Source organism: Notothenia rossii (assembly GCF_949606895.1).
Source record: "Notothenia rossii genome assembly, chromosome: 10".
Classification (NCBI taxonomy): domain Eukaryota; kingdom Metazoa; phylum Chordata; class Actinopteri; order Perciformes; family Nototheniidae; genus Notothenia; species Notothenia rossii.
In genome coordinates, this window is record NC_136908.1 from 53,596,294 (window position 1) to 53,668,382 (window position 72,089).

Consider the following 72,089-nt stretch of genomic DNA (forward strand, 5'->3'; position numbering starts at 1 on the left):
ATTCTGCTTTTTCCCTTTAAAATACGGAAGAAAGAGTTCTATAGAAATAGCATTCTTTTATGTGTCAATCTTGAAAATGCCAAGGCCACACCTTATTATGCAAACACACGCACATACATGCCACAAATTGCAGATATCCAGAAATGAGGAGCACTTATTACAACCCTTGCTCCTGAAAATTGATGATAGACTATGCATCAGTCATATTTTGAATCGCCAGGAACTGGACCTATGTTTAGCTTTTCTTAGTCTTTCTGTTTTGGCAGTTGAATAATTGGTTGTGGTGCATTTATGTGTAGGAGCTGGTAGCTGGCACATGAACATGAATGTGTTTTTAAAAAAAATCTTTTCATCTTGTTTTTTACCTGAGCGCCTGCGGCATGTGTCAGAGTTACACTCAACAACAGATTGGAATGATTGCAGCAGACTTTGAGACAATCAATGCCCAACAGCCACTGCAAATTCCAGACATGGTATTGAACATGGTTGTTTTTGCCTGAGGTCTAGCTGTTGAAAAATTATCATTTGATAACTAAACATTGTTGGCAAACATAATCCGATAATTACTTGGATCCGAAAAAAATTAATTAATTACGGGAGATAAGAGAAGGAATGATATGACCCTTGAGCAACGGGAATTAATGCTTATCCAAACACAGACTTTCGCAAGGACTTTCGCTGTTTGTAAAACAAGAAGTCAATGTTAACTTATTTAAATGTAAGTCCCATGAAAAACATTCTTATTTTAGGGGCAAATCATGATATTTTTTCTACACATTGCCAACCACCCATTTTGTTTTGATTTAAAGACTTAACCACCTGTTAAAAACTGCCTCTATATCTGGGGGAAAATATGCTTCTTCTGTATGGGAACATAGGAGACAGGGTTGACCAGAGTGACCCTCTGATATTTATTAATGTCTCCGTCTATTTTCTGCCCCCCATGTTTACCATAGAAGGCCACAGAAAGCTGGGTCTCTTAAATCTTGTTTAGACTGTCCTGCAATACCAGTACACACACACACAGCCACAATCACCAAAACAGGCACACACACTGCCCACACATCCACAACATTTACTGAAATGCATCAATTATTTTTATCAAAGTTTCCATTCACATATGCTATACCTTTTTTCTTTGAGTCAGATAAATCACCCACAGCTTGTGCATTGTTATTCATTATATTCTTTCTGGGCTTGAAACATTTAGAGGTGAATTCCACAGAAAATGATCTTTAAATTATGTTTTATGGCTCATACAGTAAATGGCTTGCAGACCTCGTCCTTTTCTCATTGACCGCTGAATAAAAAACAGAAGATTACTGAGGTAGATATGGAATCATCATGGGAATATTTTTACTATTATTGTTTAGAGGGTTAGGGTTATAATAGGATATATTGCAGTCTGAATTTCTTCTGTATTAGTTGATCCAGTTCCATTATATTGTGACTTGATCCAACTTTTTGTACAGCAACTTAAAGGGGCCTTATACAGTTCATTTTCAGATTCAAAATGGTATTATGTACCAACATGTTTACATGCTTTTATGTTCAAAAAGGTCTTTATTTTTCTCATGCTGCCTGTTCTGCAGCACCTTTGTTCACCCTCTGTCTGAAACCAGAGCCCAGATTGGTCTGATTGGTTAGCTGGCCGGCTCTGTTGTGATTGGTCAACCGTTTAGAGATGTCCCGACACAAAGCCAATCAAGTACAATTTGATGGAGCGCTAGCCAAAAAGAAACGCATGTTACATATTGATGTCACTATGTTACAGAAGTAAACAAAGGAGTCCAATGGAGATATATATTGACTAAGGTCAGGCTATAAGTTGAAACACAGGTCCTACATGTGATCAATGTAGCAGACACAAGCCTCACACATGCCTTGCTTTCTGGGAAATCTTTGACACACTTAGCATGAAGACTGAAAGATGGACAATAGCAGCACCACACTTCAAATGCCCACCAACATCCATCACACTACTGTTGACATAGTGATCATTTATTGATGTTAAAGTGCAACAAAAAGCACATTTATCAGTCTACATCCTGGTGGGCAGCTGGCTGGCTGTGAGGCCGGCCTCCCTGTCCTCCATCTCTGACTCCTCCACCAGCACCTTCCTCTGGAACTCCTGTTGTGTGGAGACAGAAAGAAATCAATGATTTGTAGTCCCTCCCACAGCATTTGACTGACAGGAGGACAAACATAAAGCAACGATTGCTTGTCTACACATGAGGACAGTTTTGTAACCGAGGAGCTACTGACACCCATGATTCATGAACTTGAACTGCCACTGCTCTGCAACTCAATATTAGCTTCCAGGAACTTTGATAGCTCGTCTCAGATCTTTAATTTAGATTTATGCAGGTGTTAGAGTGTGTTTACCCTGAATGTCTTCAGTCTTGCCAGTCTTTCTTGCAAGATCTTCTCCTGGCTGGAGGTCAGCTCCTGTACATGAGTCTTCCACAGCTCCTCTTTCACCTGAAACACAGAGAATACACACAACACTTTACATCCAAATGGAGTTATTCAAAATATGCATATCAGCAATAGATTGAATGCCAGGTTTTGGTTTGGTCTACTCAAAGTTTGAGTGTCTTTCTAGAAGTCGTTTGGATTAAATAGACCTCAACTTTTCTTTTTGGGTTTAGCGTTAGCGCCCGTTATATCCAGGACTAATCTTTGATAAGCCTTTTGTACACTTCTATTCCAAAAGTATAAGAACAGGGAAGCATTTACCGATTTAAGAGCTAGATATATTCCCCTCAGAAGTCAGTAAAGAGTGAATACTGGATGGCAGAGATGTGACTCCAGATGAAAGCTTTTGCTGCTCCGCATCTGTTAGATGGGTAAATAGTAGATGAATGATGATACACGTCTGTCAGTGCTAGGGATCCCTCCGGGGTTGTTTTTGTTTATATCATTCTACTCAATGATGTTTTGTCCACCACAAGTATGTAAGTGGAGGGCCATGATTGATTTGTAGTCATGAAATAAACCAATGGTGGAAAAAAAAAAAACAGACACTCTTTTTCCCACTCTCTAGTAATGTGTGTACCTTTTGTGAAGTAAATGTGAGATGCTTACTTTTTGATCTCTTTTATGGTTTATTTAAATTGTATCCTGCAACCTATGTCATGCTCCATATTAACAAAGAACAGAGCTACGTACTCAATTTTGCAGCTGCAAACCAACTTTGGAAAAGAAAAAGAAAGAAACTTGCCTCAAACAAATCCTCTCTCACATCTTAAAGCTCGGTAGAGTCATTTTAACGTAACAAAGTCTCCCTGGTACTATGATACAACAATACATACATTCTGCTGGGCTGTACCTCTGAGCCTCAAGTAGGCGTGTGTGTGTGTGTGTGTGTGTGTGTGTGTGTGTGTGTGTGTGTGTGTGTGTGTGTGTGTGTGTGTGTGTGTGTGTGTGTGTGTGTGTGTGTGTGTGTTGAAAAGTTCTGGCTGTGTTCCCCTGACCTCACATTAGACTGAGAATCACTCTCTTGGATCCAGTTTCCTTCTATGTGTTTGTATGTGTAATTTTTCGCGAGAATTTGAGAGAAAATGACACATCTTTTAGCCTAGTGTAGGAAAGACTATAAACAGTACAAATGCGATACATGTGAGATGTCAGTGCCTCTCCACCGTCAGTGCCTGTCATCAATTAACGTGTGTGTGTGTGTGTGTGTGTGTGTGTGTGTGTGTGTGTGTGTGTGTGTGTGTGTGTGTGTGTGTGTGTGTGTGTGTGTGTGTCGGGGGAGCAGAAATGTGCGGAGGAAGTTGATGAGAGAAAGGGAGCCATTTACTTTAATGTCAGTTTCAATACCGAGACATGCTGACACATATGGTGTGAAGGTGAAAGCAGTTAAACCGTTACCTCCTCAATTACATGCTGAACACACACACACACACACACACACACACACACACACACACACACACACACACGCACACACACACACACACACACACACACACACACACACACACACACACACACACACACACACACACACACACACACACACACACACACACACACACACACACACACACACCCTTTTAGGCCTACAATCAGGACATTCTTTCCAAAAAAGCCTTGAGTTGAAAATGGGCAATTGGACACTTGTTTATCTTCTTGATGTGTGAAGATGGAGTAGCATACTTTGAACAAATTGCGCTTGATTGGCGATCACTGACAAATTGACAAATTGTGTTAATACTTGTTTTGTGCCTCTGATCCAATCACAGCATCATGGTTGCAATTTGCCATCTGGCCGGTGTTGTTGGTTGTGGATTCGAGTGTCAGTGTGCAGAGCAGTCAGAGCTGCAGAGGTGTGTAAACACGACAGAAGGAAATATTTAGAAAGGGATCTACAATACCTCCGGCTCCCTTGCCTGAGGTAGGTAAAATGCCAACATTTGGTGTTTTATTTTTTTTTTTAAAGTGGTGGCGATAGGTACCAGCTATGTTTGTGCTAACCCATCACTCAGAAGTTAAGATAGTTCCCTGAATAAATAAAAGCTTTGACCCGCTTAAGGAGCTAAATGAAGGGTTCATGGAAGTCATTGTAATTAAATCTCCCGCACAAATTGATATCTGCATCAAATCAATCCAATAGCTGTTGAGATATCGCCATCTTGGCAGTGCCCTTCCTCCTGGCTAATCCCAAAATTGAACATTGTTAGTGGAGCAGCAGAGCTAACAGCTAGCTACCTGAGACGGCATTTATCACGCCCGTAATAATATGTATTTTAATAAATGTAATTGGAAATAGTGAAAATGCACACAAGTTTGTTCCTGCTGTTATTTTAAGCATTTTAACATGGGGTCTATTGAGATGACTCCCTGTTGGAGCAAGCCTCAAGTAGCCATTTGACAATTTGATGTTAAACTTGAGGCACAAAAATAGCTTTGTTTGCAGACTTACGCCTGGGTAATTTGGGGTTTTAGGGGCCAGATGAATTGGTGGAATCCTGTGCAGCATTTAGGTTGTCAACAACGATTTCAGCTCGGCTCTAAAGAAAAGGATATTTTATCACAATGCTTTCCCTTTGCAAAAAAAACCCTGGCAGTAATTACACAAACATTTTGTTCTTGCTTATAAAACCCATAGACACAATATGTTAATGCAAAATAACCAATATGCTTTAGTTTCTCATGAACATTTTATAAAAACACCTCAGGATTAGAATTCATTTCATCTTACTTTTGGGTAGTTTTGTCTGGACTTTGAAAAAAGCAATCGTCCCTGACCCTGAATGTTAAGTTGGACACATTACACAGCGTGTCTGTAATTACTCTGGCTTCACTGTGGCATTCCAGCAGTGTGTGTGTTTAGGTATCTGGTACGCAACTAGTATAAATGCATATGTTCAGAAGTCAGGGGTCATAATGTCTGTGTATTTGTCTGAGTTTAAGTTGGGGTTCAGCTTCAGCGGATAGTACATTCCAAACTGAGGTGAGAGTGACTGTCCCATCCTTCAGAGTTGATGTTGTCATCAGCTTCCTGCCTGTGTTTGTGTCTGTGTGCAGCGGAAACACTGACAACAACCCTTATTGACCTCACACACTTTTGTCAGGAAAGAGGGAGCTGCTCAAAACCCCCACAGCTGTGTGTGTGTGTGTGTGTGTGTGTGTGTGTGTGTGTGTGTGTGTGTGTGTGTGTGTGTGTGTGTGTGTGTGTGTGTGTGTGTGTGTGTGTGTGTGTGTGTGTGTGTGAGCGTGTGTGTGTGTGTGTGTGTGTGTGTGTGTGTGTGTGTGTGTGTGTGTGTCTGTGTGTGTGTGTGTGTGTGTGTGTGTGTGTGTGTGTGTGTGTGTGTGTGTGTGTGTGTGTGTGTGTGTGTGTGTGTGTGTGTGTGTGTGTGTGTGTGTGTGTGTGTGTGTGTGTGTGTGTGTGTGTGTGTGTGTGTGTGTGTGTGTGTGCATTCCATGTCCATGAGGATGTGCATCTGTTTTGACAACAGTGGATGTGTATTTGAATGAACACATCACATGAACACACTCGTGCTCTTTAAATGCCAAATGTGTGATGGTGCTGCTGTAAAATGTGTGTGTGTGTGTGGTGCCGTGAAGTGTGAGTGGGGTTTGCAGGGAATGATAAGCCCGGCAGCCTTGACAGAGGGCAAGAGTTTTGTAATCTCCATGGAAGTGAATTTGATGTATCCTTATGTGGTGTAGTGAACCTGGTCGGTACATTACCACTCATCAAACTCAGTGTCACGCTGCTGCCTTTCTGCTGATTCCACATGCTGATTGTGAATAACTACAGAAGCAAGATTTCCAGAAAGGATTAACCAGTAGAAGCACAAATGGAAGAGAAACTCTATTAATTTTAAGTAATTTATGAAGAGAAGTAACTCACAATTCTGCTAGCTGAGGCTAGGAGCTAAATCCTTATATCAAACCTGGTGTAAAACTAAACTTTTGTTTTCGTCTCATCAGAGCGTCACCTTAGTAGATATTGCAGACAGCCAGGACAATCTGTCATTACAACAATCAGCTCACTTAACTACTGTTTGACTGCCAAGAGCTGCTGCGGTGTGGGTGTGAGCCCAATACACTGCCAGCGCTGACGGGAAACAAGGCTGCTCAAATAGGTGTGTGTGTGTGTGTGTGTGTGTGTGTGTGTGTGTGTGTGTGTGTGTGTGTGTGTGTGTGTGTGTGTGTGTGTGTGTGTGCGTGCGTGTGTGTGTGTGTGTGTGTGTGTGTGTGCACCTTCTTGCTCTCTTCTATTTCTTGGAGTCTCTTTTTTTCCAGCTGCTCCCTCTCCTGTTTCCGGCAGGCCTGAAAAGAAAATCTTAATTTTATTAGTGGAATGTTACAACTTTGAGTTTTGTAATATGTAGCATCTGTGTCTCTTACCCTATCCTCCTGTTTGCCTCTGGAGTTGTTTTCTGAATCCCCTATTCCGTCTTTTCTCATCTGTTCCGATAGTCCCAGGAATTCATAGTCCTCCACTTTACACAAACCTCTCATTGACTAGAGACAGAAAAACATACGATCATCAAAAGTCATACCTGATACTGTACGTCTCCCTCCTGGATTCAAATGTATTGAGCCTTTGTCTCTGCACGTATAAACATCGGCTTTATTTGCTGCTCTGTATTCAACAATAACTATGATTGTTTTACAGCATTAAATGATGCAATTGACAGTCATTGCATCAGATGGCAGTGATTACTTAAATAGAGATCAACTGTTTCATTTTGCAACTGATCGTAGTATAAATAACCCTCTTACTGAAGGCTCTAACAACTTTAACAGAAAACTGGCTTCAAACCAACAAACGGTAATATCCTGGAGCGGAAGTGACGCATTATATTAACCAAATCAAGAGTTGGTGGCTTAAATTGAGAAAAAGGGGGAACTTGCACTGTCCAGATTTGCAACGGTGAGAGAGAACTTTCCACACAGATATGCATCAGAATTGGAAAAGTTGAATACATATGCAAATATATGTAGATTTTTATATTTTTCTTAATGATTTCGATCTTTTTGTAGTGATCTGAAAACATAAAAACGTCCAATAGATTTGAAGATAACCTGATTGCATACATTTGGGTTGATAAACAAAAAAAGGAAAGGCAAAAGCCCTCATCCGGAGGGCACCTGTGGTTCATAAATATTTTAATAAGTTCAAAAATGATACAATTCATGACCTCAGTCAGTAGATCTAGACTCACATATTTAATACAGATGTGGAATGAATTGTGCAAATTAAACCGTTTTACTTGATGTTCACTTCTTGTCTCTTCTCGGAAAGGGTTTGGTTTCACTCAAGGAATTTTTTTTAAGAATGATCTGCCGGGTAAGCGGTTTAAAAACAGAACATTTTTCATATTAGGCTTACTGTCAAGTTGTCCCAGCTTTTCAAAACATACCTTGGACATGGGAATACCCTGAAACCTTTTGTTGTGAGTCATCTTGATCCAGGACAAGTCTTCTGCTTGTGACACATACATATTTGCAAATTAATCTATGAAGTTTAAATGACCTTGAGGCATTCAAATATATTCAAATCATGCATTCTACAAATATGTCAATGAAGAATTAATATTGGCTTTATTACAATAAAAAACAAACACAGACAAGAATTAGTAATACGGTGTAAACAAGATCTGATCAAATCTGATTAATGATTAAGGACTCACCTGTAGAGCAGAGCAGTGTCCACTGGACTGATCAATGTCTCATAATAAGCACAGATCCTTCCTGTTGTCTTCTTCAGTTTAAAGTCTCAACAGAGAGTTTCAGATTAGAGTTATAAAGGTTCTTATACAGTGACGAGGTGCAGCCTGTATGCTAGTTATTTCCACAGTGCGGTGACAGAAGTGCCACTGTCACACTAATACAGTGTCGAGGAAAGCATAATAATGGATAGTTCATAATGAGACTTGCGTTCATTGCATCTGAATCTTTACCATTACCATAGGCCACACAGGAGCCTTGTTTGTGACCAGATAACCCTAAAATAATTTGAGCAGTCTGGTGTTTAATTTTTTCTGTAATGTTATGAGCGTTTTTTGGGTATTTTTTTCAATCCGAAAAAAGAACAATGTGGTAAAGTAAAAAGTTAATTATTTAAAACAAAAGTTTTCATTTTCTCACCTTGTTATTTTTCCTTCTTAGAGTGACACAAGGGTATCGATACAACTCATGCCTACATGCTACATGCTACATACAAGCTACAGCTAATTTGCAGTTAGCCTAGCGTCACTCACAGTTAAAGTTTGTTAAAAGTATGAATTTAACAAACAAAATCATATTTGTTATTCAGCTTTGCAGGCGATGCTCAGCTAAATATGTGAGTTTTGTTGTTTAGGCCCTGTTTTCAGTCTATAGCCTCCTATGCTAATGTAGCTAACCAGATTGTAACTAACCAGATTGTAGCTTCATATATAGCGTAAAGAAATGTGAGTGTATTTTCAGTCTTGTTACATAACTATCAGGATGTAATGCGAGTGAAGTACCAAGTTTGGGTGATCTCACCCTTTTTTGTGCAATTAATAATTCTTGTAGCATTTACAAAAAATGCAGCTTTAATGGAAGCATTAAATATACACACAGTGTTTCCAGATGAGAAATGTTAAATTAGTTGTATTAGTAAAGTACTAGACTTGCAATCATCTTATTTTGTTATCCTACTGTAATTGAGTCATAATGCTTACAGGGGCATCAGTGCAATGTTTTTGATGATGATGGTCACACCTATTTGGCTGGGTGTGAGAAAACTGTGTGTGATGCTGGTGAGTTTGTTTTTGTAGAAGAAGCAGTGTAACAGTCTGATGGATTGAATGTTGCTTTTAGAAAGCACATGAGTTTTTGCTGAGATTTCTCTGCATTTCATTACAATTCATCATGTCCTTAATTAATGAAAATGTCAGCAGGCTGCTACAGGGAGCCTGGCTGCCACATGAGCTTCAATGTTGATGGATCTCTTTAATAGATGTTCAGCGTGTTTTCAGGGAACTCTGTGAGAGCGCTGACACATTAATGACATAACAGTGCCGCTGCATCACATCAGGTCACAAACCCTCTGACTGACCTTTATCCTTCACATCGTATATACATTACCTCAACAATTGAAACACATAAACTTTACTTAATTAAAACATGAATAGTTAAATCATGTCTAATAGGCTATGGGGTACAGTACACTAATGTTTAGTGCCACAGCATGATTTGATAATAACATGAACAGCTTGATGTCACCGCTTATAATCCAATATTTAACCACGTTATTTCCTCAGTCGTTCAAAAAAACGGCATACACTACAGTTTTTTTTGTAATGCTCTGAGTGGAGCGCAGTGAAAAACAGTTCTTGTGCTGCATTATGAAACCTGCTAAGATAAAATCTGAAAGGTACATCATCTAATGTTTTGAGAATTAGCTCCAGACTGCGGGACAACTTGACTGGAAATCGTCCTTAACAGCACATCTAAAGAATGTCGCTACACTTCAAGTGTAAAACCACAAAGAGCACTTGTGGCGTCCACATGTCCTGAAAAACACAGACAGGAACACTCGACCTCCTATCCCACATCACTTCACACACCCTCTCTACATTCAACAAGCTGTGATCTCTGACCTTTGGTCCCTGAACATCTCCGACGCCCAGACATCACTCATCAGCCTTCTCATAACAGGAAAGAGCTCCCCTGAAGAAAATATATAGAACAGTACTGTAGCAAAAGATACACATTTTTTCAACACGTGTTAATTTAGAATGGCAGTGATTCATTAGAGGTTGGATTCTAGATGCATCTCCTCACCAATACTTCACATTGTTCAGGATATGATATCAGCTCAAACATGGTCTTTGTATTCAGTCACTGTCACTGCTTCCCCTTGACTACTTCATGCTAATGTAATCCATTTTAATTTACAGCTATTTACATGTTTTTATTTGGCAGTGCAGGAACAAATGCAAAGAAATGGGATATTTCTGTATCTGTAAACTTTAAGTTCCAGCTACCGATTGGATGGCTGAATGAACTGGCTTTTCCTACACATTTGTGGACCACAGTGTGAAGAGTTGTGAAGAGTTATCAGTATCTCCATGGTCACAAGGAGAAGCACAGCCAGAATAAAATCAAGCATTGACCCTACAGTAGAAGACCGCAGTAAGAGGCAGTATTCAGATGAACAGTCAGTCAGTATTCAATATCTGTACCCCAAGGACTTTTTTCAAACTACAATCATCTATATAGGAAAACAGGAAATGTCTCTCGGTTCAAGCCAAACCTAAAAGTCTCCATTACTCAATAGTTTGATTGACAACATCACAGTCTCGGCTAAGTCAGAAAGGTAGCCTAAATATATATATCCTCCAATTTCTCCCGGGAGATCCCAAGATGTTTAACACTATCCTCCCAAGAGTCAGGACAGATCAGTCATTTCAGCAACTGCCCTTAAACAGGGACAACATTTTAGTTTAAATCAATGTAAAGTAATTCAGCAGCAATATTAATTAGGACTTACTGTTTCAGATCAAAAGCAGGAAATCAGAAGACTTTTTTATTGAGTGATGAGTTCCGGATTTTCTCCTAAACCTGTTTTTTGTTTTGCTATAAACTTACCAAACTTCATCATAAAATGTTTTGTAAGGATTTTGGCACTTACAAATTATTTGTCGTAGGAGCATCGGATCAGAAATCACGCCCAGTTGATCAAATGGATGGTTACAAACATTTGTTTAAGTTGTTGGAGATCTTGTTGAAAACTTGGGAATTGACAGATAATCCAGCATGTTATAGGTGAGTCTGAATTCTCTTCACATCTGCCATGCCCAGAAACCCTCTAAAAAAGACCTGCCAAGGCCCCTTCAGGTTCATACAGTAGGTTGTGCCCTGCTTGGCACCATATCACTTTTTAATCCCACAGATCTAAATTGCCCTAAATCAGATGTGTGTGGGCTGCTGTGTGGTGACCTGGAGTGATTCTGTGAAAGCTCTTGTCATTAAGGATTTCTAACACGCCTCGTGTCTTAATGCCTGATCCCTCGGCCTCTAAGTTGTGCTACGCAAGAGGATTAACTCTTCCTTAGTACCCATCGTCCAGCACAGGTTCAGGCTTCGGGGGAATCTACCCGCGGGACTCTCATTGTAGTGCAGCTGTCGATACATGTTTGGGTGTGTGAGCCCACAGAAGGGGACCGTAGGGGTCTGGAAATTCCTTCTTTGTCTTTTTAAGGTGTGTGCATGGATGTGTACAGATGTGTGTTATATTGAGACAGAGGGCCCTTCTCCATTCTCTTTTTTGTGTCTCCTAATCTCCTTACACCTCCCCCATTCTTCCTATAACCTGGAAATGGATCTCGGCATAGGATGTCTTCATTTCTAAAATGCAGGAGAGAGGACAGGGGAAAGAAGGGATGAGAGAGGAGGCTTGTTTACTTAAGAAGGGACAGTGCATAATAATGAACACAAGTATTTTAGTTGTCCATCATGTACAATTGACCTACAGGCAAATTTGCATCTGCAATCTCTGGCAGGATAGGAAAAAGTTCAGGAATATTGGGATTCATCACCAATGTGTATACCATAACTGTATTTCATTCAGTTGATATTTGTTGAGCTATTTCAGTCTTGACCAACTGCCATGGACACAAATTCAGCAGTAATTGGTTTTTCCGTCAGTAACCTGGTTACTGTGGATAATATACAGACCATGCAATAAACCACTCTTGTTGTAAATACTTTCTACCAAATAAATGGTCCCCATAAACTGACATTGTGTGGAATATCCAGCACGGGAAAACTCTCTGTAAAACATTTTGTTTATGAGATGTAGCTGAACAAATAGAGTTAGTGTATTTATGCTTTCTAGACAATTGTTTGACCAAAATATAAATCTTTCACTTGTATGTAAGAGGAAGAATGTACATTATAGTCAAGACTGTCTAGGAACCAGACTCTGTGATTAATGACAGCCTCTCTCTGTGAACCGCAGGAAAATTAATGATATTTCTCCTGGTATCCATCTGCCTTAGAGACCAGAGTGTTCAGTTTTTGTTACTTAAAAAGATAAACAAGAGGTTTTATGACCAAAACTAGGGCACTCAAGATGTGAGAGAAAAAGACGAGGTATTATTTAGAGTGACCGGTTATGACTCCACTTCAACAGGGACTAAAATAACATTATGTCAGAGAGTTATGGGAACAGGACGGAGTGCTGTGCAGAGGATCTCGGAGAGCTCTCATTTCAGTATTCCTCCCTCGTCATCTGACTAAGCGACATGGGAAACTGGCCGGTCATGTAGGATATGCTACACTGCAAAAACACCTTAATACTTTTCTTTGTCTGATCCTAGAGCATCATGTGTCAAGTATCATAACAAGCTCAACAGTAGGGTAAGACCCCTTTAAAACATTACAGTATTTAATGTTATTTTAAAAGTAAATCTCAGACGTAGGCGGAATATACACTTTGGCTTTAACTGATATTATGGAGACGAGTGAGAGCCACTAAATACCCCATGAACCATAAAGTAGCAGCTTTACGGAAGTCCACCGGGATGTTTCATCCTGCGCTTACCCTGCATTAGTGCCATCAGACAGTCTGTTCTCACTTTTTCTGGTGTACATAGGCTTTCTGCACATTTCTATTTAAAAATGACATTGTGACCTAAAACTTCCCAGCTTTGCTCAAAGTCAATATCATATATGCCTGTCTGCTTTTTCAGCAGCCCAATCCAACCCACTTCCAATCAGTACATTGTCTTTTTTTAAACTATACCAATGATGGTTGTACTTTATCAGTTACCTGATGAAAAGGAGAGCATGGTCCTCTCATTGATTCGTCAGTGCTTTTGTCCCGGTGTTCTATGGATCGGACACCTTTCTGATTGCTCACCCACATACGCTTTCTGAAACTTTTAGCAGAGCAGCCGCCTGGCAAAGGCCACCCTTGACGATGAGCCTATCTTATTATATAAGGTTTATTGATTGAACTTGGATTCACAAATATGTAGCTTATACACCCAAAAGTTCCTCACACAAGTCAAATCTCATTCAAATGCGGTTTGGTCATTGTTTTATTTTTGCTCCTCTGGAATAATTGCAGTTATGACCTGATGATGGTGCTAGATCAAAATGTAAGGAAAGTAGTTGCAAATTTTCTTCATGGGACAATAGTTTGTTACAAACAATACAAATCCAATGTTTTTAGAATAGGTTTAAAGAGAGATAGAAAACAAGTTTAGTAATTTACTGTATTTTTGAATGGCACTAACTGACTCTTGTGCTGCTTCGAGGTGACAACAGTTGAGATCAGTGCTCCTTTGAAGTTTTAATTCAATATGATTCAACAGAAAAAGGAAGATAGCTCCTGCATGTCTGGATTTTACTGGCATTCCTTCGGTGGAGTTAACAATATCGTACATTGTCAATCTTTTTTAGAAGCTCTGTAATGCATAGACTCAAACCGACATTTTCAAATGTGTATTGAACTGCTTTATGTCCAAGAGAGAACAGTCAGTGACAGACAGACTGTAAACTCAGAGGATTTCGACCCATAATATGTCCCTGATATTCAACACATGTTTGATGTGAAGCAACAGGCTACTCTCCAAATAAGTAGGGGGAACTTCACTGAACAACAAACACCCCACAGGCAAACCATTCTTCTCTAAAATAGAAAACCTGTCATATTAATTTCATTCGCAGGTCTTGAAATGGTTTCGGGGAGGGAAGCGAGGAAGTTAAGACGGGAACGCACAAAGACTCTTTTCATTTTGTTAATTTTTTTACATTCCCCTGATTGTGACTATCTCAGAGACACTTTTGTGTACATGTAGCCCTTAACCCACATCATCACACTGGAGTCAGATCTTCAGGCGCGAATGATGAATAAACAGCGCCAGCTAAACTGTTTGGCTGGCACGGGGGGGGGCGGTATGAAATACAGCTAGTTGAAAGTTGATAAAATAGGAATATCAATTGTATAGAACTTCTTAACTGGACACTCATTTGAGAAGTTGTTGGGGTATCATTGAAGTCCATTGGATGGATTCTCCGAAGTTATGCTCACACTGAATGCAAAGCAGCTCAACATGAATAGCTTATAGTCAAATTACAGTACGACAAATTGATTTATTGATTGTAAGCATTTATAAAGAATACAGATCATGCTGCTGCCAAACGGACCTGACCAACACGAGGACTCTACACTATGGGGACTTGAAGGCTGTGCAACAACCCCAAATTAGCGAGTTAGCGAGGTGTGTTGAGCTCAAAGACATTTTGATGGCGCAATTGCCATGGCAACTTATGGCGCATTTCCACTACAGCGCGGAACGCGGTTTAAGTGTGCCGTCCCGTGCCCGTTTTTGGTTGCGTTTCCGCTAGGCGTAGTTCCGGCTAGCGGGTACTTTTTCACAGTTTTTCTGGCTCTCCAAAATCGAGGTTCTTTCCGGGCCAACAACCGGGCTGAGTATGCTAAACTAGTAAGTGAATCGCTGGCAACTACAACAAAATGAACATATTTTACCATGATTTAATTGTAATACACGTTTCTAAATGATGCCGAAGTAACAACATACTGATGCGGTTAGTAAAAACCGTTACTATAGTTACTACCCCAGTCCTAAACTGTAATGGAAACGCAGCATAAAGTGAGCCTGGCTAACAAGGCCTAACGAAGCGTAGCCATACCGTACTAAGCCGAGCGAGGCCCTGCAGTGGAAAAGCGCCATTATACTGCGCAAGTAACCTGTTTATGTCCTTAAATTAGGTCTGAAATTGGCTTGAAAGCGTCTTTCACTTAAAAGTTATTTTGGAAATAGCATCACTTTATAATAAACAGTCAATCTGTAAGTGATATGGATGAATGCAAATGTATGTTGAATCATAAGTTTACATTGGTAATTGTGTTACATTACTTATTACTACATCAGAATAATGCCAGCAAACTCTGCCTACATGTATGTTACAGTACAACAAACTGCATTGTGTTTTTTAGTTTTTTTACATGGTTACCTTTATATGTGATGCTGAAAATCAGTTAAGTGCGTGTTCATACAATAAAAGATAAAACGACAGTACCCACAGACTTAATCTGCTCTAAAAAGCCAGGAACATTACTATAAAGAGCAACACTCGTGCTGCTGCTCTCTCTCACACACACAAACACACAATCACACACTCACACACACACTCAAAAACCAGTGGGTGGTCAATGCTGTGTTTAACTCCAGATGTGAATTCTAAAGGCAAGAACATTTCACCTGTCAATCATCTCAGTGAAAAACCACCTTCTCATTTCCTCTACTTCCTCTTTTCTTATCCCCTGGTGTGTGTGTGTGTGTGTGTGTGTGTGTGTGTGTGTGTGTGTGTGTGTGTGTGTGTGTGTGTGTGTGTGTGTGTGTGTGTGTGTGTGTGTGTGTGTGTGTGTATGTGTGTATATACATGGGCTCACCCTCGGCCGTGTATACAGGACTCCCATTGTCACCCAATGATACTGTATGCCTCCATGTGGGACGGCTTCTCTAAAATCCTGCCAGTGTCAATACTGAAAGTGCTTTAGCTTTAAAATCCCTTAAGACTTTGAGGGTTTTTTTCTCTTTCTGATCAAGAGTTTGGCAGCGCCTGTGTTTTTCTTTTGCCTTCCACTGTCAAGGCCCTCTGCCAACACTCACTAACGCTGTATGACATGCTGACAGAGAAGAGAGCACAGGATGATTGTGTAATCGTCAACTTCAGAAACGTGGTTTAAGTTTGCCCTCTAAATGCTAATTTAGCTTCAGATTTCTGGATGGCATCAGATATTGATTGTTTATTTGTGGTCATAATAAACTGTTACAAGTACAGAGAGGCAGGAAATGTCCATATGAAATATCTTGCAACCCAGCCTTGTAAACTCAATTCAATGTACACATCAACTATTAATTGTATCAACGACTTATCTGGAGCATGGAAATATCGTTAAACCACATTTATTAATACACTTTTTTCTGTATGAAGCATGCTTCTCACCAGTACAACGCATTTGAAGACGGCTCAGCATACATAGATTTAAAACATAGTGCAGAACTTGGCTATTTTGGGCAATACTGTAAGAACCATATTAGGACTTGTGTCCTAAAATACTTGGTATTAGTGGATCCCTCAAAGCCGTTTTGTGGAATGTCTGTGGCTGAACCTCGCACTTGCTCTGGGTATGACCTGCTCTTGTAAAGTAATGTCTAATCCTCAGAGAGTCAGAGCCTTTGGCATGAGAGCTGGGAGGAAATATATGATTATCACAGCTTCCACACGCAACGAAAATACATGAATGTTTGAGAACTGTACCAAGTGTTTGAATATAGATGGATTACCTCTTTTGTACAGATTACCCCCAATGGAAATATATAACATTTAACTTTTGATATAAAACCTGTCCACCTCCATGCATTCAGTAGGATTTATCTGAGTGAGATATGTACCAAATGTTTAGGACATTTCACTACTAAGTGACATATTTTTGGGCCCCCAAGAGTTTGAGGCCCCAGGGCAGATGTTGGACAATTTAGCCAAACACATGCTCGATCTGACTCACTGCATGTCATCAAAGAAGCCGTTCTGTGTGTGTCATTCTAATTTAATGAAATAATCTGGAGGAAAAAAGATAACAGAGGCTCCTTGTACTCCATTATGCTTTTTAAATGCATGTTTTTCAAAGCCAATTTAGTTCACACCATAATGATAGTTTTGAAGATCTCAAGAGGATAGGTGCATTTAGCTGTTCATTGGTTTAGATAAATCTCATGTAACTGTGTCACTCCCTAAATAACTTTCCTGGCACAAATGTTCTGTTTTATTGGTTTTCATTTAGCCTCATTGAAGACACCCTAAACCCACACGACTATCTTATGATCAGTCATTTATCTTTCTGCCTTTCAAATAGCAGACTAATCCTTTTATATACTTCGTAGAGCCCAAATCTTCTCCATTGCCTAAAAGGTTTTCATCTTCCATTATGGTCCATGTTTGTTGTTTAATCTTTGATTTCTTGATAAAATAACCAAACATTCACTTTTGAATGAAGCTTGATAATGACAGCCAAGATGAAAATATGGATGGAAGCAAATCTTCTTATGAACTAGGTTGGCTTTGAAGACCAACTTTCAAAGTCTGTTGGCTCAGAGGGAGTTGTCTGCCATTATTAACTAATGGGTGAGCTCCAGTCAGATTTACAGTAACAACAATGAGCCTAATTGACAGTTGCCTAATCCCGCCCCCACCTCTTGTCCTTGTTATGATCCTGCCATCTGTAAACACTCGCGACCTATGACTTTCAGGCTGTGAAAAGGCTTTGGGAGCTAAGACCCTAAAACCAAAGCCAAGTAGCTATGATTTCTCTAGGCACATGCATCTTGGGTGTGAGATGCATACAGAAGCTTGGAGTTTGCAAACCATAGAACGTTTTACTTTGAGGATTTGTAAAACTACTGGCAGTGGCCGGAAAGTAATGTCACAAAATATTGTTGAATATTCATTATTTTGGCATTAAAAAAAAACATTAGAAAGGTTAGTCCCTTTGAGTTTTGACCCTCATTGACACTCATGTTATAATAATGCTGTCAATCAAACCATGTAGCAGAAAGGTTTAGGGGTGGTTTTCTCTGGATATGTTTCAGCAGCGCAACACGTAATCATTCTGGCAGCTCTTACAATCACCTTTGCCATGTTCCCCTACTAATACTGTGTGGAGGTGTTCCGAGGTGTGAGATCACAGATTAGACGAGACTGCGCTTTTAGCTCTGCCTGTAGGAGAAGGGATGAAAGAGCCAATGGGAGGGAAAGGATGGCATAATCATTCAGAACAAATCTGGTTATTTTGGGGGAGTATTCATGAATTGTACTGCCACGACTGCAGTGAAACACATTGTTAGTTTGAATTAAAGAAGAAGGGTAAATTATTAACAACTTCTAAACTGCCAGTACTATCAGTACTGCTCAGTCCTACTCAGAGACCTGGATAGGTTTCTTTCATTCCCTAAATCGACCCATTACGCATAAAGCTCTTTCAATGTAAGCTCACATGAAGTCATCACAGTGAAGGGGTTGCTGATCTGCTCCCTTTGCAACCTGACAAGTGTTAGGCTTATCTCAGAATAGGAAATTACTGCCTCAAATCCCAGCTCTGCATGTATGTACATCTCCTTAAATCAGCTTTACCCTTCTGTAAAACCCTGTGGTCATTAGGGACGGCACATTCTCACTCCGACTGCTTCCCTCACCTCACCTCAAATTAATAACAAATTGTAAGTTTGGCATTTCTACGCTTCAAAAGGGGCACATGGCCGCTGCCGAAGGACGATAGGGTTTTTAAAAAGCTGAGAGGGTAACCATGATGGTACTGTAATAAAGGTTGCCACATTTTGTGTAGAGCTTTGGTTAGAGATAATCAGCAGGGATGACCTCATGACTTGGCAAACTTCACCGCCAAGCTTTGTGCCTCTTATCATTTTCGTCAAACTTTGTGGGCAACAAAATAAGCTTCAGTAGCAACTTCAAAAGGCAATCATTTTCCGTAAGAATACAACTGTCTCATGAACATACGTCATTTACTAGCAGCTCAAACCCTGTGGTCAAATGCAGGATGGCTGCACATTTGTTTACCATTACAAGTTGGGCTCCATTGGTTTGTTGTTGTAATGTAGTACCAGAGATATGCATATCCATTTTAAGACAGGGTCCAAAATCTACTCGTGAATTCAGAATTAAAGTATTGATCTATTTTCCCCAAGTTCACCTCAATTTACCGCAAAAGGTCTTATTTTTTATTATATTGAGGGAAGTCATCTTCATTTCAGAAGTTGTTAGAAATTGTTAAGCACTCTTTGCTCGCTAGTTGGCACAAGATGGATGAATAAACTATCACCAGAAGAATGGCGATTGGCAATTATATAGCCAAGTGGTAAGGTAATCTTAGAAAATTAATAATGTTACCGGTTTGGCACTGAGCGTTGGTATTGGCCATTAACCATGAAATTCAAAATCATTCAATAAGACCAACAAAAAAAGGAATGTCACACTCTTATTCAGTGCTCCAGCATGTTTTTAATCAGAAACTATTGACAATCAGTGCTTCAGAAAGACTAAAACCAGTGCTTGAGTTTTTTCACAAACGGCTGCAGAAAATGTCTGCAGTGAGTTCACAAAGTTCAGAGTGATAATAACCAAAGGCCTGGAGCCAACAGTTACAGAACTTAATACAATTAGCATAAGACCTTAATATAGACTGTACAGTATCTGTATGTCATGGCACAGTCATGTACAGTCCAGTACACATTAAATCAATAGGTAGTTTAAAGTGTCTGAGCAAATCAGGTGCCATGTTGACGATTCTTAGCCGACTGGTAAAATATTTGGCCTGAAGTAAGGCACTAAATAGAAATTCCACCCTCATCTGTAGAGTGTTTACTCCACTGATAGCTTCTTTATAACTTCCACTATCACTTTACACAATCTGTGAATACTTTGGTATTCATGATTTATATACCATTAGCATTACCCCTCAATTGTTCAACGAGACAGTGAGTATGGCGATGTCTAGTGTTGGGGTTGCAGAAACTTAAACCTTGGTATCTTTCAGGACCTTCACTTCACTATATAGGCTATAACTTATACCTAACTTAACACCTTTTAGAGCAATGACCATGGCAATGACATGTAGGTGTTGGCTGGCATTACTGCATATTACTACGATGGTCTTTATGTAACGTAAAAGAAAAGCTAACTCAACGCTAGAAAAGGCTAACTCAACGCTAGAAAGAGAGAGTCAATCGCTTCTAATCATCTCTGGTTCTGTACAATTGCATTTTCCCCATCTGCTTGATAATCATTGATGCATATTTAGAGGTTTAGAATGACACCCTTACTTTTTTACTCTGTTTGAAACCAAGATGAGACCTCAACATTTATGTCAGTGTAATATGTTTTGCTACCAAACATCAGCAAATTGTTGCTCTGGGAAACATCTTGCCTTGACATCACATATTTACCTATTTCGATGGGTATGACAATGTATGAAATAACAAAAAGTGACTTATTTATAGTTACGTAACCAACTTTAATGTTTAAAAGTGGATTTTTACTTTAAAATACGGATTCTTTGATAAAATCCAATGAACTTGAAACCAGTCCTCCAAAGATAATGGTTTGAAATTATGTGAACTGAACTGAAAAACTGTATCACTAAAAATAAGTAATTAATTTTGAAAAACACAGTGGTATCTGTTTTTCAAAGAGTATTGCGTTGGACCCATCCAACCGACAGCATTCCTTAACTGTTAACTCCCAGCTGTGATTATGTGCGTTGGCTGACCTCTGAGGAATTTGATAAAGACAGATTCATATATATTTCAATCACATTGTGTCTCGTGTTTCCTTCTCACTGCACATTTGGAGATATGCCTCATTTGATTTTCAATTTCTCAATTTTTCTCAGTCGTTTGATATGTCTTTTTACATTAATGTGACGTGGCTTTGCTCTTAGACTGTTGCACCAGTTGTACCATTTCACCTCAGATATTACGCCATTTTTATGATGATTGTTTTTTGCTGCTTCTGATGTTTCTCAAACCTCCTTTAGAAGCAGGATGTGTTCAGGATAGTTGGATATGGTTTGCTCTTGAACAACACCATTACATTTTCAAGGTTTTCCTAACTCTAAATGCTGTGACTAATATCATAGATAATAAGAATGCCGTGATGATAACCATCACAAAATGTTTACTCATTTTTGCATTTATTCAGAAACTCGCAGTGGGAGCCATTGTAGAAGGCCCTTTAGAACAATGCTTTGTTCAGTTTTAAGAGTGAAATGATGCGAGGCAGCTTCAGGACTTTCTGAAACGAAAATATCACTTACCATTTACACACACATACACACACTTGTTACATATCCTACTTCACATATTTTCCCAAATCCCCATGTGGTAAAGCTCCCTTTGAAATCTCTGTTCTCTGTCAATAATATATCTGGTGGGCTGAAGTGTAAAACGTCTGATCAGATGACTATTGATCAGACTTCTAACCCTAACCCAAGACCCTGACCCTAACTATCACCCTTTCCCTCTCAAAGTCCCTGAACGCAAAAGTGAAAGACAGCATTACACAAAAAATGTTGAGCAATGAAAAATCGAGCATCTTAATATTCTCTATGCTTGTTACTATCGACAGATCCCAAAACGATACCAAAACTAACAATTAGTCCATCTTTCTCCAACTCCCTTACCTGATTGTGGTACTCAAGTTAGAGTTAAAACGTCAACATGTTGGAAATACTTTTTCTCAAAGTAAACGAGGGACTCCTGCAATTGGCCGCCGGTTATATTTTATTACACAACATCTTGTATTTGGCTTATATCCTTGTTATGAAAATAATCGATGTTCTTCCCATGTAATCCATCTTAGAAGCGATAAACAGCAACCACTAATGCAAAGACGGCAGCAGCTGGTGAATATCTATTTTGAAGGACCACTGTATATATATATACAGTATATATATATATATATATATATCGTATTTTATAACCTGAATATGTTATAATATTTCTCACCATTTAAATAAGCCAACAAAATATAAACGCATTTGTTAATCAAATATTTCCAGCTTTAAGAAATATGCACTTTTTTATTAATAGGAAGAAGCAGAAACAGCTCATGATAACAGTCGAGTCAAATGTGTTGACCAGAGGTAGTCTGATGAAAAACAAACTCTGTTAGTCACTCAGATAAATTCTTATTTTTTATTTTTTCAAAACTCTCTCCAAGAGGAATGAACGGAATTGTTTTTTTTACAGCAGTATAATGCAGTGTGAATGTACATACTTGGTCACAAATCTCAGATAAGTGTTTTGGTCACAGGATGCCTGACACCTCATCAAGGGGAAATTCTAGGAATGTGGACCCATATTTGTCTATGGGACAGGACCGTCACCTTTTAGGTTCATCCATAAAACATTTGTGGCAATTGCTGTGTGTAAGTTCCTGTGTCCTATCTCTCTGCTCTGCAGCCACACGGGTCAAGGCACATGTAAAGTCCTACTGTCGAGCACCTTTGCAGCCCAGCTCTGTAATAAAGTCTCAAAATGAGTTCATAGCTTGTTTCATTCCTTTTCCTTAGACATTCTCTTCCTTTTTTAAGATTTCTTTCAATAAATAACACAAATATATTCATACGTCATATATAGATAGATAAACATGTATAAACTACATGCATTTCATATAATTTAAATAATTTATATGTACAGTTCCCCGTCACACGCTCCCTCCCCCCCCCCCCCCCCTCCCCAGCCTCTCTCAAACGAGTTCTTCTGCGGCGGCAATTGCACCGTGGTGGATTTGCAGCACATTGATGTGAATTTTAAGTGGACCCAAGGTTTCTTCAGTAGAAGTTTCTTTAGCAAAGTGTTGCTCCTTAAAACATTATTCATAATCCCGTGGTGGAGAACTGTGACAGGAAATACAAAATCCTATGCAGGAAGTAGAATTTCAAACAGGCTGTCACCAGCAAGGCTTGAATTGTTTTGATTACGTCCTATGTCTCGAACGTTTCCTCGACAACGCGCAGACGCAGGAAGTGTCTATGCGTATCCACCTCCAGCCAACTAAATTGCGAACTTGCGTCAGCGCGCGGACATAAGTCTGCGTCGTCTTGCACTGCGAGTTCCAGTTCTTGTCATCGATGCCCCTGCAGCCTCCTTTGAAGGGCCTTGGGCTCCGACAGCGCGTCTCAAAAAAGTATTGTTTGATGTTCTGCGTGACGCTGGTTTTAATTTTGGCCAGTACAGTGACAGCTTGCCCTTCGGTGTCCACTGCATTGGTTTTATCTATCACCCACTGGCTCTCGCTGTCGCACACAGAATATTCCCCACGGTAGCTCTTGTGCTCGGCATAACGCTTCTTCCGTGTCTTGTTCCCCGCCGCCCCTCCGTCCAACCCACCGCTCACGTAATCGTCTGAGGGGTACAGCGGCGGGGGCTGAAGGGGGGGCCGGTCGCTCAGTAGCACTCGAGGTGAGTTGTATCGCTTGTGTTGCCTCAGAAGGTTTGAGTTCAACAACACGTCGTCACTGCTCCCCCCGCTGCGACTCCCCCAACGCTCCACATCGCCCTGCTCCTCTGAGGGAAAGTTTGCAGAGAGGTGGGGCGACAGCGAGTCCCTGCTCCCCCCCTGTTGGCTCTCGTTCCCCCTGGTCCTCCCCCTCGTCAGGTCGGCCTGTAGCAGCTGGATGATGAGGGAGTTCAACGGGTCGGGATTCGGCTGCTGCTCCTGATGTTGCCCCTGGCGACTGCTGTCCATGTGGGTCGCCTGGATACCATAGAGGTACACGAGGACCATCACATACAGCAGGATGGACATCACTAGATTTACCTGCAAGATCTGCAAAAGACAGAAAGATAGACACTTGTAAGAGATGTGCAATGTAGAGGTGAGGCAAAGATACTTACGTAGGTAAAAAGAGCCAATGCATGCAACAACAGGAAGTTCATTGTTGTAGTTTAACCTGTTCCTTTGTCCCACTTATTTACAATCAGCATAGACTGTGAGAGATTCATTGTGACTGACACTTCCCGTTACAGTTTTGTCCAATGTCTTTCAGCAAATTTAAATAGTTAATTACGCATGTTTTTGTGGGAACCTTTGTCTTGAACTCATTTAACACAATAACACAATATAAATGTGGTAAATGTGTCTTGTATGCCCACACAGTAATTGGAAGTGACGTGCTGCTACATGCACAACCTACCAAGTGGTGATTTGACACATATAATCGTATTACATTGAAATGCTTGGCACAAAATGTAAGACACCTGCTCGTACGCACACACACATTGCCAAATGGCCAATCCCTGGAAAAGCAGGATTAGTTCTTGGAGAGAACTCATTATTGACGCAACAAACATTACGCTTAAAAAAATACTAGAAAGTCAAATTGTTTTATTTCATGTGTATTAATGGATAAATAGTTAGATACTGTATTAGATAAATGGATGTTGTTCACTGATGTGTACTTTTCCAAAATGATCAGAAACACTTCCATCTTTAGTAGTTTTGGAAACCTTAGTCAAAGATTGCATTCCACCCCAACAGTGCCTTGGTTCTTGTCTTGCTTCATCCAGTCGAAACCAAAATGAAAACAAGCCTCACCTGAAGCAGCTTTTCCTACCACAGTATAGTACCTTTGTGGGGGAAACTTCTGAAGCAATAGGAGTCAGGACTCAGAAAGACACGAGGAGAGCTGGAGCTTTGATGGCAAACACTGACGGTTTATTTGGAGCTTCGGAAAGGAGAATTCACAAGACATGTCAAAGGGCCACGAGTTGACCACACGGTGCAGGTGCCTGCGCTCAGTCAGGACAGTATGAACTGATAAACTGGGTCAAAGTTATGGGCCTTGGAAAATATTTCCCCAACAACCTTCGCATCTTATTTGGGCCGCACCCAGTCATCGAATCAAGCCTGAAAATGCTTTTTCAGTCTTTCTAACAGACTCATTCATTACAGTTTAAAAACCTGTGTGTTGATCAGTGGGGGAACTGCATATCACAGTAACATCATGCTTGTGCCACAAATCTGAAACCCATAGAACAGCTGTACAAGAGAGCTATCAAGGTTTTTGACAGAAAACCAAATTCATATCACCACTGTACCATCCTTGAATAACACAATTTCTTGAGTTTTGACAATTTTAAGCCTTTTAAAAGTATGTGTTTTTTTTATAAATGTTTACATGGACTGCCCTTATGTTCTTATATGTTGTATGTGACGGGATTACAGATGGAAATTAGCTCAAAGCTAAAATCCGGCTCATTTACACTTGTAAGCATTATTTTGTTTTAAAGTGTTCATCAATGTGCACTATCCCGATTCAAATAAACGATTAAATGAAATGAAAATGAAATGTCAGAAAGCCAATGTTTATGTACGTCGGTGCGGACGTTTCAGCGCCATGCTTGTTTCCAGACAGTGAGGTCAAGATGTGTTGCTGGTTTTAACCTCTTGGAAGATACAAGCTCTCAGATAAGATGCGTCTGTCTTCCTTTGTATTTTCTTTACCAAAGCTGACTGGCGTCTTTCATAATTTGAACATTTTAGCAAGAACATCTTGTTATGTTGGCCATTGTACAGTTTGACAGGTAGCTCAGCGGTCGACAGCCTGGAGAATTAACCTAACCCTAACCCTAACCTGTAATCACTGATGACTCAGCCAATGAAAAATGTGAACATAACACCAAGACATAATTCAAATGTCATATTGAAAAGCCATTCATGGAAAAAAGAAAGCCATCCAGCAGTAATGTTCTGTTCAATATTATCCCTTTACTGTCGCTCTGTTTTGGTCTCAACCAACTCCAGAGGAACATTTTTGTCAGTTTAGCGGCTAAATGCTCCTCTTTGTTCACCAGGGGGGATGCTAACTTTGTGTGTGCTGTTTAGTGCTGCAGATAGGATACAGTAGGTTTATCGGGATTTTATAATAATCCAACACTGACCATCATTTCAGAAATGGTTTACTCTGAACCTGGCATGATTGTAACCTGGTAATACCATTTTGTTTCAAACATGCTTTTGGATGTGGTATTTTATTGTCTGACCATCATTACATTCAGTTTTACTAACCAACTGTTCTTGAGCCTTGCCGGATACACAGTTCTTTAAGCCATGCCCTGAGAAATCATTGTACTTTAACTGGTAGCTTTGTTAAATTCTCTTTAGCATTTACATTGCAAAGACGCATCATCCCCCATTAGAAATGTTCTCCTCAGTTGTCCTTTGCTATAGAAAATAATCTTTCTCTGACTCATACAGTAAATATAATTCAACCCTGCAGGTCTCTCCTCAACTCGAGCAAAGATAAGCCAAAATGACTTCAAATTATTTCTTAATCATTATTACCACGAAAAGAACAGTAGCTCCTCTGTTTCTCACAGCAAAGGCCATGTGAGGCTCTTGTCATAAATGGAGATTATAATTTAAGCACCTTTGTTAACCCTGAACCATAAAAAGCAGGCTGTGCTCTGCAGCATCAGATGGACTATGCTAAGGCTAGGAATCTACATGTATCAAAACGGAGAAAAACATGTATGCACAGTCATACTCCATTTCTCCCCCTGGTCACAAGGACAAAACACTAAACAATTCATATTATATTCAACTTAGTCTATCAATCGTAGATAATAACTAGCAGATGCCCCAGCTTATAAACACCAGTGTTCCCTTTAGAACAACTGTATGCAAAGTCAAAGACAAAATCAGATAACAAAATACTTTTCTCCTGTGTCAGCCAGTGTAATGATAGTATTTACACAGATAAGCAGATGGTGATAGCAGATTTGCTTTTGGGAAGTTTTTGTTTATGTCGCAATGCAGTACACATGCATGTTCAATAAACCTTTCAATGACAGGTGGAGGTTAAAATGTATTTCCGAGGGAGGAGGAGGTAAAACAAAAAGAAAGATAATTTACAAACAGATGGCTGCGAACAAAAATAGTTGGTTAGTGAGAGTGGGACTTCTGTTCAGCAGCAATGTCCTCTTGTAATGGATCTGAAAACACACGCAGACACATTTGTGCTGTCAAGGACCATAATAGACATATTAACAAATAATTTAACCTGAAAGCAATTCTTAATCCAGCAAGCAAGCTCTTCTTCTGATTTATACCTCAGATAAAAATGAACATAGACGTAAAACACGTGTTCGACGGTCATTGCGGTTCAACGTCATGAAAGCAGCTCTCTCTTTTTGATCCAGTTCCTCTTTGTATTTTAGCTGTTATATGAGAGTTATGGTCTGAAAAAAGCATGCTTCAGTATATGGAAAGAACTTCGTTCAACTATGGTCGACTGTGGTTACTGGGTTGCTTTATGTTTGATTTTGGTGACACCCTGAAGACAAGCAGACGTGATTAGCCCTTCATGGCTTTTTGACTGTGTGACATAAGCAACATATTGTGACACTGACAACTTCCCAAATCAGGTGCCTGGCCTGTAGAAAATAGCTGTGTATGAAATCTCATACTCACAGGTTACTTACAGTACTTTAAGAAATGGTATAAAGCTTTTTGAGGGTTTTTCCTTTCTTGTAGAGTGTTATATAGGTTTTTTTGCATATAAATGGTCTACTTCCATGACATAGTGAGATCACTATTTAACACTCGCACTTCTATTGGCTAGTGCTCCAACATTGTACGTGATTGGTGGAACATTTCTAAGCAGTAGACCAATCACAACAGAGCCGGCCAGCTAACCAATCAGAGTAGACTGGGCTCTGGTTTCAGACAGAGGGTGAAAACAGGTGCTGCAGTATGAGGAAAATAAAGCACTACTTAGGCTACTTAATTTAACGTGATACTTAGTTCGTTTTGACATTCAGTGCAGTGGGTAGTGAATGTTAGGGAAGGAACTTTGTCATTGACGGTCGAAGTGTGCTGTCTGTGTGAGAGACATGAAGGCAAAAAAGAAAAACACAGACAGATGTTAACAAATAAAATGCAATAAAATCTATTTATGTGCAGCCAAGGATTGTCAGGATATTAAGAGTCCACCTGTTCTTAGGCATCAAGGTGAATCTATTTACCACGTGCCATATTCTGTTTCTGTTGAATGTGTGACCACAGCTAATGAATGACAAACACTGTTTGCTTGTTTTCCTGTCTTTCAGTCTGCCTTTGGATGCGACTCAGATCTGGAAACAGCATCGCTGTGCAGTTTTAACAGAGATGACAACAAAATCCAAGAAGGTATTTGGGAATTAGTTTTGTAACAGTTAAGTGTGAAACAGATTTAGGAGCATTACCAGCACACTTTGGACACATAAAAACATGAAATGAGATGAGATGAGATTTACTAATCCGAGGGAAACTGTTGTGCAGCAATTGCTGTTTGAAGTAGAAACCATCACCAATATAAAATATATAATATTTACTCAGTTTAAATAAAAGATGTGCACATTGTCATCAATTATAAACAGATTAACATTTTGTATTGATGGTGATTCATTGGTCATGTTGAGGAAATTAACATCTCAAATTGGAATACATGAATGGAGCAGCACCAATCCTTAAACATTTAAAAGATTTGAACAAATTGGTAATTTAGCTAACAGAGAAGCATATACAGCTTGTGAACAAATGTGTTACAAATATGTAATCAATACTTGTTTGCGCAACACCAAAAGTGTTAGTACGTTGTACAATTCAACACATCTCCCTCCCTTTCTATGACGAACTTCGTGTAAAACGCTTTCCCGTAAGACATGTTAGAACCAGAACAACCCTCCATTAAAACCAGTTTTTTTACGGTGGATTTGAATTGTTCGGTTTACCAAAAAGGTCAGAGCGTTTTCTCAGCCAAAGAGCTTCGACAATTCAATATCCAAAACATTGTTTTCTTCAGTTGGTTAACTGCAATGTGTACATATTGTACTGTGCATGACTAAAGGATCAGGTTGGGGCAAGAAGAAACATCTCAAGCCTCAGGGAACTCAGGATTCCTCACATTCATCTACAGGTCATCAGAACTTCTGAGGAATTTCAGTGTTCACAGGAATCACGAAACTGGCCTCTTGTTTTAAGTGTAATGTCACCATCAGCATATATTATGTAAGCTCACAGTATTCCTTTTAACTGACTTTTCCCTGTCAAAAATAAGAATGAACTTGAAAACAGCGGCAAGCGTGTTTACCAGAATTTCACCGGGTGCCTCTGAGCAATGTGCTTCACACTTAAGTGGGTAATTGCTCGCGGATAATATATTTTTCATGTGACATTCAGATGGTACTGTGGACTGAAAATAGTCACAGAACTGGGTAATACTGGAATGCAGGGTTTTGCACCATGTGACTCCAGTTAATTTAACTGCAAAATTAGCAAAAAATGTTCTGTCATTTTCTGTTGCCAATGAACACATTTTATAAGATGTTTATTCTGGGGCAGTTATGCGGAAATCTGCCTAAATGATGAATGATTGGACAGGACAGTAACAAAAATATACATCCCTCATTTTTTGTGAGAAAACAGAAGGTAAAAAATGTCCTTATATGAGGAAAATTTGCCTACTTCTTTCTTGATTTAATGAATAAGGAAACATTTTCCTGATGAATTTATGGTCTCAGTCTCTACTTTGAACTCTTCTTTAATACAGCTTGATATTGAGTAAACAATAATTTTATTTAGATTGAAATCATACAATAAAAAAGCAGATTTATAAGAGCGGTGCTAGCTTGTGATTGACTGGTTGCTAGGGTTCTTACAACCGTAACCCTTTCTCCTTCAACAAATGTATTTCTATAATTTCTGTTGCCTAAATATGTCTTGTTAATCATTTGGTTGTACCAAGCTCTACTCTCTCATGTCACTTCTGGTTCCAAAATCACAGATAGCTACAGTATGCATATTGGCTGATACATTTTAACTTTGATAAATATCTCTCTCACCTCAGGCTGCGTTCCAACCTTTTTTAAAAACGCTGTAGTGCAGCCTCTTTTCAAAAAACAGAACCTTGATTATTCTGTTCTCTCCAACTTTAGACTTATGTCTAAGCTTCCCTTCCTGTCTAAAGTCCTAGAGAAAGCAGCACAGAAACTGCTCTCCTAAGAGTTTTTAATGATCTTTTTTTAACTGCTGATTCTGGGAATTCTGCTGTGCTAGTGCTTTTACTGTAGACTTGTCTGCTGCTTTTGATACCATTGACCACCAAATTATTTGATCACACCTTGAACTGTGTGTTGGTATTAAAGGTAACGTCCTAAAATGGTTTAAATCTTATCTGTCAGGAAGAACCGTTTCTGTGCATCTTGGCCACTATTCTTCAGCTGCAGCCGCACTAGGCTATGGGGTCCCTCAAGGCTCTATCTTAGGCCCCATTTTGTTCTCACTTTATTTGCTACCACTGGGGTCAATTTTCAAAAAGCACAACATTTCATATCATTGCTTTGTAGATGATCTAGGAATGCATGACTTAGCTGTCTGAAAGACATTAAATCATGGATGGAAATCAACTTCTCAACAAAAACAAGATAGAGATTTTAATATGTGGTTCCTCTGTGCAAGAAAGAAAACAGAGGTGACAGGGCTTTCGCTATTGCAGCTCCCAGACTGTGGAAATGCCTCCCAGTGCATATCCAGGATGCTGAGTCTATATAACTTTTTATATCTCAGCCAAAAACTCACCTCTTTGCACTGGCTTTTAATACTAGTTGAACACAATATGTTTACATTTGTATGTGTTTTTATATGTTTCTAGTTATTGTGTTTTTTATAATGTTTTTAATTATTGTTTTATTATTTTACTCCCATTGTGTTATTTTATATTGTATGTATTGCCTGCACAGCACTTTGGTCAACTGAGGTTGTTTTAAATGTGCTATATAAATAAATAAAGATTGATTGAGATTGAGATATGAAAGAACTTGTACATCACAATCCTACTCTCACACGCATATTGACTGCAGACAAGATGGAGAGGAAATCATTACGTAAACATGGATGAGAACAAGGTTTATTTCTGGCAACCACATCCCCAACCTCACACACATCACCGTACAGGCATGTTGAAGACAGAGAGATGTTGTGTTTGACACCCTTTGAAGGAAATGTTGCTCAACCTCTCACTATACTCAGAGCCCACCACAATTGGTTTGAACATAATTGACCTGTACATTGAAAGATTAGCCATATCATCCATTCTGAATGAGGCACACAAGCTTGCCCTTGCAAAGAAACTTGGGGAAAAAACTTATTTGTGCTGATGACCCTCATCTCTACACACATAAAGCAGAGAGGGAGACCTTTTTCTTCATCTTATGGCTATCATTAGCAAAGACATGATTAAGCATGAATTGTATCATCTGCCTTGATTCCCGGTAATGACACACAGACTTCTGAGGACAGGTCAGGGCTTGATGAGGAAGATACTTGTGTTGGCTTCAACATCCTAAAATTATACAAAGATCAGATGTTTTCAGCTTCCTTTATCCGAACCTCAAAATTAGTTTGAAGGGCTTTCACCTCAGGCGAGGGCGAGGGGCAGAGAATATGAGAGGTCTGTAGTAGGAACAAAAGAGGGAATAAAAGAAGGTGTGAAAGACAAATCAAAGGAGGAATGGAAATATATAATAAAATAAAAAGGAGTGTTTTATCATGAGGGCAGTTCATCCTCATCATTTACCATTACTTATAACGTATGTGTAATCTAGATGGTTGGCTGGTTTGTGATCAGGTGTATAACTGTTGAATGTAAAAAAGTTCTTTCAAATGACAGATGATTCAAATATTTTTGAATTATATAATATCCATATATACACAAACTGTTCGAAGTCTACAGATATTTTTCTTCAGGAAATGTGCCTGCTCAGCAAGCACCTTTCTGTCAAAGGTTTTTGGAACTTTCTCTATCTGCATGAGAAGTTTTTAGTTTTCTTCTCACAAAGCATAGGATTTTAGCAGGTTTCTAAAAGATGTTTAAACTTGATTCTATTGTTTTAAGAACTTGCAATCTCTCCCGACATCAAGTTTAGCTATTTATTGAGCTCCTTGAACGTCCTTGTGCAACATTGTACAAGGCTTCTTAGCTGGCATTTTAATTGACTCAATAAAATTAAATTGGGTAAAGTAGTAAAATGTTGGCAGGTAAAACTTCACTCTGGGTCTTAAACATTCACACTTTCTAGGTAGGATGAAAAAAGTTTGACAACAGTACATGATAAAATGCTGCTCGATCTGCATGTGCACATGAAAAAACACAAAGTCAGCACCGTGATCCCGCAGTTCACTGCTAAGGAAACCTGTCTGTGCTTCTGCTAAGACGCTGATTATCTGCATCAATCCCCAAGGAGTTAAAGGCTCAGAGGGCATGAGCCTGCAGCTCTACATGTGGCCCCACAGACTGAATGCAAAAAGTTAGCTCATGGTCGCATCTGCCCTCTCACATTTGTGTGTACTTATTGCACATTTACATTATGCAGCTCTCAGCTTCAGCGCCAGCTTGTAAAAGCTTAACAGCTTCAGTGAGCATAAAAAGCAGGCATGCCAAGGGCCCAGTTTCGTTTGCTGGGAAATTATTAGAACTGGTATTTTGGACATGAATGGGAAATAGTAGAAAAAACGGGTTCACTAAAAGCTTAGGAAGTTGCAGTGCTGACATGGCCACATATTCGTTTATAAACTCAGTTTGCATTGGACTAATGGTCTAAGAGACCCGATACATTGATTTTAATAGTAGAGAATGCACTCTAAATGCTAACAGTGCTTACATTTCAAATTTAAAAAAAGTATATATTTATGAGCAAATTGACCAAGTTCTATTAATTCTACAGTAAAAAGAGGATACAAGAGGTTTCAACATCATAGACATTGTAATAATGTGACAATGAATATGAGCAGCTGAGCAGGTGAGGGAAATGATGAGCGGATGTTGCTAGAGAAGTGGGAAGGGGGCACTGACCTAACAGGCCCTGAGCCTCCTGAGCTGACCAGATGAAGAAAGCACAGATGAGACAGAAACATAGACATCCTTGTTCTTCTAAATATAAAAGGCACATTTTCTTTGTGAACAATTTTTAATCGTTTTTACTCGGACATGAGGTCCCTGCAGATGTATTCTGTGATTTGGTTTGGTCCCGAAAAGCTTCTGATTAATCTATTAAATATAACTCATGTCTTGTGATGGTGGGTTGGGAGCAGATTGGGGTTATCTTTCTGTGGGGAGAAGATCATCGATTTCCTCTCTGACTGACTGGATTAGATTTATTAAGTAATGGCATGTGTTAGGAAATGAGATTCGGATAACATTTAAAAACTGGAGACATGACAAGGATGCAGTAATTGGAGGAAGAAAGGAAAAGGGTGGGGAAACATTGAAGTATTATCAGCACACAGTTTATCCCTCAGGTTTAACCGAAGCAGTTTGATCATATTATGATATTATGGATCTCAGCTTTACTGACATTTCAACTCATACGAACTTTTGACAGATGACAAACATCTCCACCTGGAGGAAATGATCTGCAACAAGCGTGGATAACAATATGAAATATTGGGATTATAAACTCTGAACATAAATGACAAAACATAGAGAAGGAACCCTCACCTTTTAACCCTCGATCCTGAGAATAATTTCTACAGCACACAACTCATTTCCAACGCTAAAAACAATTAAGAAAACTGGAAAAGGATTTCAAAGGATTAGTGATCTCTGACTCATGGATCAATAGGGATCATGCCGCTATGGTTGATGTAGAACGACATGTTTTATTTTGTTGACTAATCTGAATTTAAAAGAAGGTGGGAGATTTTATAAATTGATTAAAGATATCAAATTAAATCCTATATACTTAAATCACAGGTTCAACTGGATTAACAACACAGTTCAGCATTGTTGCTGACACGAATGTTATTGATTGGAGACTACTCTGTAAGTGGACCATTCAGCGCCGCGTGATCCAAACTAAACACACTGAAAAAAATGAAAAGTTGACTTTAATAAGATGTATTATGTCAACAGATTTCACATAACTGTAATAGGTTATAGGTTATTATCAACTTAATATTATTGCCATTGACACTTTCGAAGAAAGTGTCAATGAGACTGGAATAAAGACATTGGAATAAAAGTGCATTGGGAAGATGTAAATGAAGCTTATTATGAGCTTTTTTCCATAACAAGGAACAACGAGGTGACAGTCATGCCCAACCATTTTTGAAGATCTCTCTTCCAGTCCCATGTATTTAGGCATAGCTAGTTCTAAGAGAATAATCACAAACTCCATGAGAAGCCAAAACAAACATACTATAACACCTCTATCAGCCAACGCCAACAGGTAGGAAGGAGACGAAACGCAGAGCTCACAGCAACACAAGGTCTGAGGCCTCAATTACATGCTGAACACACACACACACACACACACACACACACACACACACACACACACACACACACACACACACACACACACACACACACACACACACACACACACACACACACACACACACACACACACTCACACACACACACACACTTTAATAATGATGTTGAATTGGGAAGTTAGTGTCTGACTTGACAAATATTTCTTTCAATGATTTGAATGCGTTCCAGGAGAGCATATGTCCTATCATTTCAATCAGATAGAAGATGTTTTTGACCTTTTCCATATCCTCAGGTTTAGTTGTTTATCAGATATCGACCCACATTTTCTTCTTAGGCCATCCTAAAGTGTACTTTTGTTTTTCAATACAGTCCTTTCATCCATTTCCACTATTAGGCCATAAGCTGCCTCTTTTATGAATCATGAAGTTGTTTTACAGGATTCCTTCTCTGATGACACTGCCAACCGTGACATTATGATGATTTGGCATTACTTCTAACCATGAATGTGCAGAGATAACAATGCAGTAGCAGTGCAGACAGCATGGTTATTATTTAACATTTAGCTTTCCTGTAAATGAATACTTTTTTCACAAAGCGAGAAAAGGTCAGCAAAACAATCTCTTACGCCTGCACCCCTTCAATGCAGCACGTGTGTGTGCATCTGCTTGTGTGTAGTCGTCAGTGCAGCCTGTGGCAATATAAGTCAGATCATGTCGGCAAAAGTGTGTGTGACTCCTGTGAGCAAGTGCTTGCAGTGTGTGTGTTAGTGTTCATGTTTACAATTAGGTGAATGAAATGGTGAGTGTGTGTGTGTGTGTGTGTGTGTGTGTGTGTGTGTGTGTGTGTGTGTGTGTGTGTGTATGTGTGTGTGTGTGTGTGTGTGTGTGTGTGTGTGTGTGTGTGTGTGTGTGTGTGTGTGTGTGTGTGTGTGTGTGTGTGTGTGTGTGTGTGTGTGTGTGTGTGTGTGTGTGTGTGTGTGTGTGTGTGTGTGTGTGTGTGTGTGTGTGTAGCAATTCAAACAAACAGAATCAGCACTTCAAGGCAAACACAGGCATGTTTGTTGGATCTTTTTTTTAAAAGCAAAGCGTTAGAGCAACATGTCGTGACTTTTTCTTGGCCACTTCTACTGGTTTGGATAGCTACTTAAGAGCTTTACATGCTAAGACCTGGAGCATCCTGCAGCATTACATTAATACTTTAGTAGGGCTGGCCCTGTTATGTGAGCCAAATACGTTGAAGCCTTGACAATTTTTGAGGAATTAGAGGAAGAAAAGAAAGTGTCAGGAAGGTAAAAAGAGGCTAGGTGAAGAAAAAGGTCTAAGAAAATTAAGCTGTTAAGAAATGAAATGCAATGGAAGTGACAGTGAGCAGCAAACTTTTGTCTAACGTCTGAACTGATTCTTTCTGTGATGGCTGAATAAGGCAAGCTGTCAAACTTTTGCTCATTTGAACATTATTTAGTCTATTTAGGGGCGAAAGACGATTCACTGTATTAGCTGGTTCCCTAAAGCCAATGATTAAATCTCAACCTTTCCTTAAAGTGGACCTATCATGCTATATTTGAATAATATAGTGTAGGACCATACCTATAAAGGCATATTTATACTTTTTATTTTTCAAAATACCAAACGGATCATGCATTTTAGCCATTCCTCATTTCGCTCAATTTAACACTGTCTTTGCATGGGCTGATTCTGTGAGAACAGCACCATAGACAGGCCTGGCATATGTACTACAGCGTCTCCATCGCTTTCGAACGGCAATGTCCGTGGCTGTCTCCTCCTGATTGGTGGAGTTGGCCCAATAGCCGTAGCGCCACTTCTGTGACGTCACAGAAGTGTTCAAATCTGGATCAGTCTGTATCAGATCCGTTGCAGCCCCTTTTTAAGAGATTTGGGTATGGAGGAAAATAGAGAGGGTTGTGTTTTCTGACACTTGGTGAGTTCCCTGGAACACCAGGGACACATATTCATGTAGAAAAGACGTACAAAAGTGCATTTTGCATGATAAGTCACCTTTAAATTGTGCATTTAATGAAGGGATACCACCCATGTGCACGTCCAAGTAATGTGAATGTGTTATAAGTGTATTTTGAAATAAGCAAAGCGAATAAAACTTCAGGTGAGACAGGCAAACCTTTGATTAACGTGTTTTCTTAGACAACATTTGGAGGGAAATTAACAAATAGTCCATCTGCTTAAAAGAAAATACTTTATTAAAAGCACTATTCTTGAAGGACTTCCGGAAATGAAGAGTGAGGAGTAGACGTGTTTTCCTCCGCTCCCTCGCCTCCAACTTTTTTTATTGTGTAAAAACCTTGTTATTCACTTCACACTTGCACTAGTCGATGCATAACGACTGAGCAACTTTATTCCTCAAGGAGACATGCCATCTAACCCCGCAAAGCAAGCCAAGAAAGACTCCATGCCTACGGAGGATGTCGCCGCTTGCGACGTTAGCATGGCGGCGCTAACCAGTTTGTTGGAGGGCCATAAAGTGTCTCTCTCAGCGGAATTCAAAACAGTCATCGCCGCACTCGAGTCCAAAGTTGACCTGATTCATGCGACTATCTCCGATCACGGGCAGCGTATTTCCTCTTTGGAGTCGAATGTGGATTTGGTCGACGGGCGCCTGTCGACTTTGGAAGCTACGTGCGCGGAGCTAGCCGCTAGCAATGCTAAACTGCGGGCGAAAACGGCAGACTCAAGGCCCGCAGCCGCCGCAAGAATATCCGCATCATTGGTCTCCCTGAGTCGATTGAATGCTCGAGACCAACCGCCTTCTTTTCCGACCTACTACCTCTGCTTCTGGGGGACCAAATCCTGCCTTCTTCTCCTGAAGTGGTCCGGGCTCAAGTTCGTTTGCCGCAAAGCCAAAGCCTGGGGAAAGACCGAGGCCGGTCATCATCCGATTCCACAACTTCCAGACCAAGGAAAAAGTCATCCGTGAAGCCCGGAAAATGAGAGCGGATCTACGGTACGAGGGGAAACCGATTGCCTTCTACGAAGATTATGTTCCCGAGGTTGTGATGCAGCGTGCTCTGTACCGGGAGGTAATGGCACAGCTGTATACACTCGGACTCAGACCTGCTCTCCAGTACCCGGCCAAGCTGAGGATTATGGCGGAGAATGGAGACAAAGTTCGGCTGTCATCTGTCGAGGAAGCTAAGAAGTATATTGCCGCTAAAGAGAGGTAGCTTGCACTGCTATAAAACACAGTAGCTATGGCCCATTTGCTAGCTTGCCACATTATATACTGAGTGGTCTAACGTAGCGGCTCGTTAGCTTAGCTCGCGCTGCACTATTGCTACACTGAACTGTACAGCAACTAATCATACTACTCTACGAAGGACTCCCTGTAAGCTAATGTTTACGTAGATTGGTCATTGTTTCTAAATATTGCACTTTAAGTTGAATGTCAGTCTCACTGTTTACATACGTTTGTGACTAGCAAGTTGTGTTCAGATAATTTGTGTTATTCTGCCAGGTTGATGTAGGTTGTGCCGGCTAAATCAGGTTTTTTTTATGGAGAATGTGTTCACTGTTCAATAAGGGAACGGAGGTTAAGTAGGGGAAGGATAGAACGGACCCACGTCAGGAAGGTTTGTATCCTAGGAGATACATATGTTTGATGCTCCCAATGGGATTGGCTGTCTCCCCCCCCCCCCCCCCTTTTTTTTTTTTTTCTCTTTTTTTTTTTTTCTCTCTCCCCCTCCCCTTTTATTTTACTCTCTGCTCAGGTTATACCACGACTTAAAGTACTATGTCAGTGAGTGGTAGAAATATCCAGTTTGTTTCCTGGAACGTTAAAGGGCTGAACAATATCACTAAAGCCAACAAGGTAATTTCACATTTGCAACACCTTAGAGGAGACATCTGCTTCTTACAAGAGACACAACTCCGTACGGCGGAAATATCTCGTGTCAAAAGGCCATGGATGGGTCACTTGTTTCATTCGAGGTTTTCCGAGAGGGCTAGAGGGGCAGCTATTATTATACACAGGGATACTGCCTTTGACCTAAACACTATATCTGATCCGAACGGCCGGTACGTTATAGTATCTGGCAAATTACAGAATACTCCTGTGGCTCCAGGCTGATCCCTAGAGTGAAGTCGCCAACAGGTGATATTACAACAGACCCTGCTGAAATCAGTAATATCTTCTCAGACTACTATTCTGAATTATACACCTCAGAATCTTCTCCACAGGATTGGGACAGCCCTAACCCCTTAGACACTTTAGCTTATTCCCAAGTTGATGGAAGAGGTTTTGGTGATCTGGGAGCTCCGTTAACCGTCTCTGAAGTAACAGAGGCTATCAAATCTTTACAGAGCGGTAAATCGCCTGGTCCTGATGGCTACTCCACAGAGTCTTTTAAAACTTTTTGTTCTGTACTTGCCCCGATCCTGGTGAGAGTATTCAATGATGCCTTTCTGAAAGGCCAGTTACCGCCTACTTTGTCTGAGGCATCAATAACTCTTTTGTTGAAGAAATATAAGGACCCACTCTTGTGTGGCAGTTATAGGCCGATATCCCTTTTAAACGTAGACTTTAAGATCATGGCTAAGGTTCTTTCTAGCCGTCTCCAGAGGGTGATGCCGGGCCTGATCGACCCCGACCAGATAGGCTTTATCTCAGGACGACAGTCATTTTTTAATACTAGGAGGTTGTTTAACATTATTTATTCTCCCTCTACTAGTACCCCTGAAGTAGTTCTCTCTTTGGATGCGGAAAAGGCATTCGATAGAGTAGAGTGGGGATATCTGTTCTATGTACTTAACAAATTTGGTTTCAGCAGGGACTTTGTCTCATGGATTCAACTCCTCTATACATCTCCGGTAGCTTCAGTTAACGTCAACGGTGTTATGTCTGGTCTGTTCTCGCTCTCTCGCGGAAATAGGCAGGGTTGCCCTCTATCTCCGTCATTATTTGCGCTCGCCGTCGAGCCTCTAGCCTTATGGCTTCGTAGTGAGGAAGGATTTAGGGGCATCACGCGCTTCGGTTTTTTGCATAAGCTCTCTCTGTATGCAGATGACCTTTTACTGTACATTTCCAGCCCATCGTCCTCCCTTCCTATAATTCTAAGCATTTTAGAGCAATTTCAGAAGCTATCTGGCTACAAACTCAACCTCCAGAAAAGCGAATATTTCCCTGTTAACACCCTCGCTGAAAAACTTCCCCAAGCTCTCTTTCGTTTTAAGAAGGTCTCAGAGGGATTCAAATACCTGGGTATCCATATCACTAAATCGTTTACGGAGCTTTTTGCCAAGAACCTTAGTCCATTAGTAGAGCGCTTTAAAGCAGACTTAGCTAGATGGTCCTCCTTGCCTTTCTCCTTAATGGGACGTATTAATTTGATAAAAAATGGTGGTGCTACCTCGATTCTTATATTCATTCCAACACATTCCAATATTTATTAATAAATCCTTTTTCTCAGCACTCGACCAGCAGATTAATTCTTTTTTATGGTGCAACAAGAGGGCTCGTATTAGAAGAGTAGTTCTTCAACTCCCCAAGTCTGAAGGTGGCCTGGCGCTGCCTAATCTCCGCCATTATTATTGGGCATGTAATATTAATAAGCTTCTTTTTTGGAACACTAATTTGGCACAGGACAAACACCCTCGATGGGCTCAGATGGAGGCTTCCTCTTCGGTTCTCCCACTTTGGTCGGTGGTATGTTCTCAATTAGCCTTTCCAGTTAAACAAGTTGCTCACAATCCGATTGTAACTAACACTTTAAAGATCTGGGGTCAGTTTAGGAAGCAGTTTGGCTTACAAGCGTCATCAGGTCTAGCCCCGGTCTATCGCAATCAGCTTTTCCTCCCGTCGTGCTCGGATCCTGTCTTCCGGACTTGGTCAGACAAAGGCCTGCGGTCTATTAATGACCTTTATGCTGGTGGTGTTTTCTCTTCGTTTGCAGATTTAGCCAACAAATTTAACCTTCCAAGTTCTCACTTTTTCCGATTCTTTCAGAGCAGGCACTTTGTGGAAAAGAAATACCCCCAATATCCAGGTCGGCCTCCTGATTCGATAATTGATTCTTTCCTATCACTTAAGACCGATTCAAAGAAGTTCACCTCCATTATATATAATAACATTTTTAAGATAAATCCTACTTGCTTACATTCCCTTAGAGTTGTATGGGACCAGGACCTTGGGATTAACATGTCAGATGATCAGTGTATATTAAACCTGGTACACTCCTCTTCCATATGTGCAAGGCATAGTTTACTGCAGTGCAAGATTCTGCACAGAGTACACTACACAAACGCTAAACTGGCCAGGATATACCCTGATAGGTCTGACAAATGTAACAGATGTAAACAATCTCCGCTGACTACATGCACATGTTTTGGTCATGCCCTAAACTATCAGAGTTCTGGTCTGCAATATTTGACTCACTTAGGGAGGTCTTGGGTGAGACAGTGGACCCTAGCCCCCTCACTTCCCTTTCGGAATTCCTCTGATGCCCAATGCACCCATTACCACACAACGAGTTATCACATTTACCACTCTGCTTGCCAGGAGGCTTATTCTCCTTAAATTGATAAATTTCTCCCCTCCCACCCATAATAGATGGATTCACGAAATCCTGAGTTGCGTCAGGCTTGAGAGGATTAGGTTCTCCCTTAGGGGCTCCCTGACGACGTTTCATAATACCTGGCAGCCTTTTCTGGACCACATTGACACCCTGGCTTACTATTGAGGAAGAACCCAAAACTTAATTCTCAGCAGAGCATCCCCCCCCCTCCCCCCCTTTTTCTTTGCAATGCTATTTAATATTCATCCTTTATTTATTTTTGTTTTAATTTCCTTGTCCCCCCCCCCCCCCCCCCCCCCCCCCCCCTCTTGTAGATGTGTGTGAATGAGAGTGCGGGGTATAAGGGTTTGTGTTTATATGTCACTGTACGAAGAAAACACAGTACTTTACATATAATTTTTTGCAAATGTCTGTTTGATATCTGTGTGGAAACTAATAAAAAGATTTATAAAAAAAAAAAGCACTATTCTTGAGCATGAATAAAGAAAACAGGTGGTTTTAATGTAAAAATAATCATTTCAACCACTGCCTGCAAAACCATGATCCACTTACTCATGCTTACTTGTGGTTTAGTGTGCTGCATGAGTCAAACATGAAACTGCTTTACTAGGGGAAAAATAAATACTCGTGGAAATCCGGTCAAGTCTGATTCCTTTCGTGTGTTCATATACTTTGCAAATAAAGCTAATTATGAAAGAAAACAAAGTCAAACACGTTAAGTGAAGAATGCTTCAAATATGGATGTGGATCATTCTAACAAAGAGGAAAGAAGATCCATACATCACAAATTCAGTATCCCACAGAATGTGAAACATGGTCAAATCTGCATGCGTTGATTACATTACATTATTACATGTTACTTGTTAGACGCTTTTATCCAAAGCGACTTACATACTCAACACTGTGGGCAATCCCCACAGGAGCAATTTGGGGTGAAGTGTCTTGCCCAGGGACACAACGACATGCTGACTGCAGTGGGGTTTGAACCTGTGCCAAAGCAGTGTGCCAAACCAGAAAATCCTCCGAAGGGATTTTCTCCCGCCAATTTCTGAGCCCTAATACGATCCAATTGACTCCAGATGTTACGGCACGGAGAGAGCGGGAACACGACAGATACAGATTTCCGGTCTGTGGCTCGGCTTTAATTATACCACATAATATAATTAAGAAAAAAGAGTTGAAATAGGTTAAATAATGTGCCTAACAGTGCTATTACCTAGAAAGGTACAGATATGCAGTGCATCTATGGAATGCTGAGGGGCTTGTGGCGTTATGCATCTTTTCCAAGCTCACATATAAATGATTTGCACATTCACTTGTTTAGAGCGGAAAGAAAACATTGCTTATGTTTAGCATGTTTCAGAGAGACAGAATGACACAAATAGGAAGTTGATTGCAACAGATCCATCTGGATTTCTGAACCTCCATCTCCCCACCATCTGGTCTCTTTTGGGAGAGGGAGTGGTGGGAGTGAGGATAAGCCGGAGGAGATGTGGAGATTTTTCATTAGAATTCCTGAAACATCCTGGAATTCACAAGTCCACACAAGGGAAACCTGTGTTTCAAGTCAAGGGGTTACGAAGCCATTTCAAATATGATCATGTGTTCCTCCAGGAAGCACATGTCACACTGGAAGTAATAATCCCACATGTTTTTGTGTCAATGGATTGAGATTGATGCTGCTCCCAAGTCTTTTTGTCGGGGTCAATGATCAGACTGATCTTTTTTCATTAATAACTGCCTCGTTGCACATTATCCCGCCTGTTACACAGGCGCATACTAAATAAGCCAACCACTTGACCCACAATATTAATAAAAATTGATAATTTAAAATGACAGCGGCACTGATCAAGGTTTTCTGTTACTGTCTGGCAACCTTCATGTAATGTCAATACTCCACTAGTACATGAACTACTAAGAAATAAATTATTATAAATCCATGACACGTCAATTTAGCAGTTCTGTTTTTGTAGAAATTCAACAAACAAGATATCATTTGTTACTAAAAGGTGCTGGTTTTGTAAGAAGAGGCCAGACTAGATGTTTCTTATTTGATAATATTATAATACTCATGTAAGTTTATAGTTATTACTTCACTAAGCTGTGCTATTATCCACTTCCTCTGGGAAGAGGTGTTAGAAGTGATGATTCTTAAGGCGAGCCACATTTAGGTTTTATTTGACTATTTTTTATCTTTTTGTCTCTGTAGATTTTTTTCTAAATTCACAAAAAGTTAGCATTACATACTGTAATACCACATAGCATATTTAGCATTCCATTTGAGAAGATGTGTAATAAAAAAATACAAGGGTCTTACTGTAAGTGATCAACTGGGTTAGTTGCATTAAGATTTCTTTAAGTTACAATGTCTTACCTATTTACCTGTAGTCGGCCTCTTAACACCACATTTTAAATAGAGTACATTTTAAATCTGACTTTCTGATGGAGGCTGTTTATACGATCGGACTTGTCTTCCTCCTGCCTTTCTCTGTTTTCACCCCCCAGGTGTTAGGGTAAGATAAGTGAAGGGATGGGCAAAATTCCAATCATAACAGTGAATTACCCTCTGAATATTTGGCCGTCTGCAGCCAGGTGAGTCATCGGCATTATCCCTTCAGCAAACTAGTTTGTGTACATTTGTGGTTGCACAAGCGAGCGAGCGTCTTTGGTGTGGCGCATGTTCATGTTTGCAATTAAGAGAATGAAAGTGACGGGAAGGGGAAGTGTGTGGGCCTCTGTGTGTATACAGTATATTTCCAGCACAGAGTGCACATAGGTACACATTCCTTCAGCTGACAGACCAGAACACACACCTTGCGAGTTCGACCACATAAAGCACGGAGAGAAGAAACAGAGAATATTTTTGTGGATTCTCTAAATATATGAACTCTATCACCAGTGCGCAATCCAATTACACAACTTGTGGACCATTTATACTCTCAAATAATTGTTCAAAAAATGTGAGCTCTATGCAACAAATATTTAGAAGTTGAAAGCGTTTTCAAACCTTGCCCCTATTTCATCCTTAAAAGTCCTTTGTGACATGGTACAGTAATGGGCCATTGTAGGAGAGCAAGCAACAACATTTCTATTGAGTAATAGTGAAATTATAATTAAGTTCCCTATTGTCTTAGTTACTGTAGATAAAACAAATATATAAAATATAATACAATACACTTTCCTGCCAATGCTTTTCCATTATCACACTGATTTACAACATGCCAAGAAATGCAGTCATGCACAAGCAAAGGGCAAGGAAAATGTAGACTGTGGGAAAGTATATGTAGCTGTGAACAAAAGAGATTTCAAAAGCCTGAAATAATCTGGTCGCCCCTTTGGTTTATGGGTTTGGACACCATCCATAAACTACATAAACTATTGTCTCTGGTTCAAGTCAATGCTAAAAAAGTTGTACTTGTGTTACCTAATAAAATGATGAAAGAGAATTGGCATTGCAAATGTTTTCTACGATTTGTGTAAGGCCTTAATGATGCACGCAATTGAGTATAAGATTGCCCAGTATTGAAAAGTAAGGGAGGTGGTGTCTGCTTCGTGGTCATTTAAAGTGTTGCTCAGATGTCTCTCGACTGGTGCCCGATGACATCATGCTACGGATTACGGTACAGACATTAACGGAACAATTGTTATGCACGTTTGGAGAGCTCACAGGCTGCTGAAGTACAGAAAGCCCAGGTTTCCTGCCCTTCTGTTTTAGACAGGCAGGTGTGTGAACTTTTGGAAATGACACTGCTCCAGTTTAAACAGTTTAAACAGTCCACCATGATCGTTTCAGTCCCCACAAACACTAGATCTCAACAACTACCACCTAATTGCCCTCAATGTCCTGGCGGGCCGGCCCCAGGCATTGCAGGCGGGTAACATCACATTTCCACCTTGACCCTTTAACATTGGAGCCCCTCACGGCTGCGTGCTTAGCCCTCTTTTCTTCTCCTGTTTCACACACCACTACGTGACCACACACAACTCTAACACCATTGTGAAGCTTGCTGACGACAGCCGCCATGGGCATGATCACTGACAGCAATGAGACTCTGTGCAAAAGGGAGGTCAAAACCTTGAGATATTGTTGCACCGCCTTAAAACTTAAAGACTATTGGTTGAATCTGCTCAGCACATCACTACGACAGAGCTGTCATCCAAGACATTAAGGATTGTTTTGAAGTTGAAAAAATGATGGTCTCTATCAATGAATCCTACTTTTCCCATGGTGTCTTTTATGAACACAAACCTCTTTCAGAATGGCCTTGCCCTGTTTATAGTGCAGGCTGTATAATCAAAAGTATTCATGCCAAAATAATTCACTTGATGAATGGCTCATCCAAAGTCCAAGAATACATTACCGTTTTAAGATTCTAAATACTTTTCTGTGTGACTGGTTAAATGAAATGTAAAATTGGTGAAATGTAGCTTAAAGCTTGAAATTAAAGAGAGAGAATTGAGCAGGACTATGTTTCCATGTTCCACTGAGAGGCCACAGGTAACTTCACACCATGCCTTCACACTTCATAACAGAGCAGATTACTAAAGAGTGAAGCCAGCTGCTCCTGTGTACTCTGTGGCACATGTCCGTCTATTGGCTAAAGGAAAGCAGTAGTGTTTACACATGTCTGTTAGTCCTCAATGAAAGAGAGAGGAGGAAAGAAAAACAGAGAGCCTCTATCCATCTCCTTCTTACACAACAGGCCAGACACACACACACACACACACACACACACACACACACACACACACACACACACACACACACACACACACACACACACACACACACACACACACACACACACACATACACACACACACACACACACACACACACACACACACACACACACACACACACACACACACACACACACACACACTGAAAGCAGGATCAACTGAAGTTTGTTCTCTTTTCTTCCTGTGTCTTTTGTTGGAATCACTCTGGAGTTACATTTCTCTAGACTCCCCTTCACAGCGGCAGGTTGACAGAGTGTGTGAAGTGATCGGCGGAACAGTAACTAACCCAAATCAGCCGCAGAGATCAGGGAAGCTAATCCGGTGCCAAGCCTAATAGAATCACAGACAGGAATAGACCACAGGGCTCAACAGTGGCTTTGACCTTGCTTCAACGTGTGGGCGAGCATGTGTGTGTGTGTTTATGATTGTATTATTTCCAGGATTAATGCTGCAGAGGCCGGATTGCCAACCAGAATTTTTGAATATTTCAGTACAAAACCTGAAGCAGGAGACACTTCAACTGTGAGATAGACTCAAAACGATTTAAGGGGGGAAGTTTTGACATATGTCTGTTACCTGAGTGGTCTAAGGCAGGAGCAGTTTAGACAGTGTGCAATGCCGGAGGATCTCGCAGCATACAAGCAACGCACCCAAACTGGTTTTAAGCAGCAGTTATGGCCCTATACTCACTGCCCTGACTTGGTATGCCCTTGGTTCTGATTTGCATCCGGTGCTTACTGTACTTGCTTATCTTAAAGAGGGTCCCGTTGTCATAATCAATCAGTAGTTCCAGTTCTCTGAGTGTTGCAACAAATTGTAATATTCCAGAATTAAAGTATTTAATTGTAAAGTCGCACAGTAGTTCCTGGTTGAGTTATTATAGATGAAATGTCTTCATTGGACAGTGTAATGAATGGGTCCCAGCAGCTCATGTTTTCCCCCGAGGCCCTGCAAGTAGATTCATCAGGACACAAAGTAACAGAGAACCCAATAATTATGTATCAAAGAAACAAAAGGCAAATTCTCAGGTATTCAGTAATATGTGTGTTTATGTAATGATATATATGCTTACATAATGACATAATAACTATGTTTGCCGGTCTTGGTGAAGAAGACGTTATTTTTTTATGAAATTAAAGTTGTTGAAATCAAATGTTTTCCCCCTTCAAGGGGTTTTCAGACAGGCAATGATTGACATGCCTTATAATTATTCTTTTAATGAAGGGTAAGGGGCAGGTTGGGTGGTGAGGGCCCCCTGACAGAAATAGCAAAAAGCGTGGCATATAGCATAGTGCTAGCATGCTTAACTAAACTCACTGATAAACATCTTAACTGCACTAATCCAAGGTTAGTAATTGTATTGTTTAGTCATAGTTTCTTTATTTGCCATAGCTTATAAAGAAAATAGTTTTACGGCAGGGATACAGTAAAGCAGCGATGACAATGCTATGGTTATTAGCACCTAGCGCAGCGCTTGTCGATTAACACGAGGAGCACAGTGAGACCCCAGATCTTTATCTGGTTACCAACACTTGTTCTTTCTTGTGTGTGTGAGAAATTGAGAGCCACCGTACATCTTCCTATAATTACCATGAAATAGCTCTCGAAGCACGATAGATTAGACAAGGATAAAAACAAAGTAATGAACACAATATGTCACATGCAGCACACATGATCAATTCTCCCCTGAAAAAGTATGAACTTTCTGAAAGCGGGTCAACAACTACAGCAACAGATAATTAAAGAGCTTGCCATAAACAAAAGTCATGATAGGATCTGATTTGCAGTCTTGTTCTCCGCGGCACTATGTCATCTGACTGAGATCCTATATACGTTTTTTTTTAATGCCTGTTCAACCCATGGTCGCTGAAAGTAGGACTCATTTGTTGTCATTCTGCAACACATTTGTAGTTTTGTCCATTTATGCTACACTAGAAAAAAAATGACAAAACAAAACATAGCGAAACAGTGCACATTCCTGATTTATAAATTACATCAGTAGGAAGTATACACCAGCATGCAAACAAAATTGTAAATTAAAATAATCTTCAGAAATGTGTTTAACACTTTAACAAATGTCCCATTTGTGTGAGAGACAACATATAATGGTTTGGTGTTAGCGCTGTCATTCTAGGTCATGATAAGTCAATTGTTATTCTTAAAAACACCGGCACTAACCGTGCTGTCGGAATCACAATCAGAAATCAGAAATCTTTGTCCTAAATGTACATTGCTACCAAAAAGGGGCTATGCAACTAAAAGGAAAAATACACTGGGGGCCAAGCTAAGCACAAAATCAAACTACACAACCATTGGGGACGGCTGTGGCGTTGGTGTTCGGATCAGGGGAGCACAGGTTCAAACCCCACTGCAATCAGCATGTCGTTGTCTCCCTGAGACACTTCACCCCAAATTGCTCCTGTGGGGATTGCCCCCAGTGTCGAGTATGTAAGTCGCTTTGGATAAAAGCGTCTAACAAGTAACATGTAATGTAATGTAAATTGTAAAAAATAATAAGCAGCATTATAAAAGTACATAAACATATAAAGTAAGTGAATTAGCAGCCAGTAATAACCCGTAAAAAAAATTCACATGTGTCTTACTGAAATTCATCAATATTTCAAGATGTTTCCGGTTTGATTTGGGGTCTTATAATGAGTACAGGATAGAGCTCACATGTTGGGCTCATACTTGCCAACCCTCCCGATTTTCGCGGGAGACTCCCGATCTCATTGCCCTCTCCCGGTTGCCTCCCGGGGTCATATTTCTCCCGCATTTCTCCCGATTTCTGACAAAATCAGATTTACTCAGGACTGTTACACTCTGACTTTAATACAGCTACACCATTGTTTGGTTTCCGTGGTAGCGCGTCTCTTTAATAACGCGCGCAACTGACAGCAAGACAGTGCACTGACAACTACAATAAGCATGTTAATGTTAATCTAATACAGCTCCGGCGATCCCCCCCCAGCGGTGGTTTTGAAATGCTCCCAATTTCTGAGGTCTCAAGGTTGGCAAGTATGGTTGGGCTGCCATGAAGGAAAGGAAAGCCTCCTGTCTCTCTTGCTTGTGCTCATATAAGCTTTGGCTGTTGAGATACTAAGGGATCAAGCCACGCCTGAGAATATGCGTTCCTCTTTAAAGACAATATGTTCCACATTGTCAGAGCAGACATTGCTTTTGGCAACAACAGGAGTGTTTCACTTGTTGTTCTCTAATAGCGGGGCGCATCATACGCTGGATGACTTATGTCCTCTCAAATACATGGCTGAAGACTTTTTCTTGTATTGATTAGTCTAAGAGGTTTTGTCTTTCAAGTCAATACAATTTACTTAATCACTTCCAAGATGATTAAGGCCATTTTTAAGAATGTGGGCTTTGACACTGGCCTAATGTCAAGCCCACAATGTGTAATATAGATGGACTTTAATGACGCAATAAGAAATGCTGTTCCTCTGATCTTGACGAGTTGATGAACAATATGTGAAACATTTAAACAAAATAAACCACATGCATATTTGTTTCAAAGTATTGTGTTCCAAAAACATGCATTTAGACGAAAGTGAGGAAGGAATGTCTTTGTCTTTTCAAGTATTTTCACAAATAAAAGCGTTATTTTGAGGAACACCAGGGCTATGTTAATGCATATTGAGAATAAGGCATGGAAAAGCACTGACATGCATTGTAAAGACCTGTATTACTATCACGTTATAAACTCATGACGCTCACTTTTGTTTGATGTATTCATACATTTGAATGAGTGCAGCTATTTGAATTTGCCTTTGCATTTACAGTAACAACTCTGTCGTTCTTTCTCTCTTCCAGTACAAACAAGTCATGCTTTTCCCGCATCTAATCAATATTTACTGTAAACAAACTAACTACAACTGTCCTTCCATACGCATTGTGGCAAACATAATTGTTCTATTCCGTGTCGAAACTCAGTGTCACACAATATCCAGCTTAATACTTGAGGGAATTAGCCTGCAAACATCTATTTCATATAAGCCACGTCTCCTATACTGAGATACTGCTGCCACAATATACTTGTCTTCTATTCATTGACATATAGCTTGAATAACAACACCAGGCGCAGCACTGAAGAGCAAACCAATGACTTATGATTAGGGTTAGGGTCTTTGTATCTCCAAATAAGTGATTCAGACTTGTGGCTGGTAAATATGGATATGTGATGTACATAGGCCACCACATATGGGATCTGAGACCCTTCAGGATATTTAACTAAGCTCACTTACACAAGGACCGTGTTGAGGGGATTTTGGCTTTGTTTGTGTGTGTATGTGTGGTTTCTCCCTCGGGCCGTCTGAACATCTGTCAGCTTAAATATCAAAGGTGTCCTCTAACCTGACACATCAGTGTTCACAGATGTCATCTATATGCTCCTTAGTCCGAAAGGAGAAAAAGAAACTGATTGTACAATAGCCATTTGGCAGGTTACCAAGAAGTCACTCAGAAGGTGTAAACCTCTCGTAAAACTAACAAATGTGCAGTCAATTGGAGTGATTTTGGTTCTAATTTCATGGTTTTATTTGCCTTAGCTGCAGAAGGCCCCAGATCTTAATCTGATATCATCAATAATATAATACAACCAAGCCCGCCTTAACGCCTGGTGGCAGGTTGGTTTTGTAGGCCCCCTATTTAAACAACAAATCAAAGTCAGCCACCAGATGAAAACAAACTGTAACGGACCCTGCCGTGTTATCTATGATTACCATTGTTGGGACACAAAGTAACGCAACTACTTTTTGCGGTAACTAATAGCGTTAGTAGTTACATATTCCCATTGGGTGACGCCGTTATAGTTACTGTGATTTAAATGGTTGCGTTACTGCGTTACATTATGTGATGGAACTGAACCGAATCTCCCTGCGGATGTAATTTACAGGCGAATACAGCGATGTCCTCTCACAGCACCATGGAAAAGTGAAAGTGACCAGAGAGGAGTGATGATTGGTTAACGCGGGGTAACATTTCAGGGTAAGCCAATCAGAGACAGAGTTGGGCTGGTTTTGCCATATGGGGAAAATACACACACACAAGCACTTGCTAACGCTAACACACACACACACACACACACACACACACACACACACACACACACACACACACACACACACACACACACACACACACACACACACACACACACACACACACACACACACACACACACACACACACGGCAAATCTCACCACCAGCACACACACACACAATGGCAGATGCAAGTATCAGCGAGAGCAGCAGGGCATTTGCAACTTGGAAATATAACCACTATTTTCAATTTGTGGGGATAAAGGACACAAAAAATCTTACGGTAAAATGTAAACTGTGTGCAGGACAGAAAGCATTGTCCACATCGAATAACAGCAATGGCAATCTCCTGAAGCACCTAACTAATGTACATGGGACTATAAAACTAGTCGCCAAAGACCCCACCGTCTCAACCAATGTCTAAACATATCTTTTGTGTTTTATTGTTCCACTACATTTCATAATGATAATTGCTACAATGATGGGGAGTTGTCTTTTCTCTTACTGTGCCACAGAACAACACAAAAACTTGTATTTGTATTATTTTTAAAGTAAAGTAAAGTAACTTGTTACTAGTTACTTTTATAATTTAGTAACTAATAAAGTAACTAGTCACTTTTGAGGGCAGTAACTATAACTATTACTAGTTACTTTTTAAAAGTAACTTGCCCAACACCGATGATTACTATACGCCTTTGTATTCATAATTTCAGCGGAGGGAGGGGAACAGCAGAACGGCAGAGTGGCAAGGGAGAGCTGTCTTCTTCCCTTTACAAGCTTCAAACATTTATTTATCGTGTGATTTTGTAAATAAAAGTTACATATTCTTAAAGCCAAGACTTTGTTTATTTAAAAAAAGTTTTAAATGATCCAAAATAAAAAATCTTTTTTGAAATGTTGGACTCATGATAGGCCCCCGATCTCCGTAGGCCCCTGGGCTTCAGCCCAGGTCAGCCCGTGCATTAAGGCGGCCCTGAACAACAGCACATTGTGTAAGGCAGACTCATTTTAAAGTAATGGAAATATATGGATAACCTTCTACGACACATCTGCCAAATCTTTCTGTAGATGGAGCAGTTCAGTACTGTAGGGATTGAATAGCGTTGAAAAGGCATAACTAATGTGTTTGAGTACAATGTTAAAGAACTTAGTATAAGTATTTCTGTCCCGCTTCGGCAAAAAAGGTTTCAGCTTCTAATATTATATTTTACTGGCAACTGGATTTGAATCTGATCCATAAAAGATAAAAAACAAAGTAAATACATGCAAATAAAACACACAATGCTAAAGATACAAACCACGCGAACTACTATTATAACTTCAACATTGAACTGAGTCTCAAGTTCTATAATAGGATCTGCATAAACAAAAACAAACATTTGAGAAGAGCCATCCAGGAAACATACATGCAAATCAAACAGGAAGCAGTCGATTTGATTGACAGCTCTTTCTTTTTGTTAACTTACAGAAATGAAGCTATTCTGTCAGTTTGATTGGATTTAAATGTAAGTAAGGCATTGTCTCTTAACTAGTGAACTCTCTGTATAATATAAGATCAGAGCTAAACACAATCGAGATAAGATGTAGGTATGAGACGACGTTGGTATAAAAGATCCACACCAACATACAAACATAAATCAATCACTAGGTATAGTAGAACATCTAGAAGCATATGAGTAAATGAATGTCTTATACGGGAATTCACTGTCGGCCCTATCATTCATCAGCTGTCTCAGGACCAGGAAGGTCTCAGGAGGTCACAGATTCAGAGATTTCGAGGGGGATGTAGAGCGAAGGGGGACATTAAGATCTGCAGATCAGGGAAATCGCTTAGACAGAGAGGAAGATTATCAGGTCAAAAAGGACAGAAAGAGGAGGGCTGAACTGTCATATGACCGAAGTGCCGGAAAGGCCAGACCTCACCTTCAAACCACATGATCTCTATCTCAGGGAGACAAAGTTTAATTCAGGAAATCAGTTGAGAGTTACATGGAAGTAAGTGTTGAGGTTAAAGCAGGGGTCGGCAACCCGCGGCCCTCGAGCCGCATGCGGCCCTTTAAGCCCTCTGTTCTGGCTCCCTTGAGCTCAGACAAAAATAAGAAGGAAATAAAATAAAAGTATTTGTAGGACTATTTATGTTTTCTTGCATTGTTGAAAATGTTTCGTATCTTGTATTTGGAGGTGATACTGTGACACATAAATAAAAAACAAAACGGTTTTAATTAGGTCAACTAAAATATGCGTCACATCCTGCTACGGTCCCGCGCTAGCGCCTTTTCTTGCAGGCGAATAACCTGGCCCCCGGTGTCGCAGCCACTCCTTCGTTTTCAGAGACTTTGCACACGTTTTTCACAAACATTTTACATTGTTTTTGTTACTGTCGTTGCAGTGTCTTAAATGTAATTTAGGTGAACTTCCTGTTTGAAGTTGTTGCAATGGAAACAACATGACGGAGAAAAAAGTAATATCTTCTACATATAATAACGGACAAAGTAAAGAATGAAGTGTAGGCTATGTTTAAATGTTCGGAATTTGACCTTGTATGATGGTCCTCTTGAGTTGCCGTACAGCCAATGGCGTACAGCCATTGCTCCGTTTTCATGTTTTTTTTACATGTTTTTCACAAACATTTTCACACGTTAAGTATAGGAATACTTCAATTCGGTTTGTCATGATCTGTAGATGTGATTTGCCGCCGAGCACCCCTGGTTAAATTACCGTACAGCCAAAAACGTACTCTGTGTTTTGCTGTAACCAGCCGTAAGAATGTGCAGTGTATAAACACTGAGCTAAATGTATAAACCATCTAGCAGCAGGCCAGGGCTGTGAAACTGCGACAGTATAGATCCACACACACGGACGAGAGAAGTATGGAACAAATTTCACCCTTTCCTAAACACAGCAGTTGAAGCATCACAGATCTGCATTTCACTTAGTTTACTGCACAGAACGTCTTTCTATTTAGGCTTTAAATTCAGATTGAAAGGACTAGAAAAAGGCTCTACAAACCCCAAGTGCTTGGCCCCAGTAATTTTGCGAACAACACAAATCTATTAGAAAAGTGCTTCAGTTCCACTTGACTTTGATCATAAAACTGTCTTGAAAAGCAGTAACAACCTGCAAGCAATGTTGAAGTGGTTCAAGAGTTGCGAAGTGGTGGGGGGACCTCAGGGAACTGACATGGGCCTAACGCAGATTATAGGACATCATTTGCGTTTTTTACTTACTCTCACCAACACTACCGCACTGTTTCCCTTCAAAATGCTTTTTCAATGCTTGCGATCGGAAGTGTTGGTCTTAATAATGTTTCCCAAAATGCAGCACAGCTGTGGCGGGAAAAAAAAGAAAGTCCCATATGAATTTGGATCTGGATTCAGAATCAGAGGAACCTTAATTATTACAATTGACTAAGTCTGTCAGTGCCCTTGCATTAGATAGTTAGGGTTAGGGTTGCATTCTGATGTAAAGAAAACACATCGTATTCAGCTTTAGCAGAGTTAAACAATCACAAGATTATCTTTCAGTTCATACAAAAGTCTTTCTCACATCCCTTCAGCGCTTCTCTGCACACACACAAAAAAAGACAGAATTCTTCAAAGGACTATAAGAGATCATTGATACATCCTGTAATCCTGAATCATTCCACAAGAAATAGGCACACTTTCCTGTTATTCTTTTTGTTACCTAGCAACTTCTTGTATTCACTGTAGTCTGATTTTACTACGGGGGTTATGTTATCGTTTACTTTTCTGAATCTGAAAATGTCAAGTGTACATTAAGACACAGCATGGGGAGAGGTGAAGATTTCTGAAGATACTAGAACACGGCTTGTGCGGATTTTGAATCGGATCAGATTGAAAGAATGATTGTTCATTGCCTTTTCCCCCTTGTTTATCAGTATTTGCCTTGCAGATAAATGTAACTATATTGCATGGGGGGAAACAATCGTTACAAAAGGTCCGTGAGATGCTCCGCCTTGGCGTTGCCCCCTAGGGTTCGGATGGCATCTATTGGCAAAAACGATTAAACAAAAGCGAAATATAACTTTTGGCTCAACTCTATAAATCCAATCAGACTTCCATGAGATTTCAGGAACATCTTATGAATGGAGGACAACAGGTGACTGTTTAAGAGAGAGCTCTGATGTAGCAACCAAAAGTAAGAGACAAACAGGAAAGCTACCGGCCTGCATAATTTCATCGGTTTGTTTGTTTGAACATCTAATTAGCAAGGCACCATGTCTCTATCTGACAGCTACATATTCACACTCCTGCAAGCCTGCAGGCAAAGAAATGCCAGAGAGTAAATTAGTCTTTTACGAGATGTGTTCCAAAGTGCAGTGTTTAATTTCATATCGCTCTTCATCTTTGACTGTCCGGCATCTCAATAGTTCATCTTTCCACTTGTTCTCACATTCACTATCTGTTTGTCTAGAACCAGCTTAGTTCAGAGCTGCTTGGTAAACCCTGCGTTAAGTCTGTGATACTAAACCCATAACTACTACAAAAAAGTAAATAAAAGAAAGTAAATAAACTGTATATCTAAGTTAGAAAACCCTATATGCAAATAGTAAATTTAGCACCTACATTCCTCCTTACCCCGGTCCCTAGCTTTTCTTGTGGGCAAACAAACAATTGCAACCTTTCCAAAGAAGCCACAAAAGTATTGTGCATTTACAATGTTGTTTATTTCTGTCACCTGGTGTTTGCAGACCAGTCCTGCAACATGAATGAGAGGAAGAGTACAGCAGATACAGTAGAGGCGGGGACTTGGATACACACAAAAGGCAAAAAGGTTGGAATGCAGAGCCAAAAAGGACAACAGCAACTCTCCATAGTAACAGTATCAGTTTATTAAACATCCTGGGAGCCATGTTGGCCCCTTTATATACCCTTAAACTTCTGTATGTCCTCCCCATGAGCCAAGACCCTAATGTGGTCACACCCAGTGCTCCTAATTATTTTTCTTTCTGCTGCAGTTCAACACAAATTGAACGTTGTTAAACTGAGTCTTTGCAGCTGCACGCAGCAGCCCGGCTGTAGTAGAACGTTTTCTCATGGAGAGCCTGGGAGGCCATTTTTTACTCAAGTGCCATAAATGGAGTTACAGGATAGAAGCTCCTGGCTCCTTTTTTGAGTCCTATTATCCTTTTCCGGCTGTGCGCCTGCATGTCAGGAGGAGCTGTGCGTCAAATCCGCTGCGGCAACAGCTGCTCCAGCAGAGGCTGAGCGCACACAAACACACTCAAGGACATGCACGCGCAAAAGCGGACTCCCACAGCAGCAGGAAGGCATCATTTAAGGCTCAAGAAACCAACTCATCCGTGCCTGTGGGCAAAGCTGCCCAACCGCACTTCGTATCAGACATTGCCAACTACACCGCTGCACGACTTGGGGCATGCGCACAACTCTCTCGGTGTTATGTTATCAGGCTGGACACACGCGCACAGTATTTATTGATTACTGAGCTCTAATCACATCCACTGCTCCCATCACTCAAATTCTGCTGTCTGTGGAAACACGAGGACGTATACAATGTTTCCACAAGAGTACTCGCATTAACCTAAACTCTGCAGAGAAAACTTCACATACCCAAAGGGATCTTATTTGACATAACCTAAAAAGTTTCCCCCTTGAAAAGGGGGAGCTCTCTACAAAGATGATCAATTATGTAGTTGCACTTGTCAAAAAGGATAACGTTCTAAGACTGCAGGAGACTTGGAGAGGGGCAGTTTGCATGCAAACATAAACAAATATGCACACGGGGAACGGAACGCGCGGGGAGGGAAAGGGGGGCCGATTCAACGCAAAGTCCGCCTTTGTTGTGGGAGTCAACTAGGACACTCCGTCTAACGCGTCAGTACTCCAAAGACACAAACTGGACCACATCTGCACCGTTCCGTGCGCGTTGAGCTAGTTCCGCTCCCGAGTGCATGGTAAACAGCAGGAGTCTCTAGTGTGTGTGTACGTAAACGAGCTCAGCAAAGACCCAACCCCTTGGTCTACCTGAGCAAACGGAGCGCAGGAAGAAGAGTGTGCTTGGAGCCAGCGCACACGCGTCTCACAGTCTGCTTTAGTTTTACCTGCCGAGACTCAGCTTAGAAAAACAACTCGCCACTAAAGTTGTCATGCAACTCATTTGTGAATAAAAATAAAAATAATTTGGAACACTGAGAACCAATTTCACGACTTTTAAAAGCTATCCCCAAGTCCAGTACCAACTCCAGCAGCTCGAAAGGTGCTCATCACACGCTCTGTGACTAAAGTACAACTTTGTGCGTCTCTCTCATCTGTCGTACAGTGCACGCTGTGTGTCAGGTTCTGTCACTCCACTCGTGTCAGACTCTAAGATCAGCGTTCCTCAGCGACATCTTCTTCAGCGACATAAAAAAACAAATGAATAAAGCAGTCCCTACCGTAATAAAGGTAACCATAGCATCGGCGGGTAGCTATCCAACAAAGTCGACATGAAGGAGATTAATTTTCAAACAGAATCCTTTGGCGAAAACTTCCCACTGTCTCAGGGCTGCCGCCAGTCTGTGCGCTACACTGGCTCTGTGTGGAGAGGATCAGGGTGTGCGTAATGCACGCTCGCTCTCTCTCCCTCCCTCTCGCTCTCCCTCTCCCTCTCTCTCTCTCTCTCTCTCGCTCTTCCTCTCTCTCCCTCGATCTCTCTCTCTCCCTCTCGCTCTCCCTCTCTCTCTCTCTCTCTCTCTCTCTCTCTGTCTCTCTCTCTCTCTCTCTCTCTCTCTCTCTCTCTCTCTCTCTCTCTAGACACCATAATCTTCGCTCTCTCTGTTACGGGACAGATGGCTCTGGGCCATACGTTGCTGCAAAGACCTGCATGCATGCTGCCACTGTCTGCAAGCCTTACTGACATGAAGTACACAGAGTTAGGAGCATGCATCTGTCTCTAAGGCAATCTTAGACATGCATTAAATTAAAGTTACTGCTGATTTACATGAATACTATGCACTGTAATCAATGCATATGAGATCATTGGAGCACAATAAAAGTTACATTACCCACAGTTAAGCTGCTGTAAAACAAAGACTTAAAAAGTAACTTAATAAGTTTGATAAAAAGTTCAAGCAGAATGTTTTAATGTTCCAGTGTAGTTAACATGTACACGTGTATAGGGTGCAATTTCTCCTACTTTTACATGGCTTAATAAAATACAAAAAAATATTATTTGGACACTGCGGTCTGTTATTTCTCGATAGACTGAAGCTATGATCAAGGGACAATGTGAAGTCATCAAATCCGCAGAAAGGAGTCTGGTCAATATAGCAATGTGGCCAAAAAAACGTTTGAATACAAATTGTTATATTTGTGTGTATGAAAGTGATGCTGACGTAACTATGTCCCCAAGAAAATAAAAAGAGTGCAAGAACAAGAACACAAGAGTGCAAGAGAAAGATAGAGGATAAAAGAGAGCAAAATGAGCATGGTATGCCCCTTTAAGACCCTCTTTTTATTCCAACAGACAACCTTAACTACTGTAGTTGTAGTTGCCAACAGAAGGTCCATCATAGAGATGGCAGAGTATCAGTTAAATTAACATACCATTGGATTTGTCTTTGACCTGCTCACTGTGTTGTTGTAAAACTGCTGATTCTCTTGCAGACACACACGCTTTAATTCCACAGACAAGTGTTTCTTCATTTATCTTGTTTACAATTGTGTACCCGCTCTTGTGCTTTTGTGCAATAGCCCAAGGCAACTCAACCCAAGACATGAGAAGAGTCTTGTTAGCACTGTAGTAGGAATGCTTTGTTATTGGCCAGGTTACAGGCAAGATGTGACCTGACTTGGAATTGAGCAGGTCACGATACAGGGACTGATATTATTAAAATGTAACAAAAGTCAAAGGTAAGAAGGCAGGCTCACCCTCCTGTCAGCCTGTGTACTAAAAGCTCTGCCAAGGATTTCGACTATGTTGGTGGAGATTAAGGTTTGTACCATTATGGGGTTTGAGCGAGCATAACCGCAGCTATAAAAGCAGATTTATACACAGCCAGCCTGGCAGAGGCCCTACGCATTATTTTTTATAAATGTATGCAGGAGATTAGGCGTGGTAAATGATATGAGTTTATTTTGTTTCGAGTTGTCCCGAGCAGTTTTGCATTCAAATGTGCTGCACTATAGAAAAAGAAGTGTGTACAAAAGGGACAATCAAAGATATTTAGGCTGCATGTCACTTGAGGTGTCTGGTTACACTTTTTGCAAAAAAGCACATCTACTCTTTTTTGATGCATCTAGAGAATAGTGATCTTTTAAGCAGATTGGCACCACTAGACTGTATGGGGAACGTTTAACTTGAATGATTACCTGGTTTAGTTTCAAGCCTGTAATCTGCCTTCTGAGCATGTTACACTGACATCCACATAGACGGATAAAAACCAAAAAGTTTGTGGTTCAGCATCGTCACTGTAAAGGACGCGTTACATTTTTAACGAGCACAATGGCAATGCACATCTCCAGCAGATCCTCGGGGATGCCCACGTGACACGAACACGAAAAGTGTGATTATTATCCCGGACCGCGGTGAAGTCATAAAATATGAAAAGAGCGGGGGAGAAGGGGAACGTCTTAGAGGAGAAAGTGAGGAGGAAGAGGCAGAGGAGAGCTGAGGATAAGGTGAAGCTGGGAAAGATGTATTTCCAAATAAAATGAAAACTGCTAAAATCATACCAATGCATACATCTGGAGATAAACATGTACTGTCAAACTATAGGCAACATAGTTTTCTAAAATAATGGAAAAAATCTACTATACAAGACTAAATGACTTCATCACCAAACATAACATATAATGAAACAATATGGTTTCAGAGCTAACAGAACAATATCATTTGCAGTTATAGAATGTATGGAATACATTACTAAGGCAATAGAAAAGAAAGAATATGCAGTAGGGATATTTCTGGATCTTAAAAAAGCAATTGACACGGGAGTCGTGTGGCGCAGAGGATAGCAAGTTCGAGTCCCACTGCAGTCAGCATGTCGTTGTGTCCCTGGGCAAGACACTTCACCCCAAATTGCTCCTGTGGGGATTGTCCACAGTATTGAGAATGTGAGTCGCTTTGGATACAAGCGTCTAACAAGTAACATGTAATGTAATGTAATGAGTCCATGTGAACTCATACTTGTTATTTCTTGTCATTGTAAAAGTTATTTATTTTTGGTTTTGTACAAAGAAAATGTTTTGTTTATTAAAACAATGAATCCAGTATCACGGACGCTGATGACGATGACTTAATCTTTTATTCTCAAGAAAAATGTATGCAAGAGGGGGTAGGACCAGAAACGTTTTTAAGCTTTTCTTGCCCCTGTTGAACATGACAGAGACTATTTGAGAATGTATAAAAAAAACATATTTCTTTGAACCTTGAACGTTTTTTTATTTTTGCTTCTCTTTGTTATAATTATTATGATTAAAAAAAACAGAAAAAAGTATTATTATTATTGCTGTATGTTTTGTTTCTGACATGTTCAATAAATTGAATGAAAAAAAGGTTTTAAAAAAGGTGGAGAAGAGAATAATTGATATGATTAACAAGTCTGGCTCATTTCCCCCAAAAAGATTTTTTTTATTGTGAACGTTTTGTATAAGTGTGAGCATTACAAATACTCTAGTGTTTTACTGGATCAGAAAACAAAGAGACTTTGATACAGACATACAAACAATTGTTTTGTTCAAAAACAAGAGATAACAGATTTAAGTGTTTACTTTATTGTGTCTTTAAGGCTTTAACTACAAAATAAGCTGTATAATCTATCACTGGTGCAGGCTGTGGGGAAACAGAAGATTCCAGTCTTCCTTTATACTTCCCCCAATGAAGTGCAGGAGCTTAAAAGTCCATCACAGCACCTATATATAGATATACATTTTGTATTAATATAATTGAATTCATGTTCAATCGCAATGGGGCATCACTATTTTGAAGATGGTAAAATGACAGCCATTTAGTTAAGAATTTTAAAATATACTGAAATTGGGACTCTCAATTTGCCAAATCAGCATCAGTCGTGACCTTGCAACATAGATGATATTGGAGGTGGAGCAGAATGCTAGCTGATGGCTTAAAACCACATTCTGTGTGTCAGATTGCTCGGTATGAAAGATCATCTCTCTTAGTGGGCTTTATTTGATGTTGTTAACTTTCTTTGCATCTATTTTTTGTATAGACATCCTTTACATGACATGCAGTAGGAATGTCTTAAAGTAGAGGGCACTTTAAACCATATGATAAAGACAAATTAATGAATTGTGAGGTGCTCTGGGTCCATTTGGCTCCATAGAAAGTTTATGCACGACCCATAGAATCCCAAAAGCTTGGTTTCCTCCTCCTGCAATGACACAGCAAGTAGTTCTCCACACTCTACAATAAATTAGAATGGACATTATATCACACCTGCATTTCGCTAAACAATGTTGTCCTCGGGTCTCCGGTCCTCCAGAGTCGGTCTGCTTGAATCCCATGAAGCCTATCTTACTGTCAGATGCGTCTGAAGCCATTTCTGTGTAAACCTGACTTTAGGCAAGAAAATCACTTGTTTAAATGTAGAGGAAGATTGTGGATATGCTTGTTGCTTGTGCGTTCAAGTGTGAAGATATCCTTGCAATCACACATACTGGAACACTGAAATCACCAAAAGCGCCTTCACTGCTCTTCCTGCTGTTTCAGCTTTTGTTTTGTCTCTTCCTTTGTTTGTTTAAATCTCCTCCTGAATTTTTTTTTTTACTGAATTCCAGGGTTTTGTCCATAGAGCTTAAAACATGATGCCCCTGTTGGGACACCGTAAATCAACCCAAACGAAGTAATTACGTCTAAATCCTGATGGGTTCACGACCAACATCCTAAATCGCATTAACAGGATTAGATTTGTCAGCACAGTAAATCCATGTGATTCATGGTGAGATCCTAGCATGCCTGTTCCAAAGCACCGCGTACTTGTTTCTTTGTTTGCACCGTGATAGGCATCAGCGAAACAATCCCAACCACCCACAGCAAACACTGTCCCTGTTGCACATATCAACACGGAGTAATTAATGGGACAATGATTTTTTTTTTCACGGCACCATGTCATGAGCCATGGAAAATGAGACAGCAGGCAAATATTAATTTGAGATGATTGCAGCGCATGCATGCTTATTCAAAGTCCATCGGGAGGACAAATGTAAACATAGACATATTGTATGCTGGTGTACAAAACAAACACACCTGATGGAGAAATGAAAACAAAAGAGTGAGGATGAGGAAGTGAGAGGAAGGAAATAAAGGGGATTAAGAAGTGTGTGTGTGTGTGTGTGTGTGTGTGTGTGTGTGTGTGTGTGTGTGTGTGTGTGTGTGTGTGTGTGTGTGTGTGTGTGTGTGTGTGTGTGTGTGTGTGTGTGTGTGTGTGTGTGTGTGTGTGTGTGTGTGTGTGTGTGTGTGTGTGTGTGTGTCGACGAGCAAGATGTTGGTGATTATATTATGCAGGGGCGCAGGTGCGGATTTTTTAAATGGCGGGTGGACGAAACTGAGAGAAATTATTTTCACAACATTGACTATTTGTTTTATTATAAGTAACATTAACTCAAGCTCAAATATGAACTGTTTCAGGATCAAATATAATGCAACTAAGTATGTGGATTATATATATTGGATAATATAAATATATATATCATTTTTTTTAAATGCCCCTGGCTGTGTGTAATTCCAGCACGCGTGTACATGTCTATGAAAGCGTTAAAAATATAAAATGCATGACAAAAATGACACGCTGATAGATCATTAGCTTTTTGTTATTAAACTCTGATTAAAATCAAACAATCAAAAGAATCTGGTTGAAAAAGGAATAATTATACACGTTTTTATTTCTTAAAGGGTTGCTTCATAACCATCTCTTCCCTCCATTGCGAAATATCAGTGACCATATTTTTGGAATTCCCATTTCCATCCCAATACCATGGAGGAATTTAGATTGTGTTAGCAGAAATGTAAACTTGTAATAACCCTAACTCATCAGTACTCACACATCAACGTAACATGGATCATATCTCTCTTTAGGCTCACCCCTGAAAAAGTGTTACTGGATGTAATCTGTAATTAACATTCTTAGAACTCATATAGGATACCGTTTATTACAGTATTTTATTTGTAGAGAGGAAGAAAAATGTTTCACTAACTTAGAAAAAAAGCAAAAAGAGAAATCAGAGGAAAGACCAATGATGATGATGATGATGATGATGATGATGATGATGATGATGATGATGATGATGATGATGATGATGATGATTATCAGAGCAGAACACTGCATTATTCATCCCGCTCACTGGGGGGAGAAAGTGGGAGGATTGATGCAGGGAGAAAAAAGTAGGTGAGCGAGGAAAGGGGGACAAATGAGTCGAGAGCAGGAAGAGGAGAAAAAAGGAGAATAAGTGAGATAGGAAAGGAAGGGTTGAAAGAAAAAGAAGGATAGAGAAGGAAGGAAACTGAAGTGGAGGATCCGACAAAAGCAATGGAATATATTGATTTTACCACAAAATGTCATAGTTTGAAATGTTGTGTGTCAAATTTCTAATCTGACTTGTATTTAAACGTGTCCAAACGGGTATTTATATTGGAGATTTGGAGCATCCTGCGGACAATGTGACTATGATATACATCAATTTAAATCCATTCTGGTTTCATCACTTGGTTGATTCATAAACCCCTGAAATGAATCAGTGTTTTGAGTCCTAAAACTCAGCCGTGAGTCAGCAGTATGAGTCCTAAAAGCTTGGCATGAGTCAGCAGTATGAGTCCTAAAAGCTTGGCATGAGTCAGCATTATGACAAGTTGGTACAGAAATGATTAGGTGTAACAGGAAACAGTTGTGTCACAGAAGTAAACTAGCACATTGTCACATCATCTGCAAGCTTATTAAATCATTCATTTGGCGGACGTGCAAAGACACTTCTGTTGTGAACAAATGCTTTGCCATCTGGCATTCTAATAAATATTTGTTCTTATAAATATTGTACAACAACATGACATACAGGAAAGGCATTTTGTCATTTAAAACAAGTGTGGGCGACATATCAACAACTTCCAGACATTTTACAGAAGCAGCTCCCAACACGTCTGTTTGCATGTGTTAAATTAAAATGACCTTTATTGACACAGGGAAGGTTTGCTCAGCACCAATGTTGCTTTGACAACGCCCACACACAGATGTAAGAACATGATACGACTTCATTCACAAATATTAACCACGGTGTGGCCTGTGTTGAACATGTTGACCATTGTGTTTGTCTGATTGATTATTTGGTCCAATTAAACACATGCGTTAGAAATAAAAATGTATATTGCCCTCGATACACAAGGGACTGTTGTGTCTCGTCAAATGTGTTAGTTATGTTTATGTGTTTTTTCCGTCATTTCCGGTTTTATTTTGTACTTACCTCTTGTCTTTCATTTCAGGCCCTGTTTTCATCCTCCCCCTGTGTGTTTTTCCTGCCATCATCAGCGTATGCCCCGCCCCTGATTGTTTCCACCTGTTCCCACTCGCCTCATGTTTATTTAGTCCTGTCTCTCCCTGCTTTCTCTCATGTCAGGTTTTGTTATGTTTGTTTATTTTGTTAGGCTTAAGTGTTTATTAAGTCCTATTTTTGTTATGCTAGTTGTTTCCTCCTTGTGAGCGCCTTTTGTTATTTCCACCACCTACTCTGTTGAGAGGGATTACCTGAACTGTATAAATAAATATATATTTTTATATTCAAGACTTTGTCTCTGGGTCGTGCATTTGGGTTCATCAGTTTGTGTCGAGGTCCTGACAGTGTCCTGCTAAAGGTGTGTTCCTGCCTTTGTGTAAAGTACAAAAACCCCCAAAGCACAAATACTATTTTATCTTCAAGGCCTTGAGAGTTTTCTCTAAATTAAGATATTTATCCATACCCTAGGTGTCACTGGAAAAAAACACTATTAATTGGTACTTTTAAATGAAACATATCAAATGTTTTACTAAAGCTCATGTACATGTGATACCTTTAGTCCTATTTTGAAAGGAGCTTAGATGACCTTAAACAAAAACTAAACTAAATGTTAACAAAACTCTGAGACACAGAGCTCACACAGACAAATCATTCATAAGGTTTATTTTTTTAATGTAATAAGTTAACTTTGGGTTGCTCTTGGCCAAAGAATGTAATGTAATCACAGTCCAAGGAGCTATCATTTATTTTCTTGCCTGATGTTCACTTTTCTGTTCTGCTCTCCTGTTGTTTTAATAATCTGTGTGTGTGTGTGTGTGTGTGTGTGTGTGTGTGTGTGTGTGTGTGTGTGTGTGTGTGTGTGTGTGTGTGTGTGTGTGTGTGTGTGTGTGTGTGTGTGTGTGTGTGTGTGTGTGTGTGTGTGTGTGTGTGTGTGTGTGCACTCTGCTAACATCCAAATACATAATGTTCCTATGTACAATTTAACATTAGTTAGCCTATATTAGCTTCGGGAATAGTAAACACTGGCCCTATATCAGAGAGAAAAAAATGAACCCCATGATAGATTTGAACACATCTATGATTAATACTGATGCCCAGCACTTGCTCGAAATACACAAGGTGAATATAGAAAATGAAAAAGTACATTGTCCAAAGAAAAGTAACATGTTGAAAAATAAAAACCCTACTGATTCTACAATGACCCATATATGTCTATGCCAATGAATATCCTTTCAGTGCTTAAGATATTATATAAATTAAGTTTATACCATTGAAAGAAATTATCAACATTATCACGATAATGTGAATGGGTTACAGTGTTGAAGACATTAAACATGGGAACGCTCCATAACTCTATGGTCTTCTTCCTTAATTGTCCACATCATCTCTCAACACCTACAAGGGAACACAAAGCCAGTAGACTGCCTTTTTTCCTTTTTGAACAAGTTAGAAACTGTTTTCTCCTAATAGTAATATGAATTTCTACTGCAAATTGTAGACCACAATCAAATGTAAAAGACTTTCCATAAAACACGTGTCACTGGGGATTTAAGGAATTACTACAATTGTATTATTTTACTCAATGATTGTATGATCTTCATCTTATTCTTCTTGGGACAGGGTTCTCATCAAGTTACCGCTGTAAGTTTACAATAACCCCGTCACTTACAGCTAATTGGAAATGAGATGCAGGGATTTGACCGCGGATCAATGTAAGCATGTGTTTACTCTTTGTGCTGGTGGAATCTCCGGGGATTCACATCTATATGTAACAGATCTGTTAGGACTTACGAATCAAGCTGCTATGAAAGACATTTGTTATTAAATTCAAAACCTTTGTATAGCCGTTTGTGCTCTGACAAAGGACAGTTAAATTCAAGTGGAAAGTGAAAACCAGTGATGATGCCTTCCTCCGCTAAAGGTCAGCACTGTCATCGCGCTCTGCTATAATCGTCAGATTAACTTCGCCCCTACAAGATAAGGCACCTATAATATATATTCAATTTGAAAAATTCAAAGGATAAACTTGTTGTTTCAAAAGCTGCCGAGACCTTGACCCTAATTCAGGACTAAAAAACAACATTTGTCAAAGGGTCAGACATTTCCCGAGCAAACTGTGTATGGGCCAGACTCTCAAATACAAATAAATATAAAACACTATTTATTTATTTATTTTTAATGTATTTCTTTCTTATTTTGTATGAGTTCATATTAGTGTGAACAGAGCTACTCAAAAACATTGGAAATCCATAATGATAATGCTCTCATGGCCAAAGCCAATCTGCTACTTCATATAAGAGATTCATATTGGAAGAATTGTACTTATCGTGTAATTGCATGACTAATATGTATATTCAATTAACCACTTGATGCAATCTGTGCCTGCCATTTCTAATTTGCACATTCTACAGCTTTTAATATTTGAACCATATATGTTTAAAAGTGACATTTAGGTCGGACACTTCGGTCCCCATTAGGATACGGGGGGGAAAACAAGCGGTTTGATTCCTGAGTCTTAACATATCTATTACATATAGATTCAAATCATCCCAGACTCAAACAGTAAACCCCTGCAAATCATAGCAGGGACCTCAAATCCCCTCATCTCAGTTTTAATTAGCCATATGCACTTTTTTGCATATCATGTATTTAGTGTTTGCTATGTTTGTAAAATGTAATTTTCTTAAATGTTTTATGTGAGGGACTGCGGATAGAAATTAGCTCAAAGCTAAATCTGGCACTGTTACGCTTGATACATTTGAATGTTTTAAGTGTTCATTACTGTGCATTGTCCCTGCCAAATAAAAGATTAAATAAATAAAAATAAGTAACAGGGTTATTGTTGGCTTTCAGCAACATCTTAATGAGGGACCTGGCTGGTTTTTGGCAGCATGGTTTTTGAATCACCAGGTTGTGTGATATGATCTGTATAAGCAAAATTAACAAAAGTAGAAGCTATATCACGGCCTTCTCACAGCCTTTGAGTAAGTTGTCTTTGGACACATTGACATGGGTAAAGATAATAAGAAGAAACATGTTGTCCTCCAAGAGGCTTTGTTTTTTCAATAATTATTCATTGAGCTCTGAACTACTCATTGAAGACATGGATTGTAAGCGTTTTTGTAATTTAATGTGTTGTTTTCTTTCCCTTTTGGAAAAGTCCATTCCCCAGTGAACATCGGTTTGCAAGTAGTCGCAATCGCTGTCCAAATAATAAATGGCAGAACAGACAGAATCAAGCCAAGCAGCCATCAACCAATCACTCGACGTAACAAAACACGACCAAGAGATGGTTTACTTTAAATTACACATCTCTACTCTAATTTTTTTTTAGGAATGACTTCCCCCCCCCCCCCCACCCCCCACCCTCTTCTCCCCTTACTGAATTCTTCTTTATGTGTGTGGGTGTGTGTGACAGTGATCTGGGGCCTGGAGCCGAATAGGGGGCGGGAGGTGGGGAAAAAACGGGGAGGAAAGAGAAAAGATACATTGACAACAAAAAAAAACATTGGGCATGGGGGAAATAATTAAAGGAGGAAAGAGTGAGGTGGGAAAAAAGTAAAAGGTAGCAAGAAACCAGGTAAGAAGAGAAGGAAAGAGTGAGAGAGAAAGGAATACAGCTTGTACTACTGTCTGGATCACGTTTCTGCTCAGTTTCATGGGTCATCGCTTAGATTTCACTCACATACAGCACGGGGAATACACACACTGTACACAGTATTCATTTTCACAAAAAAGTCCCCTAAGAAATCTTTTATTTTCCTTTTTTTTGGCCAGTTTTTTAGAGATGGATTTGGGAGTAGGAGATAGATCCCGTCCCATGGGCTGCCAGCTTTATCAAGTGAGCTATGCTTATCTTTAACTTTTTGAAGTAGGAAAAAGAGTTACATGGACAGATAGCAATTTATTTTTGAAGCAAGAATTAAGGCAAAAATATACAATATTACAGACAATACATGTTTTCCTAGCGAGAAGTTTGTGAATTTTCCTTCAGGGCCTCACAGTTCTTCGTCTCAGTCTCATATTTACACTCTTCCAACACACACACACACACACACACACACACACACACACACACACACACACACACACACACACACACACACACACACACACACACACACACACACACACACACACACACACACACACTCACATAGCGCCTTTATCTTTTGCTTACACACACATGCTCTCGCTTACAAGAACTCACTCTTGCTTACACACAACATCTCATCAAAGTGTGAGAGTACATCTCTCTGCTGTTGTTTTGCCTGTATATATTGACCAGATACACAAATACTGAAAAACAAATCTTTCAGCAAACTGTGACAAACAACACATTAATCAAGTGTTGTGTGAAAGCACAAAGACAAATGCATCCTTGTTCACCAAATCATATGGTAGTGTGAGAGGGTTGCAGGGGTTTGCGTGTTTGTGTCTACTGCATGTGTCTCCTCTTTCTGTTTAACACACTGCACACAAAGTCCAAGAATTCTGTTTAGGTGTGTGTGTACGTGTGTGTGTGTGTGTGTGTGTGTGTGTGTGTGTGTGTGTGTGTGTGTGTGTGTGTGTGTGTGTGTGTGTGTGTGTGTGTGTGTGTGTGTGTGTGTGTGTGTGTGTGTGTGTGTGTGTGTGTGTGTGTGTGTGTGGGGGGGGGGGGGGGGAGTTAGATTGCCCGCTGCGATCAGTGTGCGGTTCCCATGTGGGAATAAGAAGGCAGTAGGTAACTCTAGAATAAGTGTTCCTTCAGGAGTCAATGAATGAAAAGGGAAGGCAAGTGAAACGTTTGTGGAGCTGCCGAGGGAACTTCTGGTTTCTTGGGTTAAAAGTTTCAAATAATACATTCACATTGATTAAAAAAACAATGACTACTCTACAAAAATGTGTATATCTTTGGAAGCAGATAATAAAGTGTTCCTCTTTGTTTTTTAAAGCTACATTTGGAGAAAAGCGTATCAGCTCAAATGTCCATGTCTGCCAAGTAAAACTCTGGATTTTGGATTTTGGATGCATTCATGAGAACTGGGTGCTGCTTTCCATTGTGGTGCCTAATTTATCACTGTGGCTCTGTGCGGAATTGGTTAGGGTTAGGGTTAGTGGTTGTTTTGGTGTTTCAATGCCTTGTCCCTGCAGTCAACATGTCGTAATGTTGGGGAAGATATTAACCCTAAATGTATCCCGAATGGTGTGTGATCTCCGTATAGAAGTCTTTGTAAGTCGCTTGGATGAAAGCATCAGCTACAAAATATAACGTTATGTATCTTTGCAATGCATTGTTACATTTAAAATGTTGTGCAAACATTTGTGCAGACTGGATTGCATTAAAACACATTAATTCACATACAAAATTAAATTTAAACTGCAGTAAAAACAAAGAAAACCCTACCACTAATGACAATATAAAAACGTTAGGAAAGTGAGTTCTCCCATGTAGGCCTACAGTGTGGACCAAAAACCTTCCATAAAACTTTGAAATAAATCACACACCATTACCTACTGTATCCAGTTTTTTTCTCATTATTGTATGGTTGAAATTGTTTTAAAACCACACACACACTCTCTCTCACACACGTACACAGCTGGGGAAAACGTGGCTCTTAAAACGTACAGGAAACAGGGATTACTGCACAGAAGGTAAACAGCACGACATGCACATTCTTCTGCGTGATGGCATATTTATGTTAAGGGTTATTTGGGAAAAGCTCTCTTTTGAATTGTGGTCTCGTTTATTTGCACAATTTTATTGTTTCTGCAAATAACGAAGGAAAAGGTAATGAAACATCAAATATTTCAATGTGGTTACGATGTAAGGTAGGGTATTATTTGACCTCATACTTAAAGGTGCGTTCATTGTAATGTGTGTGGATATCGAGTCTCACTGGAGATGAACACGACATGGATGGGAGCAGAGAGTTTGGCTTGTAAACCTCCGGAAATACATACCAATAAAGCGACCCGCAGCATCACTGTTTACCCTCACCGCAGCAACATGCTTTCACACACAGGGTCTCATTAAGCAGCGGGCCATAAAGAGCATGCTGAGAACGGGGAAAACATACAATGGAGAGGAAAAGGGTGTTGCCTAAAGAGAATTAGGTGGGAAATGAAAGTGACTAAACAGTAGGAAATCAACAGTAGAGGTAATGCAGGCAGGAAGGGAGTAATGCATGAGGACAAAGTATGTTGTGTGGCCTCGGCCCTTAAGGACACATAAGGAGGGACTTATTTATTTAAAATGTTCTATTTATTAAAAATGTTCTCACCCATCACCCTGATGTTTTCCTTTATACGCTGTAACCTAAAGAGCGGCAGTCTTCACTGGCTGCTGGGTCGACCTATCACCCTGAAACGTATCACCTGGAAAAGATCCGATACCCTTCTGAGAATCACGAGGTGGGATATCATGGATCCTGTTGATCAAGACATTTTATTTTCAAAACCAGTTGATGCCTGTTCATATTTTCCTTGCAAATATAGATTGTGTTGGACTAAGTGAATCCATATGTTCTAAGTTTTAAAAGCATCTACCAATTTAGCACCTTTTTGGACTAAATGTAGCTTTGTAGTTCTGTGAGGTGTTCACTTGTTCAATATGTTGAAACTGTATTTTTTCCCCTCAAAATTAAAGCAAAAAAACCGTAATATTAACCTATTTATTGGTACATTGATAATATATTTATCACAGGGGAGAGTACCATACAAGTGTAACAATATAATACTATGAACCTATGTGTTGCAATGACACCAACTCGAGACATTTATAATAGTTCCACAGTGCCCACAGGAAATAGTACACTTGATATGACGCAATCCTAGGACAAGCACACTGAAAATACATCCATCAAGGACTACAGGAACCAACATGAAGCTGAAGTTTCCCTGAAGTCGTGCAGGGTAGCTAAGGCTGGCAGCATCTGTGCATGTCTCCAGATAACGGAGTAAAGTGATACAGCAGAGAAAGAGAGGCTTCTACCCTGAACATCGACCTCCAGGAGAAAGGAAGAGAGAAATGAACAGGCGCTCATTGTCCACTTGACTTTCCATCTCTTGTTCTCACGGCAGAGCGCTGTTTTCACCTGCGGGAGGGTCAGGGGGAGCAGGGAGTTTCCTCTCAGGGTATGGGAGGGTCGCAGGATTGAAGCCAACGCCCGGATTGTATCATTGCTGAGGCCCTGTTCATGCATTTATCTGCTTTGACCTGTGCAGTGCCAACAGCTGAATTATTCATCCTCATTATTCTTTGTGGTCATAATTGTGATTTGTTTACTAGTCAGTAGTGTACCATCATGGTTGTTGATGGTGCGGCTCGTGGCAACGTGGGCAAAGTTTTAGTTTCACTATTAAATAAAGATGTTATAGGCGCTGCCCTTACCTATACTGACTATATTTATAAGCAAACATAAGTGCTTATTTTTTCTGGAATGCACCCAGTCGCGACAAAGAGATACTTAAGAAAAGTAGATACTAAAATCAAAGTGCTCTTGTGTTATTTTAGTGACTCTATGAGTGCAAATGTGCGTGTGCGTGCATGATGAAATTATTTAGCCATATAAATCACCTGGTGACTAACTCAACGAGTATCTCCACTATGCTTCCATCCAACCAGAATGTTATTTGTGTCTCTCTTTATCTATCATTCTGTGTTCTCTGCTTTGTCTTGGCTCGAGATGATCTGTGATGGGATTTCTTTCAAGGGCACTTTAACAGTGTTTATTTTTCTTTTTCCTTTGCTGTCACTGAATGCGGTCGTCTTTGAAGGTTCTAGGGACACCGCACTTTTTTACTTTTAACCGTCGCTACTGAAAGGAGCCGGCTGGACCTTCATCAGTACGGTTATCCCTACCATGTGAGCCTCAATGCAGCGTTTGTCTCATCGCCCGATGTCTTTCAAACATTATTTACTCAATGAATTTGTTCCTACACCGCCCT

The 72,089-nt window shown here is 40.1% G+C and overlaps 2 protein-coding genes across 3 annotated transcripts; both read right to left on the bottom strand.

Annotated features, from left to right (window-relative positions):
- Window positions 1-1,970: 1,970 nt before the first annotated feature.
- LOC307022656 (uncharacterized protein) lies at window positions 1,971-8,241 on the bottom strand. Of its 2 annotated transcripts, none has more exons than XM_079655494.1 (6): window positions 8,154-8,241; window positions 7,884-7,945; window positions 6,865-6,981; window positions 6,718-6,786; window positions 2,386-2,481; window positions 1,971-2,131 (listed from the first exon to the last, which is right to left on the bottom strand). In XM_079655494.1, exons 2-6 carry the CDS (start codon window positions 7,923-7,925, stop codon window positions 2,042-2,044), a joined length of 414 nt encoding a protein of 137 aa, XP_079511620.1. In that variant the 5' UTR covers window positions 7,926-7,945; window positions 8,154-8,241; the 3' UTR covers window positions 1,971-2,041. The 2 variants fall into 2 exon arrangements, with proteins under 2 accessions (XP_079511620.1, XP_079511621.1); XM_079655495.1 differs by having other exon boundaries at window positions 7,884-7,948; window positions 8,154-8,237.
- Window positions 8,242-22,224: 13,983 nt separating this feature from the next.
- ntf3 (neurotrophin 3) lies at window positions 22,225-57,251 on the bottom strand. Its single transcript, XM_079652680.1, has 2 exons — window positions 57,116-57,251; window positions 22,225-23,874 (listed from the first exon to the last, which is right to left on the bottom strand). The coding sequence occupies exons 1-2, from the start codon at window positions 57,131-57,133 to the stop codon at window positions 23,023-23,025; spliced, it is 870 nt and encodes a 289-aa protein (XP_079508806.1). The 5' UTR covers window positions 57,134-57,251; the 3' UTR covers window positions 22,225-23,022.
- Window positions 57,252-72,089: the final 14,838 nt, after the last annotated feature.

What these genes read in the sequence shown, in the direction of transcription:
- LOC307022656 (XM_079655494.1), bottom strand. Translation starts at nt 7,925, where the DNA reads ATGACTCACAACAAAAGGTTTCAGGGTATTCCCATGTCCAAG. An exon ending in GAGGCAAACAGGAGGATAGG is followed by an intron (nt 6,787 to 6,864) that starts GTAAGAGACACA and finishes TTTTCTTTTCAG; the next exon opens with GCCTGCCGGAAACAGGAGAG. An exon ending in AAATAGAAGAGAGCAAGAAG is followed by an intron (nt 2,482 to 6,717) that starts GTGCACACACAC and finishes TCTGTGTTTCAG; the next exon opens with GTGAAAGAGGAGCTGTGGAA.